This window comes from Pipistrellus hanaki (assembly GCF_964339955.1).
Source record: "Pipistrellus hanaki genome assembly, chromosome: 15".
NCBI lineage: Eukaryota > Metazoa > Chordata > Mammalia > Chiroptera > Vespertilionidae > Pipistrellus > Pipistrellus hanaki.
In genome coordinates this window covers 39262826-39330949 of record NC_140517.1, presented here as the reverse complement: position 1 = coordinate 39330949, position 68124 = coordinate 39262826, and the positions used below count along the sequence as shown (strand labels likewise).

Sequence of the window (68124 nt, the reverse complement as noted above, 5' to 3'; positions counted from 1 at the left end):
CCAGGGTTAACCTAGAGATGAGTAATGATGGGCCACCCCATAGTCCTTAAACCCTGAGAGAACTGGGCAGGGTGGCCTGGAACTGGGTGAACAGAAACAGTACACAGGAGACCAGAAGCAAGTCTGGTGGTCAGTTCAGTGCCCAGGCTGCAGGGCCACGAGGAGTGGCCATCTGCTTAGGAGTTCACTGGTAACTGACATAAGACAGTGACCCCAGAAAGGGCAGAGCAGAGTCCAGGAATGGTTTAGAAAAGAGTGAGGGATGGTGGGAGCTGGCTGGTGGTGGCAGCAGAGCCACACTCTCTGCTTTTGTCTGTAATGTCCTTTCTGCCACTGCAGAGGGCAGGGATCCTTCCTCAACACTCAGACAATGGCATGCACAGAAGAGGGACTTGTGGAGGCAGGGAACATGAACTTGCTGAAAATATGGCCCTCATGGCCCATTTGTGTTTGGCAGTTACGAGACAGATTTTGAGTTAAATGGTGAAGTGAGTTAAATGAAAATAAGAAATCATTATTCATGCCCCAAAGAACACTGAAGGTCATAGACCAAATTCTACATTCCATCAGGTCACCTTGTGACCAAAGGAAGATGCTACAATGGGTTTGATATGAGGGATAGAGAGAAGGTGAGACCTGCTAAGAGAACAGAAGTGGTGGGTATAGGGTTGTATAAAGGGAGAGATGACACCAAATTGGTACAAAGGACATGTGCTATGTTACTAAAGTTAGTCAAATTCATTCAAATTGGGCAGCATCCAAGAAAAAGCAGAGTGGCTGGTGGATCTCACAGTCTGAGAAGACCCAACCCTGTGGTCAAGGTGTCAATATGAGGACACATGTGTGTGAATTAGGCAGGGAAGCAGTCAGATGGTGCAGGGTCACCAGCCCCTCTTTGGGAAGTTCTCAGAACTTTACTTTTCATCTCTGAACCTTTTGTTCTCAGGGTCATGGTTGGGAGGGGCTCATGGATTTGGACCGAGACTGGTCTCCCTCTGCTGACTCCCTCCCATCAGACTGCCCTTTCTGTGGAGAATGTCTGCAGGGCAGGAATCCAGGAAGGGAACTGTGATCCTAGGAAGTTTGTCTTTCCTGTGTTTTCTGCACTAAATGCTCAAACCTAATCTGGGACATGGAGGAGAGTCCAGGGCTATCAGTCCTGTGTGTGAAATAGAGTTCATCTACATGACACCCTCTGTCCAATTACTTGTTCATGCTGAAAATATTTCTTTATGGTTGGTAGGATGTAGTATTCTGTGTCCTTCAGGGTGACCTTCTGGAACAGTAGGGATCCATTGGGATATATTGTCTCTTGACTGTTGCATGCAAGTCTGTGGGGTATTGAGTGGGTATTGCATATGATGCAATTTGATGGTTCCTGTCCACACTTTCCTCTTGGTACCAGCTATAGCCCGCAAGATTCCCAGGCAGATGGTGGACAAGGAGAAGCCCATCCTCCCCTTCTGCAGCCTTGGTCAATTCAGGAGTGAGTTGGGGGGTGCTGGGTAGGCTCCAGAAGGTTTAGAATGAGACTAGGGCTGACCTGGTGTGGCTCAGATATTGAGTGTCGACCTATGAACCAAAAGGTTATAATTTGACTCCTGGTCAGGGCACATGCCTGGGTTGCAGGGCCAATCCCTGGTGGGAGGTGGGCAGCAGGCAGCTAATCAATGATTCTCTCTCATTGATGTTTCTAGCTCTCTCTCCCTCTCCCTTCCTCTCTGAAATCAATGAAAAAAATTTTTTTTTTAAAAAAGAGTGAGATCCCTAGCCAGTTTGGCTCAGTAGATAGAGCATTAGCCTGCAGACTGAAGGGTGCCAGGTTATGCTCAGGTTCCAGGATCTGTCCCCAGTGGGGGGTGGAGGTGTGTTTGCAGAAGGCAGCCAATCAGTGATTCTCTCTCTCCATTGATGTTTCTATCTCTCTCTCCCTCCCCCTCTGAAATCAATAAGAATAATTAAAAAAAAAAAAAAAGAGTGAGACTAGGAGGGACAAGAGAAATTTATCAATGTTTGTATCCTGAGCAGGTCTCTTCATCTCTCAGCCTTGTAATGTGTGTGACCATCTCCCATAGTCAAGGTAATCAGCATGGCTACCACACTTCAGCATCTCTGAACCTTTTACTTCTTCTATTTTGAACACTTCCAGTTGGCTCACCCATTTACTGTCCTCAGACTCCTGCTGATACTCAGGGTTGTCCTTGCGAGACACCTTCCCTGACCTCTAAAGACCCTGTCTCTCCACTTTCGGACATGTCCCTGTTCTGTTTTCCTCATGGCATCTGTGGGCACCTGAGATCACATCTATATCTTTGCCCCTCATCGCTCTCAGATCATGGGATTGTCCTGCTGTTGAGCTCCCTCCCCCATCCTACTCTGATCCCCTGTCCTCTTTCCTCAGATCCAACAGAAACTCTCTGTCCCCTCTCAGAGCACTGTCAGCCAGTCTTTGTCTCCCCTCTTTCCTGTCCACACCCAGGGAATATCCCCTCCTTACTGGCCAGCAGGAGTCCCTGCCAGGGGATGCATTCATGGTGTCTGCTGTCTGAATCCTGTCTCTTTCCCAGCCACTCCTGACCTGTTGGTACCCAGGCAGGAGTGAGAAAAGGTAGTGTGACTTTATTTCACCTAAGAGGAGGGAAGAGGCAAGGCATGACAGTGAGATGACACCAAAGGGAGAGATGACACAAAAAATCCTTTTTGATTTTTGTTTGATCATCTTTAACCTCTCAATTTTCATATTATTCCTGCCTACTGACAAGTTGTAGAGTCTTTGCTACAACAAAATTTATAAATTATCTGCAGGGGGCCAGGCGATGTACTGTCAGTGGAGATTGTCCTTCAGTTAAGGTTAGGGCTTGGCCTGAGCTTGGTCTGATATAAACCGCTGATGTGGTTTCTCTCTGGAAAATTCTAACAATGTTCTCTGTCCTTAGGAGGCTCAAGTCTAACCAGGGAGATGACATTCACTTCATCAAATCTGTGATATAAGTGAAACCAAATTTCAGAAGTGGCAGGAATTCACTGTGGCTTGGGTCAGGTGGAACTGGAGCTGTGTCTCATAGGATGGGGTAGGATTTGGGTTGATGGAGGGCAGAAGAGGGAAGTGCAGAGAAGGAACATGACACTAATTGGGTGTGGGTCTTTGAGGACAGGGACTGTGTTTGTGTGTGTGTGTGTGTGTGTGTGTGTGTGTGTGTGTATCCTATTTCCTGAAAATAAGACAGTGTCTTATATTAATTTTTGTTCCCAAAGATGTGCTAGGTCTTATTTTCAGGGGATGTCTTATTTTTCCATGAAGAAGAATAAGATACACATTTATTGTTAAATGAAAATAAAGGAAATTTATTACCTGTATATGGTAAGGTAAATTAATTTTCATTCTGAGACAGAGCCTGGGGGGGGGCTTATTTTTGGGGGGATGCCTTATATTTCACTCAGAAGGAAACCTGTAAGTAGGTTTTATTTTTAGAGGATGTTTTATTTTTTGGGAAACACGGTAATAAGAGTAATATGCAAATTGACCATACCTCTGCTACACCCACAAGCCATGCCCACAAGTCACGCCCTCCAGCCAATCAGAGCGAGTATGCAGATAAATCCAACCAAGGTGGCTATGGCCACAGAGAGCAAGAGGAAGGCTTGGGTTTCCTCTGGGAATGGAAGGAACCAAGCTTTCCACCTGCCCTGGCCGGCCTAGGCCTCCACTATAGGCTACAAAGTTACAATGATAGAAGGTAAACAAATTCCAACAGAAATGGCTGCAGCCATAGAGCAAGCAGGAGGTTTGGCTCTGCTCCAGGCTACAAAGTTTCAATTGTAGAAGATAAATAAATCCCAGATACCAGGGCCTCTGCTTGGGTTGCCACGGGGTGTGGCCGGCCTTCAACCCACCACGGGCCCCTTGCCCAGGCCACCCCACACCCCAAAGGAACCCCCAATCTGATCCAGGACACCCTTCAGGGCAAACCAGTCAGCCCCCACCCATGTACCAGGCCTCTATCCTACTTAATAAAAGAGTAATATGCAGATTGACCATCACTCCAACACACAAGGTGGCTGCCCCCATGTGTTCAAAGATCCTGCCCCCATGTGGCCATAAAATGGCCAGCAGGGGAGGGCAGGTGAGAGGGACCAGACCTGCAAGGGAGGGCAGTTTGGGTCAATCAAGCCTGCAGGGGAGGGCAGTTAGGGGTGACCAGGCTTGAAGGGGAGGGTAGTTAAGGGCAAACATGCTGGCAGGAGAGCAGCTAGGCATCAATCAGGCTGGCATGGGAATAGTTAGGGGGTAATCAGTCTGGCAGGCAAAAGTGGTTAGGGGCAACCAAGAAGGCAGGCAGATGAGCAGTTGGGAGCCAGCAGTCCTGGATTGTGAGAAGGATGTTTGACTGTCAGGATTGGGCCTAAATGGGCAGTAGGATATCCCTCGAGGGGTCTCAGATTAGAGAAGGTGCAGACTGGGCTGAGAAACAACCCTCCCCATGCATGAATTTTGTGCACCGGGCCTGAACTTATACAGAGCCTGATACACTGGGAGTACTCTACAAATGTTTGTTGAATTGAGAGATATTTTTGTGAAAGTGCAATCCATTACTAGGAAGAAAATTTGGTGATGAATGGTTATGCATACACATGGAAACTGATGGGGATTCTCTACTTTCCCAGGCAGCATCAGAATCAGAGAGCTCCTCCTCAAACCTTTCTCTCTGTCCCTTCATTTGTTTACTTCTCTGCTTTCCCCATGTCCTGGCTCCCATTCAGTTAACTCTGGCTGATTTCCTTCTCCAGGGACTTGGGGTGGGATGTATGGTCTTATGTATTACAGAAGTGGGCTTGAGGTCCCTCAAACTCATTGATATTGATGATAAAACAATGTTGAGATGTTCTAAATTAAAATTACAGCAGCCAGAGAGTAAAAGAGATAGACTGAACAGTTAGCCTGTTACTACTGTGCACCAGCTCTGATAAAAGACTGATCACATTTCTGCCTGTCTATTGGAATTGGGAATTAATCTGCAGGTGACTATTTCTAAGATTATGTAAAAGAGAGACTAGCCAGCACCATAGAGCCCCAGGGCCTCCGCTTACTTGCATATGAATTTTTCAATCTTCTGCCCAGAGCCAATCCACAAGAGCAGGCATTTCTTCCTTTATTTAATAAGGAAGGGAGGAGATGATGATAGAAACATCAATGATGAGAGAGAATCACAGATCAGCTGCTTCCTGCATGCCTCCACAGAGGGGATTGAACCTGCAACCTGGGACTCCTCAGTCCGGAGGCCAACACTCAATCCCACTAAGCCAAACCAGCCAGAGCCAGACATTTTTCTTGCAGAACCTGCCGAGCCTACCCCGGAACTTGTCCTTCCCTTTGCTAATAGCTAATTGTCAATCCTTACATCTTTCTCCTTCCTACTTGGTTTATAAAAATTCTTGCAGAACTCAGAGATGGAGATGTTGTCTTTTTAAAACAACCTGATGGTGGCTTAGATCCCATGCCTCAAGACCAGACTCCTCTTCTTTCTCCTCCTCCTCTTCTTCCTTCCCTGCTAGCAAGGGCAAACCCTTTCTTTAAAATAAAATAAAATAAAATAAAATAAAATAAAATAAAATAAAATAAAATAAAATAAAATAAAAAAATAAAAACTTTCAGTCATGAAATTTAAAGTATTTTTCTTGTTTGTTTCACAATATAAAACACACCTAAGACAAATTTCTCTTGTTAATATTGACAACTACTTAGAGCCCATCTCCAGAACATTGTGTCAACACAGTCTGATTTACAAAGGCCTCCCTCCAGGAAGGAGAGAAGAGGAAAGTGGGGAAGAAATACCATTCTGCCACGGTTATTTGGTTTTCCCCCTCTACAGTGTACTTAGCAAACATTTGGAAATATTTGCTGATTGAGTCCATTACTCATGTTGCTCTAGTAACAACCATTTATTCATACATACATTCAGGGAACATGAGTGCCCAGTGTTTCTCAGGTGGTGGCTACCAAAGGAAGAAGGTGTGATACTGCCTCTGAGGAGTTCTCACTATACACATAGACCCATGGATAGCTAATCCAATGCTCCATTTTTTAAATTTTATTTTATTGTTTAAAGTATTACACATAATAGTACATATATCTCCATCCCCCCCCTCACACTCACCCAAAAGCTCCATTTATTTTATTTTATTTTATATTTATTTTAAATTAATCTTTATTTTTCAGATTATAACAATTTTCCTCTACCCCCACCCCTTAGCTACCATCCACTCAGTTCCCACCTTACCCTCTGCCCTCTCCCCCCCACTCCCAACTGTCCTAATCCTTAGGTGTATGATTTTTGTCCAATCTCTTCCCACACCTCCACACCCCTTTCCCCCTGAGAGTTGTCAGTCCACTCCCTTTCTATGCTCCTGATTCTCTTATATTCACTAGTTAATACTGTTCATCAGATTTTTTTTATTCCCTTGGTTTCTAGATTCACTAGTTGATAGATACATATTTGTTGTTCAAAATTTTTATCTTTTTATTTTTCCTCTTCTTCCTCTTCTTAAAGAATACCTTTCAGAATTTCATATAATACTGGTTTGATGGTGATGAGCTCTTTTAACTTTTTCTTATCTGTGAAGCTCTTTATCTGACCTTCAATTCTAAATGCTGGCTTTGCTGAGTAGAGTATTCTTGGTTGTAATTTCTTGCTATTCATCACTTTGAATATTTCTTTCCACTCCTGTCTGGCCTGCATAGTTTCTGTTGAGAAATCAGCTTACAAAGGTATGGATGCTCTCTTATAGGTAACTGTTTTTCTCTTGCTGCTTTTAATACTCTCTCTTTGTCTTTTGCTCTTGACATTTTAATTATGATGTGTCTTAGCGTGGTCTTCTTTGGATTCCTTTTGTTTGGGGATCTGTGCACTTCCTGGACTTGTAAGTCTATTTCTTTCACTGGGTGGGGGAAGTTTCCATCACTATTTTTTAAAATATGTTTTCAGTATCTTGCTCTCTCTCTTCTTCTGGCATCCCCATGATTCTGATGTTGGTATTCTTGAAGTTGTCCCAGAGGCTTCTTACACTATCTTCATATTTTTGGATCATTTTTTCATTTTTCTTTTTGGAGGAGTGCTTTTTGCTTCTTTGTATTTCAAATCTTTGACTTGATTCTTGTGATCCTCTAGTCTGCTTTTAGGTCTCTGTAAAATCTTTTCTATTTCAGTCAGTGTATGCTTAATTTCTAGTTGATCCTTTTTCATATCCTCAAGGGTCTCATTAAATTTATCAGCCTTTTCTAGAAAATTCTTATAACCATGGTTTTGAACTCTATATCCAGTCATTTGCTTTCCTCCATTTTCTTCATTTGTGACCTGCCTCTTTGTCTCCGCATTTTAGCAGAGCATTTTAGCTGCTTCTCTGAGTTGATGGAGTGACTTACTGTGCTAGGTGTACTAGCAGGGCCAAGTGGCTCAGCCTCCCCAGTTACCTTTATGGGTTGTGTGTTCAGTCTTGTTATAGTTAAGCCTATATTGTTATTAGTATCATTGGGTGGAGTTGACCTCCAGGCTAATTGGCTGTGAGGATCAGCTGTGTCTTCTCTGGGAGAGCTTCTTTGTTCAGCTTGGATGGGGCAGAGTCTCAGAGTGGAGCAGACAGCCTTGGTTTCCCGTTAGCCCCTCCTAAGAGGCCCCTGTGTCTCGGTGTCCCACAGAAATAGCTGTACGCACCTCTGAGAGAAGGCTGCCCTTGAGTTTTGCCTGCTGCCAGACAGTCCAGTTTCTCCCCAAATGAGTCTGGCTACCCAAAGTCTCACCCCGAACTGGAATTCAGTGCAGTCAGAAGGTTTTGTTTTCCTCCCACAGGAGAAAGCTAGATGAGTGCTTGCTGCCCGACCTCTCCACACACTGTGCCTCTGTACCTATGAGTACCGGTGCTCCTGAGTCTCAGTGTGCTTTTTCCTGACAGTCCAGTTTCACCCAGTATGAGTCTGGGTTCCCTGAATTTCTCCCAAAACTGAAGATCAGCATAGAGGGGAGCTTTTGTCTCCCTCCTGTTCAAGTAAGCCAGCCACATATTCAGCCACCCGCCCTTTCAGTGCAGACAGGTCTCTGCACCTCTGTCCTCTGCTGCGCCTCTGAGTCTCAGTGTCCTTTTCTCTTTCCTTCTAGTTGTGGACTTTCCACTCAGCCAGCTTTCCTGTGGTTCTGGACAATGTTCCAGTTGCAGTTTTGAAATTGTTGTGCTAGGTCACATTATAGGTATTTATGCCACCATCTTGGTTTCTCCAACAGCTCCATTAAAAAAAAAAAATAGAAGTTAGAGTGCAGGAAACAAGATAGCATTTGTTCAATATCATAGGCTAGCATCAATTAGCTTCAAAGCAACAGGACTAAAACTCATTTCCTGACTTGCTAGAATTTCTGTTATTGTGCAGCTGCCTGGCTGCTGCATGTGCAAATGTGGTGAACTCTAACAGGAGAGAGAAGACATCCAGAATGAGGTAGCAGCCCTCAAACACCTTGGATGAGCCAGAAGGAAACGTCCAATCCAACCATGACCGAAAAAAGCACCATCGGGGAATTTGCATTCTTTTTTCCCTTTTGAGCTTGAAATGAGCAAAAGTGAGCCCAGAAAACAGAAAATGGACATTTTCACAGAGGTTTATCAGATGGGCCCAAAAGTCTGTTTACTCCTATTATTTCTCACTGAACTATGTGGTCTGGCTTTGAATTATGTTCTCTCCATAACCGAGAGCTCAGTGAGGGCAGGGAACAGGTCTGATTCATCTTTGTATCTCCACTACAAGTTATATATTTCTTAAAAAATAAAATGGCCCTGGTTGGTTTGGCTCAGTGGATAGAGCATTGGCCTGCAGACTGAAGGGTCCCAGGTTTGATTCCAGTCAAGGACACATGCCTGGGTTGTGGGTTCCATCGTCGCTGGGGGGCATGCAGGAGGCAGCTGTCAAATGATTCTCATCATTAATGTTTCTAATCTCTCTCCCCCTGTCCCTACCTATCTGAAATCAATAAAGAAAATTTTAAATTAAATAATATATACATCTACACAGGTATAGGATGACTGAGCAGCAGCATAATAGGAAAAACCAGTATCCTCAAATCAGCTGGTACAGTATTAGGCTTTCTATTAGTAAATATAAGTGCAGTATCCAGAATGGGGAAATGGGTAGTCCTGTGGCTCTGCTGCTGTGGTTAGAAGATTCTTAGGATTCGGAGTTTCCTGTGGTTGAAACACTTCACTTCCCTTCCAGAAAGTGGAAGAGAGTGTGGGAACTTTAGAATGTTTCATTTGGGAAATGGATGAAGGAAGAAAGGAGGGATTCATGGTGGTTATTCAGAAATATTTGAAGGTCTGTTATAAGAAAGGGTATCAGACCTGTTTCAGTGCCTACAGAGAGTATGACTAGGATTGGTGAATATTCATCAGACACATTTTGGCTCAGAATGAGAACTGTCACAGTAAAGTAACTTTCCTTGGAAAATTACAAGTTTACTGGAAAAGGTCAGGCAGGGGATGGATGTCTGAAAATAACCGTCACAGTGATTTTTTGTTTTGAAGGTTACAAGGCAGAGCTTGGTTTCCCACTAATATTACATCTCATTAGGTTTTATAAGGACTGCCCTTTGAAATGTGACATTACTCCAGGATATGGGTTGAACTCTGTCTGACAGTTACTTCCAGGCATTGTGGGTGGTTGTGAATTGGTAACTTGGACTTCACCCACTCTACCAACCTTTCACCCTCCACCCCTCTCCCCCGCTCCCTTTACTGGTATGAGCTTGAAAATTAAGTGCATCTACTGATCATAACCACAAGGTGGCAGTGCTGCCCCACTGGTATTTTCTAAGAACTCTACTTAGATGTGGGCAAATCTGAGGGCTGGAATTAGGATTAGAAAAATGACAGTTGAGATGAAGTCTGAAATCATTGCATTTTAGAATGGAAAGGCATTGTAGAGACGTGTCTCAGACTTTGATGTGTTTACAGATCATCTGAGGATCTTGTTTAAATACAAATCTGATTTCTTTTGGGGCCTGAGATTTTGCATTTCTAATAAACTTTTGGATGATGCTGTCACTGCTGGATGGTGGGCCACACTTTGAATAGCAAAGGTTTAGAGGTCATTTAGAGACTAATTCTCACTTCACCTGATTTATGAATAAAGAGAATCTGAAATCTAGAGGGAGAATGTGACTTGCCCAACATAGTCATAACTTTTTTCCCCCCATTGATTTCAGAGAGGAAGAGAGAGTGAGGGAGAGATAGAAACAAAAAGATGACAGTTAATCATTGAATGCCCCTACTGGGGATTGAGCCTGAAACCTGATTGTGCCCTTGGGCTGAATAGAATGTGGGACTCTTTCAGTCCACACTCTATCAACTGAGCCAAACTGGGTAGGGCATAGTCATGACTTCAGTATGTAACTTTTTACATTTAAGCCCAAGCTTCTGACTTAATCCAGTTCTTGCTCCACTATATCATGTTGCCTCCTTTAATCTTGTTTTTGGTATCTTTTTAATTTAGGAACCCAGAATTCCCATTTTTACAGCCATCCCCTTTGGTCGTTGTTCAAGTTGTCACTTTGGTTACCCAGAACCTTCTGTTGTTTTTCCAACCACAGATCAAGTTCAAATGTCTCTGACTTGTTTTCATGACTGTGCAACAAATGGTCCCACTTTAGAAAGCTTACCTAACTTTCCTGTTTCTTAGCCCTGTCTTCTATTGTAACTATCTCCATTCCTTCCTGTTCCCTAAACATACTGTGCGCGGGCTTCTCTCAGTGGTAACGGTGCTGGCAAGGATTCTGGAGTTAGACATACCTACTTTCTAACCTCATCAGGTCCATGTCCCAGGTTGGCAAGTTAATTCACCTTCTTAAAGATCAGCATCCTGCTCTGAAATAAGCCCATACAGTGGTTGAGAGGAATAAATGGACTATGAAGGCACACTCTCATTCCTGAAATCACCTGCAAAATTGATTGATCTGCAATGGTGCCTGATACCTGGTTCCCTGTGCTTATGTTTCTCCTTGTCTCTGTTTCCCTGAGACTTAACCTTTCAAAGGCCTAACCTGAATCTTGTCTCTTTCCCAGCCACTCCTGACCTGTTGTTACCACCTTTCTATAAATCATTTCACCCATGTATTAGTGTTTAATTACTAGTATGTGTCAGCCCTCTCAGTGAACCGTTAGAGAGGCTTGAGAGATAATTGGCCATGTAATAATTGAGGGATAACTGAGTTAATTGTTTTTTTTTGTTTTTTTTTTTTTTTGTATTCTCCGAGTGTTAGAGCTGCCTTCTCTCTTGTCACTTATTGTCTCCCAGCAGTTCCTTCACCAACAATCCCAGATCCTGGTAGTTGGTGAATACTTTAGGGCTAGTTCTCATCAGGCTCCTTCCTGCCTCCACATTTTGGTTAAATTAGTGTGCATGTGATAAGATGGCTCCTCCTCGGGAGGGGTTGGTAAACTCTCTTTATGGAAACCCCAAGTTAACAACACTAAGGAAGTTGAGCACAGTATTATCAGCCCGGGGACAGGAGATGTGTACACTTTCCTATTTTGTAAAATTTATAGCAAGGTCTTTACTCTCTTACTTCAGAAGAGATTAAGGACAAAAAGACTAAGTGGGGGGGAAAGATTATTTAAGGGAGATCACATACCTCTGACCTAAATTCTGAGAATTACTCATTCAGCTGTACCCAGAAGTGTTTATCTTTGCATGTGTGGTCGTATATTTTATCACAGGATCCATAATTCCCTCCCTCAGTGGCAATTAGGAGCTCATGTCAGGTTTATGACAATAAAATTACATGGCATGTGTTTTCACTGAAGCAAAGGTTTCTCTGAGGCTTGGAATGGAAACAGACCAGGAGGGCTGGACACTTTGCTTAGGGTCCTGCCTTCTCTTTTTATTGGACAACAGTCTTCTCAATCAGGGGATTTTTGGCCTTTCCATTTCCCTGCCATGGGCTCATGCCAAAGTCCACAGTTTGCCTGGAACAAACTGTCTTTTTTTTTTTTCTTCTTTTTTTTTTTTCCCCCCAAGGGAGGCCCAAGGAATGGATTCCTTTCAGTTTTCCAGGATTTTAATCTCCATAGTCTAAACTGGTTGTTTCCAACCTTGGATGCCAGTTAGAATCACCAGCTGGGCATTTAATGCTTGTGCCTTATTCCCAGAGAGCCTTATTTGATTGGTCTATGATGTGGCCCAGGCATTGGTAATTTAAAAAAGCTTCCAGGTAAAATAGTCATTAAAGTGTAGGAACGTTAGCCAAGTGTACAAAGTTAACATGACCAGTAATGAGAGCTACTGATATCACAGGCCTCCTGATATGACAGAATGAGAAAGCACAGCATCTCTTTTGTGGTATTCTTGCCAAAAGTACATTACCTAAATTTAATCAGTAGGGAATATCAGAGGAGCCCAACCTGAGGGTCAGTCTACAAAATAACTGACCAATATTTTAAAGAAAAGTTAAGGTTATGAAGGAAAAAGAAATCCTGAGGAACTGGCCCAGATTAAAGACTGAAAAGCCAAAACAACTAACTGCCAAGTGTGATCCTAGATTGGCTCCTTGTCTAGAACAAGGACGTTAGTGAAAAGGTCAAAGAAATTTGAATAAGATCTGTAGATTAGCTCATGATATTATATTGATGTTAATTTATTCATTTTGATAATTGTTCCATGGTTATCTACAGCATTAATATTTGGGGAAGTTGAATGAAGGGTATATAGAAACTTTGACTATTTTTGGAACATTTTTGAATGCCTAAAATTAGGTTAAAATCAAAAGTTAAAAAAAAGAGAAAAGAGAACTTTTGGGTAATTAATGAATTGCCAGAGTTGAGAACCACTTTCCTAAGTCATCTTGCCCAATATTGTCAGAGTAATGTTTTTGAAATGTTATTTTGTCATATTTTGGACTTTCTCAAAGTGTTTCAGTGACTCTTATCATCTGTAGGATAATGTTCAAATTCCTTAGGCTGCCATAAAAAAACCAAAGCATGGCCCCAATCTGTTCCCTTTGTCTGTGCGACCTCAACTGCATTTTACTTTCTCATGTTTGAGTTTACTATAATTCTTTCCCTTCTTCTGATAATACTCTTGCCTTCCTGCGAAGCCTCCTGAATTATTCTTCATTCTAAAGCCATTTCAGATTCTATCTTTTTATTAAACCCTTTTATGAGTATTTTTGTTAGAAGCAGTCATCTTTTCTTTTGAAATCTGGTAGGTCGAATTGTGTGGCATGAAAGCATGAACTTTAGATCAGAAATATGTAAGTTTGAATTCTGGTTCCATCTTTAATCAATCCTGGTGTTAGTAGTATAAAAAAGCTTCTTAGCTGCCATGACTCAGTGTTTGGGCATTGACCTATGAACCAGGAGGTCACAGTTTGATTCCTTGTCAGGGCACATGCCTAGGTTTTGGGCTTGATCCCCAGTGTGGGGCATGCAGCGGCAGCCAATCAATGATTCTCTCTCATCATTGATGTTTCTATCTCTGTCCCTCTGTCTTCCAATATGAAATCAATTTTTAAAAGGAATATATATTTTAAAGAAAACTTCTAAGATAAGGGACTAGTGAATTGACTTTTTGGAGTTTCCGTTTCTCATTTGCAAAATAGGGATAATGGTACCTACTTCAAAGGGTCACATTAGATGAGGTACAAACACAAAGGTGCCACATTCAGGATGTTCTTCCTCCTCTTGTTTGTGGCTCAGTGGTCCCCAATGGGATTGTGGGTGGTCCAAAGGCTCTGTGAAAATTTCCTGCAGAGCCTATAAAATATATTTGTGTTTGGTCTTCATAATTAAACACTCTTCAATTGAATTGAGTGCTTGGAGCTTTAAGGAATTCAACTAAGCTTTTTTCCCCCTAGAAACCAACTCAATAAATAAGAGGCCCATGGCCGAAACCGGTTTGGCTCAGCGGTAGAGCGTCGGTCTTCGGACTGAAAGGTCCCAGGTTCGATTACAGTCAAGGGCATGTACGTTGGTTGCGGGCACATCCCCAATGGGGGATGTGCAGGAGGCAGCTGGTCGATGTCTCTCTTTCATCGACGTTTCTAGCTCTCTCTCTCCCTTCCTCTCTGTAAAAAATCAATAAAAAATATATTTTTAAATAAGAGGCCCATGATTTGAGGAATGTAACCCAATAGAGGTAGACTAAAGAGACAATGGATTTCTAAAAGGGAAAAGCTGTGATGCCTCCCACACCCAGCCCTCTGCTCTCAGTCAGATGACTTTGAGGAAGTTATGACTCCTTAATAAAACTCCTTAAACCATAAGCTCTGCATAGCAATCCTCCAATAACTTATTTCTTGCCCAATCGGTATGTACATAGGTGAGTCAGGTCTCTTTTTGAGTAAACACTTTACTCCCCCTTTCTACTACCTCCACCCACCCACACAGCACAGTGCTAGGTTCAGCGGTTTGGCCCCAGGTCTCTGGCCTCTAGTACTGGTTTAAGAGCACAAGACCAGGAAGGATGACTGAGAAGGAAGTCAGATGCCAACAGGCCTGGAAAGAGACAGGTGGGGCTGCAATTGTTCAAAGGCCACAAACTCTGGGTATGTTTTATGACTGCCTCTGATTGGAATCTCCTCCCCTTTGTGACTGTTCCAGGGACTCTCCCACCTCCTGCTTCCTTTTTATGATGCTTTCTTTCCCTAGTGCACCTCTTTTACAGCCAGAGAATGGCTGTGCAAATAGTTGACAATTTAGTGAAAATAACTTTTCATGGTGACTGGGGACCAGATGCTGTTTCTTCTCAAAAGATATTGAGGCCCATAAACACAATTCTGAGGTTCAAAAAAGCTTTTGTGATGGGATGTGTAACTGAGTTTGGTGTTAGTGTGTGGGTGCACAAGGGAAGGGAAAGGCAGAAAACCAAGTGTAGACTGTTTTTCAAATCCTGAAAATGAAAGGTGGGTTTCACTCAGGAGACCTCAGAAATCTTAGCGTGTTCTCTGCCCAGATTAAATTATTAACATTTATTTGGGTGGGAGATGAGGTTAAATGATAGAGTTGTGCAATGTTAGGTAAATTACTTAATTTCTCTGTCTCTCTGTGTGTGTGTGTGTGTTTTTTAATGAGTTAAAAAAGAATGATAATACTCATGGAATTGTGTGTGAGTGTGTGAAAACTGAATTTATAACAATCGAAGTGTAATATGCAAATTAGTCTGGATGTCCTTCCAGATGACCCTCCGAATGAAGCAGGGGCTGCAAAGAAAGCCCAGGTCTGGGTGTCAGAGGGAAGCTGGTGCTAGCAGCTGAAGGAAGGAAGGCCTACTTTTGCATGAATTTTGTGCATCAGGCCTCTAGTCTATATATAAAACCCTTAGGATAGTACTTGGCACATAGTGAGGGCTGAGGAACTATTATAATTATGGGACTAGGCAGAAGTACCACCCTGGTTATCTGGAGTAGAGAAGCATTTTCTAGCCAAGATCCTGGCAGGCCAGCTGGAAATGAAGATGATAGAGGAAGGCTTAACTTGCAGGAGTGAAAGGATTAGGTAGCACTAAGTCATGGACAACATTCTGGAAAATTCAACATGTTTTAATTTAACAGCAGAAATACCAGAGGGTGTGTAGCTTCTGTCACAGTTACAGTCCTGTGGGTCTGTGAATGTGTCCTAGAGTTAAATGGTTTTGCTGAAAGCCAATCCTAGAAACAAGCATCAGGGGCTGTCTTGCAAACAGCAGTCTTTTTTTTTTTTTTTTTTTTTTTTGTATAATAAAGATGGAAATTTATTGAGGAACAAGTATAGACTCCCATGTGGGAGGGGGACAGAGTCCCTGCAAATAACATTCTTGCTAAAGGAATTCCCTATTGAGGCCCTGACATTTCTTTTGTCTCCTTATTTATAATGAGTAAAGAGAAATAATGAAGAAGGATGAAATAAGAAAAATGAATGTATAAGTTACAGGGCAGAATTGGGGCTGGCCATGTGTAAGTTACAAGGAACTGTATATAAGTTTTATGGGAATGTAAAAAGACTTTGACCTTTCCAAATATATATATATATATATATATATATATATATATATATATATATATATATATATATTTCTTTAGTACATGGCACACTCCATCCCAAGAAGTATTCAAGCAGAATCACAAGAAATGGGTAGTAGGACTTCTTTGCTAAATGGTTAGAGTCTAACCATTAGATTGAGGAAGTCACTGCACAGAAAGGAGACGGAGAAGAAATGGACAGGTATGGAGAAAACGGGGTGGCAAAAGGAACGGTATGTTTTCGGAGGATTCATCATTTACCAGGCACTATGTTTCATGCCTTACGTGTCTTAACTTACTCTTTTCCTGTCAGTAAGAGTTATCCTTGTTACAGATGGGAAAAAAGACTCCAAGGGAGGTGAAGTGACTAGTCTAGGGTCATCCAACTAGTTAGTGACAGAGCTAGTGTTTCACCTCAAAGTGTGTGCTCCTGCCTCTGTATCGGAAGAAAAGTGAAAGAGAAGGAAGGCAAAGGAAAATTTGAGTGTGGGTAAAGTTTTATTTTTAATTTTATTAAAAAATACTTTTATTGATTTCAGAGAGAAAGGATGAGGGAGGGAGAGATAGAAACATCAATAATGAGAGAGAATCATCGCTTGGCTGCATCCTGCATGCTCCCCACTGGGGAGTGAGCCTACAAGCCAGGCATGTGCCCTAACTAGGATTTGAACTGTGGCCTCCTGGTTCATAGGTCGATGCCCAACCATGAGCTACACCAGCTAGATTGTGAGTAAAGTTTTAAAAAGGAACTAGGGTAGGCAAATAATGGCCTCTCCCAAATGTCCAAATCTTAATCCCAGAAACCTATGAATGTTACTTTATGTGGCAAAATGAATTTTGCAGGATTTTGAGATGGTGTGATCAGTGTAATCACAAGGGTGATAACAGGGGAATCAGGATCAGAATGAAGCATCATGAGAAAGACTCCCAGGGCCAATGCTGATTTTGAAGAAGGAAGAGGGCTATGAATCAAGGATGTGGGTGGTTCCTAGAAACTTGATAAGGTAAGGAAGCAGATTTGCCCCTAAATCTCTAGAAGGAGTGCTGTCCTGCTGACACCTTGATTTTGGCCCAGTTTGATCCCATTTTTGATTTCTGACTTCCAGAACTATAAGAACTGGGGGGGGGGGGGGCGGGGGGGGGAAGTATATAATCTTTGCATTCCAGGAGTTATAGTCTGTCACCCAGAAAAAGAGACTGAAAGAAATATGCCCAAATGTTAAACAATGATTAAGTCTAGATTGTAGGTGAGAAATGTAATCTGGGTAATATTTATTTTTTCTTTCATACTTTATCTTAATTTTTTTAAGATAAGAAATTAAATAACATTACATTGTAATGTTGTAATTAGAGGTATATTCAAAGAACTGTGGGAACACAGAAGAGAGAACCATTCCAATGCCTGTGGGAGTCCCTTCAAGATCCCTAAGAAGCATGCCACTTGAGTTTGCTAAGGGCATGGGCATGAGAAAGGAAGGATGTTATAGCCAGAGAACAGCTTGTGCAAGGACAGAAAGGGAGAAACAACAGATTTTGTTCTGGGGGTAAACATGAGACTTAGTCTTTCATTAGAAATGGTCCATCACTTCAGTGGATCAAACCCAAAGAAATGAGTCTTTAGGCATCAAGGAATATGGTTAGAGATCTTTTTTTAAATCTTCACCTGAGGATATTTTTCCTTTTTTTTTTTTTTTTTTTTTTTTTTTTTTTTTTTTTTTTTTTAGAGAGGGATCATTGATTGGTTGCCTCCTGGATGACCCCAATCAGAGCCCAGGCCAGGAGGAGCCTACAACCGAGATACATGCCCTTGATTGGAATTGAACCCAGGACCCTTAGGTCCACAGGCCGATGCTCTATGCATCAAGCCAAACCAGCTAGGGTTGGTTAGAGATCTTTCAGGGGGTGAACCAATAAACTTTCTGGCAAGTAAGAATTAGATAGAGTAGCTTGGACTTTGAGGCTGTGGAGAATGTGCTCATGAAATTTGTTGTTAAAAGCCCAACATTTTCTGCTTTTCCCTTCCCTGTTTCTTGCAACACTAAGGTGGGCAAGGTCCAAGTCCACAAACCCAGTTCCCTGTATTTTCCTTTGTTGAGAGGTGGATGTGTAGCTCTGAGTTTTTGTTTTTTCTTTCACCAATTACAGAAATGATAGAATGGTTCCATTCTCTACTAACAGTATCATAATGGAGTCATCTAAATCTCATCTTAATTCCCCCACCCTTTACAAAGCCACACCTTTTCCTGGCCCTAATAGATCCAGGGAAACTCACAGGCTATACAAAGCACTAAGTGAGGAAAACAAAACAAAACAAAACAAAACATCCAAACCCAGTGATGAGTAAGAACTGTTATAATTTCCTTTATTTTCTTAAAGTATGTGTTCCTTTCTCTCCCCCCTTCCTCCCACCCCAACACACACCCTGATATTTTAGGGCCATGTCTTGATCTCTGGCACAAACTGGTTTCTTTGCTTTTGCTGTGGTTTTGTTCCACCCACTAAGACAATGTACCTATTTTTTCCTATAGTCAAAGGCCCTTGTGTTTTGTCCCAAGAGTTGAACTGGTGCCAAAGTTCACGACTTCCTGTTCTGTTCCTTCTGGGTCACTTTGGATTCTACAGGCTTGTAAGGTGTGGTAGGTGGGTCTTGAGTTATGTCCAGGGAAAGGGGAAGATTGTGGGATTCTCACTAACCTTGGGAGAGTCTTCTATGTCTATTGGCAGAAAAAGCAGAGTTGTTGGCCAGGGGACCTGGATCCTGGTGTTGGTGACTAAGCTCTGACCCTTAGTAAATTTGTTTCTCTAGGCTGTAGCCTTATCTGCTTCAAAATGAGATTTGACCAGATAAACACAAGTTCTCCATACAGCTGGAATGCCCTGGCTGTGCATCCTCTGCTTTCCTCACTAGAACCTGTTTCATTCCTTCAAGGGCCCAAGGATGCTAAACTCAGTTTTGGATGTTGATAGCCTGTGAACTATCCAGGTGGAAATACTATATAGGCCAGGGGTCCTCAAACTTTTTAAAGTGGGGGCCAGATCACGGTCCCTCAGAGAGCTGGAGGGCCGGACTATATGAACTACTAATTCCTACTATAACACCTCGGCTGCGCTCACTGCCCAAAAAACCTGGAGGGCCGGATCAGACTCCTCTGCAGGCTGCATGTGGCCCACGGGCCATAGTTTGAAGACCCCTGAATAGGCAGTGGGAAGAAGCTCTAAAGGCTGGGCTCCTGTGAGGGTGTGGTGGAGGCCAAGATGGGGAAGTAGAGCATGACCAGAGCCTATGCCTATGCAGTCTGCTGGACCTGGTCTCCTCTCCTTGTCATAAGGCACAGGGCTGTGTTCTACTCTTCATCAATCTTTTCTTTGTTGATCAGAGTGACTTTTCAGGGTTTTGGCAAAATAAGATATTCTCAGCCTGTGAGGGTGTGTGTGTGTGTGTGTGTGTGTGTGTGTGTGTGTGTGTGTGTGTTTCATATATTTACTACCTATAAGTCTTTTAAGAAATGTTTTTATTGATTTTAGAGAGAGCAGAAGGGAGAGGGATAAAGAGATAGAAACATTGATGAGAAAGAGACATCATCAATTGGCTGCCTCCTGCCTGCCTCCTACCTGGAATTAAGTCTGCAACCAGGGCATGTGCCCTGACCAGGAATCAACCAGTGACCTCTTGGTTCATGGGCTGATGCTCAACCACTGAGCAACATTGACCAAGCTGCCTATCAGTCTTTTTGGAAAATGGAGGCTGTGAATCCATGAAGAGTGAGGTAGAAAGGGGAGGAGGAAAGGAAGAATGTTGGGAGAAAGATAACAGAGAAGAGCAGGCAACTCAAACCCATACTCTAAAGTACTTTTACGTCAAAATCTAAAGTTTTGTTGAGAACACTGTGAGGGGTAAGGTTGAATTTGAAGGGTAATGGGGAAGAAGTAATTTAGAAGGATTAAGCTTATAACTAGGTTACTAGGTCTAGAAATCTCCTTGGAAGCCTTTTGATAGCTTAAAAATTGCTTGATCTATCAGTTTCTTTGGAGTAATGATTTTTATAACACACTAGGGGCCCAGTGCATTAATTCATGCACCTTGAAAGGAACTGTGGGCTAAGAGGCTGTGGTAGGCAGGTTTCAGCCCATCCTCTGATATCCTGTCTGGCCCATTCCACTGCAGCCCCTGGTCCCCTGTTTGCCAGCAGCCACGATCCTACTGCTTACATCTGCTGACAGTGTGGAGCAATCGGGGCCGGTGCCAGCAGAAGGTGTGAGCAGCAGCTGCTGTCCTGATCACCCCTCAGGAACAGAGGGAGGTGGAGAAGCCCTCAGAGGTGACCAGGACAGGCAGCCATCACTTGCATCCACTGATGGTGCTGAGTGATCAGGACTGGTGCCAGGCACAGGCAGTGGGTGAGGGCTCTGGCACTGGCAGCAGTTGTGAATGTCTGGCAGGACTGTGGCACATGAGAGTAAAGAATTTTCAATAACCATCAGAGGCTCACACCGATGGCAGAGTCTGGTGCCCCGCCTTGCTCTGGCACCCCTGGTCACCTGCTCCACCATTCTGCCATGACCAATGACCACCATATTTAGCACACGCCCCCTGGTCGTCAGTGCACGTCATAGAGACCAGTTGTTTGTTTTTTTCAGTTGTTCCGCTGTTCGGTCTATTTGCATATTAGCCTTTAATTATATAGGATGGCATGTAAAATACCAATAGCCAACAAATATGGTGTAGTTACTAATTACTGTATAGTACAATTGACAATTAGTATAACTAATTGTGTGCTAATATAACTAATAGCCATCAAATATTGTGTGCTTACAAGTTTCTAGGCAGTGTGGTAAACACTAACTAGATGATCTCATTTGATCCTCATAACAGCACAGGAGGTGAGAATTTTTATTTGCCCCATTTCACAAATGATGGGACTAAGGTGTAGTTATTTGCCAGGACCTTGCAGCTTGTGAGCTAGAGCCAGAATTTGAAGCTGGAGAACTTCATAGAATCTGCCTTTAACCACTGAGCAGTCCAATGGGAACGTGTTACCAGAAATAGGACCTGGCCCTGAGCAGGTCTGCCCCGGGACAGCTGGAAGTGTGTGGCTTCTTGACTTCATGCAGGCAGAATTTCAGAACACGAATCCAGATGCCATCTTTGGCTCACCAAGATGTCAGAGAAGAGGGGACCTTGGGGACAGGTTCAGGAGGTTTGCCTGGGATAAACTACCACTGCCCATTGCTTTCCTGGTTGCAAGCTTTTCAGAGTCCATTAGAGTTCAGGAGATGCATGCCTGTGGGTGTGGAGAGTGTGCACTGGAACCTTAGTTTTGAGGGGTTTTAAAGGTTGGGTGTTTAGGAGAGTCCTTAGGGGAGGATCTTAATTGAATATTCTAGGTTTTATGCTGATGTACCAAAATGCGATTTATTTTCTTAACCTCATCTGTCCTTGGGTGTGTTTGGCAAATGGCACTGATTGGATTTCTGCTATCTGACTCCTTGATTAGGGAAATTTAAGCTTTTTACTCTTTGGTTGGGGAGAAGTGCAAAATATTTACCCTTGAATATATTTTTATAATTTTAGAGAGTAAGGAAGAGGGGGAGAGAGAGAGAGAGAGAGAGAGAGAGAGAGAGAGAGAGAGAGAGAGAGAGAGAGAGAGAGAGAGGGAGGGAGGGAGGGAGGGAGGGAGGGAGGGGGGGAGGGAGGGAGGGAGGGGGGGAGGGAGGGAGGGAGGGAGGGAGGGAGGGAGGGAGGGAGGAGAGAGAGAGAGAGAGAGAGGGAGAGAGAGAGAGAGAGAGAAACATCAAAGATGAGAGAGAATCATTGATGGGCTGCCTCCTGCACGTCCCCTAGGTTGTGGGAATTGAGCCTAGGTTGTGGGACGCTCTATCCACTGAGCCAAACCTGCTAGGGCTATGCTTTCTTTCTTCCTCTAGGCTATTGTAAGGGTGTATTTCATTCTGAGAATGGATGAGATCATGCTGACATTTATGCAGTGGAGGCATTTTTAGTCGGTGTCATTTTTTTCACATTGTGCTGTCACTCTTCATTTGCTTCTTTTTTCTTATATCCCCTCCCCATACACATACTCCTCCCCAGGGGTGGGTTTCTCTGTCCCCTGGGTAGCTTACCACCTGGCTGGTACAGAGACTGGAGGAGGCGAAATGAGCCTGGGTGTGGTTTGGTACCCAGTGGGGAAATGTGCATGGGGAGGGAGCATTTGTACTGTATTTCCCTTCAGCCCAGCCATCCTCTCACCTGGATGGAGCTTCCCATGGAGTTTAGCTCCTTAACCTCAGTCTGTTCAAGAGCAGGGACAAACTGAGAGTAGCAGTGGGGACAGTGGGGTTGCAGCCTGGGAATTTTAGTGGAAATTCTGTATCCACATATTTAGTGGTCTGCTGTATCCACATATTTTCTGAGAGGGTTTATCTCCCTAAGGTTCTGAACCAGGCAATGCCAATAAACAGTAGGAAGTGGGAATCTTTCTGTCATCTACTAGCAAGTTTGGAGGGTGATCCAGTTACACCCTCCACCTTGATTAAGGATAATGGAGAGTTTTATATACAGTCTACTTTGGAGGATTATTCACACACTGTGGCCTCTGGAAGATGCAGAGATGGGGAGAGTCCTGGGCTGGGAGTGAGGGGACCTGTTCTGAGTCAGCTAAGCAGCCATTTTCCTCTGTTAGCTGGAGAAAGTCACTGGACCACTCTGGACTTGAGTTTTCTTATATGCAAATAGTTGGGGTTGGGTGAGATAGTCTTTCGTGTTCCGTTTTGCTCTTTAGTTTGTATTCTATGATTAGTAATAAGGAAGCAGGGGCAGGTGTGGCAGAACCTTGTAAGCTGCTGGTTTTTTTTGTGTGTGTTTCTTATTCCTCCCTCCCTCCAAACAAGCAGATTTTGAGTTCTTTTTGTACCCCCTTTTGCACAGCTGTGTGTTTTAGTGGCTTGAAGATGCCCACTGTGGGTGTGGTGAGGAGAGTCTCTGAGCCAGGAGTCCCCTTGGCCCTGGGGAACATGGACCTGGCCCTCTGCCCTTGCACAGACTTCTCATGTTTTCATGCGATATGACTTCCTGTTCTTTTACCTGAGAGGAGGAAGTGGCAGATGCAGGAGTTGGTTTTGCTCTCTTCAGTTTCTGCTTTTTGTGCAATGTTCTGGTAACTTGTGTTGTCAGAAAGCTGATTAGAAAGGTGATAGAAATTTCCTTAGTCGGTCTGAAAATCACCTTGGTTTATTTTTGGGTGTGTAATATATGAGGGTGTGGGGGGGTGGAGGATGAAACAAACAGTGTGAGGTCAGTTCTCTGAAACTGGATGTTCATTATTTAGCCATCGCCACCCTTGGGTTTGTGAGTAGACCCAGGGGATTTGAGAGCTGCTGTGGCACAGGTATTTCCTCTTCTGGGAAGATCAGAGACAAGTTGACAAGCAGGAAACAGGTCAAATTTGTGGCTTGTTTCTAACCAACATGTAGGCATTAAACTTTAAGAACAATTTAATTTCACTGATACTGTCACCTACCTACCAACTGTCAGGTGCTAAGAAATTCAATCCTTGTCCTTGGGAGCTAATAGTTGGTCTTTTCTTGAACAAGGCTTTCTGGGCCTAATTCCCTCAGTACCCAAATCTGTCTCACTGGTAAGTCTTTGGGGACTCTCAGAACCAGGCAGGTGAGGTCAGACTGAGGTCAGATGCTGGATTAGCTGATGGGGGAGAGTGGGGCAGGTGTCCAGGCTTGTGCACTTTCTGACCCTCCTTTTTAGGAGCACAGTGACGAGGAAGTAGGAAGCTGGGCTTCTTAGGATGGTAACTCCGATTGTCCTTTAGTTTGTCTCTCAGCTCCTAACCAAAAGCATGCCCTCAAACATCCCCAGAGATGGAGAACTAGTGTATGTTCCTTGGGGACTGGAAACAGGATTTGTTAGTTACTCTTAGGAATATTAGCAGTGAGAAAGCAGGACAATTTGAGACCTTGCAGAATTCTCTCTAGGGAGCTAAACTACTTCATTCAAACCAGGACATTGGGCAGTAGCTAAGGGTGGTGTAGAGAGAAAGATGCTCAAAATGCCCAGATTAACTGGTGCCAAGTCTTTTTCTGATGCGGTCATACTAACCTAGGTCCCCTTTACCATACTCTGGTGGGACTCCCCTCTCTGTTAAAAACTCTTTCTACTAAGGCTTTGTGATGTCCTTTTGTGACTTGTTTTCATTTTCAATACTGCCTTCAATATTCATTTTAGTCTGATGTTACTTGTGTAAAATAACTGGGGGTTGAGTGAGTGAAAGTTTTCCATATTACACATTTTAAAGGTTGGCTCTGGACCCTGTGCATTTTTTACCTTGGTCCTATTATAGGTCTTTTACCAGCCCAAAAACTCCCTAAATACAAGAGAGAGAAAGGGAGAGGGAGAGAGAGAGAGAGGGATGGATGGAGATAGGGAAAGAGGGAGGGAGAGAAAGAGAGGGAGAAGAGTGAGGTTTCAAGCACTGGAATGTGTCAGGTGGCCATGTGCCTTTTGAGTCAGATAGATCAGATCTGGATTTAAATTCACTCTTTGTTCTTTATTAATTATGTGACCTTGGCAAGTGACTTAAGCTCTCTAAGATTCAGTTGCTGCACCTATAAAATGGAAACAATGCCCACATAATAGTTTAGCTAATATGTACTGAGCACTTCGCACTTATTAATTCAGTTAATCTTCATAACATTTCTAGGACTTAAGTATTAGTGTAATGTTTATTTTTTAAATGAGGAAATTAAGACACAGAGAAGTTAAATAGCAAGTTCAAGTTACTGTTACTTGTAAGTGGTAGAGCTGGAATTCTGAATTTGGCCTGTGTCTTTAACTAAAGCATCAGACTGTATAGCCACAACATGAACGAACAAGGATTAATTGAGATAAACATTTAAAGCATGGAGTATGGTGCTTGGCACAGAGTAGGTACTCCCTAAATGGTAGCTGTTACCACCTGAGCTGAGAAATCTGTCTCCATGTGGGTATGTGGAAAATGTGGTCCTGGGTCAGACGATGCAGGACAGACTTGGGCCCTCCTGCCGGCCTGGGGTTTGCACAGTGCCAGGGCTTCTTCCATCCTAGTTCTGTCAGACAGTGTGTATTGGCAAAACCTTGTCTCTCCAATCCCAAAGTTGCTTGACAAGCCCCGAGAGGAACACAATGGAGCTGAAACTTAAGTGACCATAGGGAGGGGCTCCCATCCAGTGCGACAGTTAGTGGCTCAAGGATCACTTTTCTGGCTCAGTTTCAGAGGAATTTCATTTCCTGGTGTCTCACCCATTGGGTCAGGACTCCCAGATAAACTGCCTGTGGAAGAGTGGGGCTGCTGCCTAAATCAGCACAGGGTGAAGGGTTAATGCCAGGAAGCCAAGGAGACCCCGCAGGGACTCAGGGAAGCCCAGATGTGGGCTTCAGAGGAGGGGAGTATCAGGCTTGCTTTTGTTTCCTTGACATGTGTATCTTGGCCCTTTGCCTCACTCTGGGAACAGCCGGGTCAGCAGTGAGCAGTTCCGGCACACCTGCCCCATGTGGTGCTATGGAGGCAACTTGGTTTATGGCTAAAGGCTTTTGGATTCCCAGCCTGGCTCTGCCACTTTTCAGTTGTGTGACCGTGGCTGTTTATCCCTCATCTCTGAGCCTTGTTTTTCTCTTTTGTGAGAAAACTCTGAGAATCAAATGAAATAACCTAGGACAGCAACTTATATACCATAGGTGCTCAGTAAACATTCTTAGTCATGGATAGGTGCAGCTGGGGAATGTGGAGAAACATAAAATGCATCCCTCATCTTTAAGGAGGTTATAGTCTAGGTGGGGGAGAGGTAATAAATCAAAGTGCGAGAACTGCAAGTAATATACACAAGCCAAGAAGTGTAATGGACAATGAGAGCTTTGGGAGTGCAGAGGTGGGATAGCTGCCCTGTGGGCTAAAAGACTTTCCGAACAGGTGAACCTTGAGGTGTACAGAGGTTGGGGATGAAGGCGAGGGGCACCCCAGGAAAACATCTGAGAATGAGGCCAAGTAGTTGAAGTTCAGGAGATGGAGAAGAGACCAGTAGGACTAGAACCAAAGGTTTGTGAGCGAGACTAGAGTGAGATGGGATTCAATCAGTAGCTTGGAGCTTGGTTGTGAAGGGCTTTGAATTGCCATGGAAGGAGTTTGAAATTTATCTGAAGGTGTTTGTTTGTTTTTGCAGGAAAATGACATCAATATCATGACCTTGATTCAGTGTATTCTTTTTTTTTTTTTTTAGTTTAAAGGATGTTTATTTATTATTATTTTAATATGTTTTTATTTATTTTTTTTAGAGAAAGAGGAAGGAAAAGGGACAGAGGGATAGAAACATTAATGAGAGAGAAACATCACTGATTGGCTGTCTCCTGCCTCCTGCAGGGGGATGGATCCTGCAGCCTGGGCATGTGCCTTGACCAGGAATTGAACCTGTGACTTCTTGGTTCCTAGGTCGACACTGAACCTCTGTGCCACACGGGCTGGGCTAGAGGATGTTTATTAAAGCTGGGAAAAGTGAAATGAGAAAGGGCTGGGGAAATGAGCTTAGGCTGGTCTGCTTTGGCTCACTAAGATGTCAGAGAAAAGGGGGTTTTGGAACAGGTTTAGGGAATTTGCCTGGGATGAGCTGCCACTGCCCATTGCTGCCCTAATTGCAAGCCTCTTGGGGTCCCTGAGAATTTAGGAGATATATGACTGTAGGGAAGGAAAGGGGGTGGCATTCTGCAAGGAAGAGCCAGCCACTTCTTCTTATTTATTTATTTATTTATTTATTTATTTATTTTTGTATTGTATTACAATTTTTTATTTAGATTTTATTTTTCAATTACAATATACATTTACTATTATTTTGTACTAGTTTTAGGTGAACAGAATAGTGGTTAGACAATCATATACTTTACAAAGTGTTCCCCCAGTATTTCCAGTACCCAACTGGCACCATACACAGTTATTATAATATACCAACTATATTCTCTATGCTGTACTTTACATACCTGTTACTATTTTGTAACTACCAATTTGTACTCCTTAACCTCTTCACATCTTTCACCCAATCTCCCAACTCCCCATCCCTCTGGCATCCACCAGTCTCTTCTCTCTCTCTCTCTTCTTTTTTTTTTAAATAAGTTTTTATTGTTCATATTATTACAAATGTTCCTTCCCCCCCACCCCCACCATTGCTCTCCTCCACCAGGTTCCCACCCCACCCTCTGCCCTTTCCCCACTCCCCATTGTCCTCATCCATAGGTGCACAGTTTATGTTCAGTCTCTTCCCACATCCCCCTATCCCCTTTTCCCCAAGAATCGTCAGTTCACTCCCCTTCCATACCTCTGATTCTATTATATTCAACAGTTAATATTGTTCATCAGATTTTTTTTTAATTTCCTTGGTTTTTAGATTCACTTGTTCATAGTTACGTATTTGTTGTTCATAATTTTTATCTTTATTTACTTTCTCTTCTGTAAGAACCCCCTTCAGTAATTCATATAATTCTGGTTTGGTGTTGATGAACTCCTTTAGCTTTTTTTATTAGTGAAGCTCTTTATCTGACCTTCGATTCTGAGTGATAGCTTTGCTGGGTAGATTATCTTTGGCTGTAGGTTCTTACTATTCATCACCTTGAATATTTCTTGCCATTCCCGTCTGTCCTGCATGGTTTCTGTTGAGAAGTCAGCTGACAATCGTATAGGTGCTCCTTTATAGGTAACTACCTTCTTTGCTCTTGCTGCTTTTAATATTCTCTCTTTGTCTTTTGCTCTTGGAATTTTAATTATGATGTGTCTTGGTGTGGTCCTCTTTGGATTCCTTTTGTTTGGAGTTCTGTGTGCTTCCTGGACTTGTAAGTCTAATTCTTTCACCAGGTGGGGGAAGTTTTCTGTCACTATTTCTTTCAGTATGTTTTCGGTATCTTGCTCTCTCGCTTCTTCTGGGACCCCCATAATTCTGATGTTGGTTCGCTTGAAGTTGTCCCAGAGGTTTCTTACATTATCTTCAATTTTCTGGATTCTCTTGCCTTCTAGCTTCTGTGGAGGAGTGACTTCTGGTTCTTTATGTTCCAAATCTTTGACTTGATTCTTGCGATCTTCCATTCTGTTTTTAGGTCTCTGTATAATATTTTTTATTTCAGACAATGTTTTCTTTATTTCTTGTTGATCCCTTATCATTTCTTGTTGATCCCTTATCATTTCTTGTTGTCTCCTTATTAATTCTAGTTGATCTCTTTTCATATCCTCATAGGTCTTACCAATCTTTTCTAGGAAATTCTTGAAAAACCTTATAAGCGTAGATTTGAACTCTATATCCAGTCGCTTTTTGTCCTCCATTTCTTTCGTTTGTGATCTATTTCGTTGTCGCATTTCACAGTTACAGTTGGGACGGGATTTCAGGGTGGAGCCTACAGTCTTGGCTTCTGTCAGCCTCGCCCTATGTGGCTTCTGCGACTCAGGGTACTTCAGTACTCGCTGCAAAGCTCCTCTGAGAGATAGGTGCCCTCAATTTTCACCTGCTGCCAAACAGTCTATGCTCTCCCCCAATAAGCCCGGTATTGGGGTTCAGTTCAGTTGGAAGTGGAGTTGGAGGTGGCGTTCAGAGCAGACTGGAGCCCCAGTCTCCTTCCGACCAGGGCAATCCCACGGCACAGCCGACCGTCCCTTCTCTGGGGGCAGTGTGCGCGCCGCCGGGACCTCCTTTCGCCACTTCCCCGGGGTTCCGCCTTACAGCCCAGCTCCCTATGGATGAGCCTGGGACCCCGGGGTCTGGCCTAGAACTGGGGTTCAGAGCAGTCAGAACTGGGGCCCAACACAGTCGGAGTTTTATCTCCTTCCCGCTAGGGAACGCCAGCCAGGCACTCGGCCTCCCTCCTCTCCGGCTCCATCCTCTCCGCGTGCCGCGTGTCTCCGTACCTTAGGCTCTTACAGCTCCTCCGCGCTTCCTTCTGGTTTTCTCCTTGCTTCTCGTTGTAGAATTTCCAGTCAGTCGACTTTCCTGTAGTTCTGGGTAATGTCCATTTTATATTTTAGTTGTATTTTATTGAAATTGTTATGTGCGGCTGCGGCTAGGTGTTTACCTGGGGGCAGCCATCTTGGATCCTCCCACTTCTTCTTTTTTAATTTAAATTATCACCCAAGGATATGCTTATTTGATTTTAGAGAAAGGGGAAGGGCGGGGTAGGGGGGGGAAGGGGGAGAGAGAGTGAGCTCAACATTGATGTAAGAGAGAACATCTGTACATGCCTGACTGGGGATTGAACCTGTAACTTAGGTATGTACCCTGACCAGGAATCCAGCCTTTTGGTGTATGGGACAACAAACACTTTACCAACTGAACCACACTGACTAGGACTTAGTCACTTATTCTTTTATTTTATTTATTTTATTTATTTTATTTTTTATTTAATTTTATTTTTTAATTAAATTATTATCTGTGTACATATATACATATACCATTCTTTTAACATGTCTGTCTGGGCTTTAGATTCCTTATCTTTTTTTTTTTTTTTTTTTTTAGATTTCTCATCTTTAAGGAGTTTGAACCATGTAATTGAAAAGGAGCTTCTTTAGCTATAGACTCCATGATTCTATGAATCTTTTTATGATACAGGAAGATTATTTTGATGATAAAATACAAAATTGGTTAGATGGTAGAGCTGCTGTAATATCAGACATGAAGCTTCCTGTTGCTGCTTGTGAGAGACTCCAGGTGTAAGGGGGAAGGCCTTGATTGTATGTGAAGGTACTTGACACTATAGCTCTATTAAAATTTGAGTTCTGTAAGGTACCACTTTAGGAGACACCCACTCTTGGGACACCTAAAGAAGTGGGGAAATTGGTAAACTGTTCTGGGAAAAACGTGAATACTCATTTGGTGGGCCTCAGATTTATAGCGTTACTGTTGGGCAATAAACTGAGAAGGACAAAAATAACGGTAGTTCCTTATTGTTTGTCTTTAGATGTTGTATAAAAATTTCCAATTTACAAAATAATTTCACAGGCATTATCTCATTTGCTTCTCACAACAAGTCTCCTCAGGTAGGTGCTCCCTCCATTTTATGGAGGAAGAGAGACTGTAATTTCTCAAAGTCTCTCGAATCTATGTAGGCCTCCTCATTCTAAGTGCAGTTAACTTTCCCTTGCTTCATCTTCCTCAGACAGGAATAGGAGCTCACTTCTTCCATTAATGAATGAATTCAGCACATGTTTATTAAGTGTCCAATATACATCAAGTACTCTACCAACATGAGGTCCACAAGAGGGTATATATATATATATATATATATATATATATATATATGGAAAAAAATCTTGCTGAGTTTTAAAACACTACATGCTTATTATAGAAATTTTGTAAAGTAGAGGAAAGGATTCCTCTAATCACACCACCTAGAATTATAGGTATATTTAGATTTTTTTCTTTGCCCATATTTGTATTTATTGAGATTGTACTATGTATATAGCTTTGTATGTTGATTTTTTATTTGTTATGAATTTTCTCATATTAATACCTTAAAAAAACTTTAAAAATGGCTGTCTAACATGATGTTAATGGATGATTCATAATTTAATAATTTTCCTATTGTTAGACATTTCTTTTTCCTCTATTCATTCCTTCTTTGTTGTTATTCCTCACCCAAAGATATTTTTTTCTATTGATTTTTAGACAGAGTAGAAAGAGTGGGAGAGACAGAGAGACAGAAACATTGATATGAGAGAGACACATTGATTGGTTGCCTCCAGCACATACCCAGGTCTGAGCTGGTGATTGAGCCTGCAACCAAGATACAGGCCCTTGACCAGAATTGAACCTGGGACCCTTCAGTCTGTGGGCTGATGCTCCAACCACTGAGCCAAACTGGCTAGGTTTTGTTGCTTTTCCGGACTTGGAGCTGAAATACAACTGAGGCCTAGATGTTGTCTCTAGGGGGGTGACATTTTGTATCTGGCAGTAAATTGCTCAGCCAGTTTGTTTGGCTATTTGTCTCAGTTTCCCATTCCACTTGTCCTGGCTTACTGGCCTGTCTCAGTAGGATTTCTTTCTTTCTTTTTTTCTTTTTTTAATATATATTTTCTTGATTTCTTTACAGAGAGGAAGGGAGAGGGATAGAGTTAGAAACATCAATGAGAGAGAAACACCCATCAGTTACCTCCTGCACATCCCCTACTGGGAATGTGCCCACAACCAAGGTACATGCTCCTGACTGGAACCTGGGACCCTTCAGTCCACAGGCTGACACTCTATCCACTGAGCCAAACAGGTTAGGGCAGTAAGATTTCTTTTATAAGCATGTCATATCCAGATGAATATGGGCAACTTAATATATGGGTGGCTATATATTCCAAAAGTTCTGTAATTAAATACTTTGATTACTTATCATGTAGAGTTGTTCTTAAAACCAGTCTGAGCCCTATAAAACCAGTTTCACTTCCTTATAGTCACACTTAGTATTTTAGGCAGCCTGCCACTCTATATTTATCTGTCTTCCTGTTCCCAGTTCCTCTTGTCCTTTGTTGCTCTAGTTTGAGTTCAGATAGAGCTAGGCAGCAGTGGAGGGAGATTGGCACGTTTCAGAAGACTTTGACCTTAAACAAAGCATGCACCAATATCCTTTTAATGCATTCTTGCCGTGCCCCATTTCTGCTTTGTGATCCCTGCCCGATCTCGCTTTTTAAGTTTTATTTTATGGAAAAGAACCATCAAGTCCCCGGGCTGGGCACATAGTCTTGAACTGTCCTCCTCTCGAGGAAACGGGAGAATAGGTAGGGAGAGGGCTCCATTGCTTTCTGCTCCTGGGCAGCTAGTTAATGTTCTACCAGCAATTCCAATTCTTGGGGAGACCAGGATCATGTTCCAACCCCACATCACTGCCCAGGGCAGAGGGCACTTTGTACAGAGATCTGTGATTCGAGAGCAATCTGCATCTGACCTTCCTACTTCATCTTTAGAGTCTGCAGCCATCTGTTGTTTTGCAGCTTCTCAGTTCTTAGTCTCCCATTCTTCTCTGAGTCTCTGGCCTGGGGAGAAAATGAGGATGTTTATTAGTGTGGGAAAAGAAACCCTGACGTTTACAAAACAAAATGTAACACAAAGATGGGCTCCCTGCCTATCATGCCTCCTTCTTCTCCCCAGCAGTTTCTGAACCCCTCAAAACCCCAGTGAAATGTTAGCTGAGTGTACAAACATGCCTATAGGATTTCTTCAAAGATGAGACTATATTTGAAGGTTATGTATGCTCACTACCATTCTATCTGCTTTTCTCTTTTTTTCCAGAGGTTTCTACTTCTCACAAATAGGACTGAGGCTCATGGTCCAGAAATCAAGCCGCCTTTCACCCTTTATTAATAGCAGAGTAAGTGATGCAGAGACTTTTGGAGAATACAGCTGTGGGGAGAGAGAGAAAGGTAGCATTGGAACACCTGCTGGAGAAGGGACCAGAGAGCAGCACCATTAGTAAATGAACACCTTTTATAAGTGGAGCAAAATAAGAGAGGAGGTGGAAACAAGGAAGCAAAGGAAGTCAAATAATTATAGGAATTGAGGGTCTAATCCACAGGAGAATAAGGTAGTCCCTTCCCTGAAGCCTGAAAGAAGAGTTGCTTCATGTGTGCCCCTTGGGGAAAGCCCCCAAAATCTAAATTCAGGATTGATTCCGATGAACTGACATACAGACATCATAAGCCCTTTAATGGGAAAATGGACATCAGGGCAAAGCAGCTGCTTGCTGCCAGTGGTGGCCAGCCGAGAAGAGATCCACGCTCCTCCCTGGACAGGGTCTCTTTTTTATGGGGGTTAATATAAAACCATATGTTGGGTAGTCATATAGATCCCCAGAAAGAACAATGCATTTCTAAGTGAACAACAACATTAGGCAGTTATCAAACTCTATGCATTTATTAACCTCCTCCCTGGGCCTGAACTTTATCTTTGGGTGGCATTCTGGCTTTCTGGGTAGTCAGCTAAACCTGACGCTACAGATAATTAAACAGTCATAAAAGTTAAAACAGAGTCCAACAGTTCCCAGACAGCTTTACTGCTAGAGACATAGTGCATCTCTGAGCTCCCCTACAGTGCCTATTATGGGCATGGCCTTAGGGTAGGTCCTGGGGCAACAGAGATAAATAAGACAAAGTCCCTGTTTTCCAATGTACAGTCTAACCAAAAGAAGATAAGTAACAAATAGAAATTAGATGAGATTTAAAAAATGTATGGTATTATGGGCTGAGATACTGTTACTAGCAGCTAACGTTTATTGTTTACCCACCACCTTCTACATGTTTTACACATGAATTAACTCATTGACTCCTGACAACAACCTTGTGATGTGTGTATTACTTTAATCTCCATTTTGTAAGTAAAGACTCTGAGGCACAGAAACATTACCATTATCCAGAAGGCAATCTGGAGAGAGAACCCCAGTGCAGGTGGTCTGGCTTTAGAACATGTGCTCTTAAGTATCAGGGCCTCTAGTAAGTCATCCAGAGTGTGGGGAAGTCCTGCGGTTCACAGCTGTCTTCTTTGTATTGCCTGTCTGCCCTTTATCTGGGATACCTTTTCCTAAAGACTCTGGTCAGGGACTCACTCTGCCTATTCCTGGCCAGTCACTGGCCTTGGAGCTTGACTGGAGTAACCTAACCTTTACATATAGCCTAGTACAGACTGACTTTATTTAGAATTCATACCTTAGATTAATCTCTAAACCCCCTAGATTTTATAAGGCTTTTATAACCATATCCTGTAATTTGCTAAGAGTTTAACTGAAAGGCTGAGACTTAATTAGCTAAACTTTCTTTCATACCTACACCATCCCTGACACTGATGATTGCCAGAGCTGTTTTTCAGAAACAAGCCCCACATGGGGGTGGGAAGGGTGGTGATGGGGTTGATCCAGCTGAAACTGCCTGAGACTGGCCAAAGCAGCTTAGAAGACCCTAGTAACCTCCTCATGAACTTTTCTCAATATACCCTCATTATAATACTAAATCTCCAGTTAGGGGCAGAGATTTTCCTCTGTTTTGAACATGAGATGTATGAGTAGCCATGTTTTCTGACTGCGCATCCTTATCTATACTTGCGATGATGAAACTCACCTTAATCCTTATGCATGTTTTCCCCGAATAAAGATGAATTTGATCCTTTCTTGGGTACATACAGCTATGCGAAGTGACCCACCCCAGTGTGTCTTTGTTGCTGACTTACAATAAAGTTCCTTCTCATAGAATCATCTCAGAGTTGTTTTTTGGTGGTAACACTAGCACTTTGTGTCTATTTTGTTCAACTACATGGTGCTCTATTTGTTGGAATATTTGACTCTGTGCTATAACCTTCCAGGGGGCAAGAACTTTTTTTTTTTTTTTTTTTTGTAAAATTTTAAATAGTTGCAAAGACAAAGCTAATAAAATAATGAACTTACAAGTGCTCATCACACAGCTTCAGCAATTATTTCAGTCAATCTTGTTTCATCTATAACCCCTCCCCCCAATTAGATTATTCCAAAGGAAATTCCAGACATAGATCATTTCATCTGTTAATACAGGGGTGGACAGTAGTAGGTTTACAGTTGTGAGTATGTGAAGCACCTACTCACTTGTATTAATAATTATATTATTTTCCATATGAGCAACTATAAAACTACTTTTGCCCACTCCTGTACTTTAGTTGTATTACTAACTTATTAGGTATTTTTTAAAAAAAACATAACCACTGCCCTGGCCAGTGTTGTTCGGTTGGTTGTAGTGTTGTCCCATACACCAAAGGGTTGTGGATTCGATCCTTGGTTGGGGCATGTGTGGGAGGCAATCAATCAATGTTCCTCTCTCACACTGATGTCTCTCTCTCTCTCTCTCTCTCTCTCTCTCTCTCTCTCTCTCAAATAAATTAAAAAAGTTATAAAAAAAGACGTAACTACAATGCCATTATCACAGTAAAAATTAGTACTTCCTAAATATCATAAAATATTCAATGTTCAGATTTCTGTAATTATCTCATAATTGTCCCCTTCCTTCTCTTCCCTTCCATTTTCTTTCTTCCTTTATAACTCCTTATATGGATATCTACATTATTTTCATCTCTCTTAGGTAAAGACCTGGAAGTAGAATTGCTGGACTGTATAGTTTACATTATAAGAAAATGCCAAACTTTTTTCCAGAGTGCTTGTTTCTTTTTATATTTCCACCAAAAATATATAACAATACTGGTTGTTTCACATCCTCACAACACTTGGTGTCATCAGTCTTTTAAAGTTTAGCTATATGCCAATAATTTTTTTGAGTACTTCTTGATACCTTGCAGAATATATTATTTATGTCATGCTTGTGAAATGCTTTCCCAACTCTCCAGTTGTTCAATCCTTCCTATGTTTTACGTCAGTGTTTCCTAACATGAAATATATGTAAGAATAATCTGTGAGTTTCTCAAAATACACAAGCCTCAGTCTTATTCCTGACATACTGTATCAGCTTCTTTAAGGATGGTTGAAAATTTCATACTCTTGTTTTGCCACTGCTTTTAAGCTCATGTCCTACTTATAATGGCAGAAGATCTCCATCCTGGCTACATGTTAAAAGTATCTAGGAAGCTTTAAAAAATGAGCAATGCCTGGGTTCCACCTCACACCAATTGAATTGAAATCTGTGGGTAAGGACAGTATCAGTTGTTTTTAGAATTCCCCATTCTAATGAATAGCCATGTTTCCCATTGGATTTATCTCTCTTCTCTTGCATTTATACTTTTCTATTTTTATATTATAACTAGATGTCCAGTGCACAAAATTGGTGCATTCAGGGGGAGTCCCTCAGCCTGGATTTCGAGGGTGTAAGCCAGGCTGAGGGACCCCACTGGTGCACAGTTGGGATCAGGGAGAAACATGGGAGGTTGACCAGCTGGTGAAGCAACACTGGAGGGCCCCAGGGCATCTCTGGCCCATCTTGCTCAGTTCTGATTGGCTGAACCCCAATAGCAAGATAACCTACCAATTGAAGTGTCTTCCCCCAGGGGATTTAAGTGCATATCATAGTAAGTGGTTGAGCAGCCTTAGCATATCATTAGCGTATTACATATCATTAGCTTTGATTGGTTGAATGGCTGAACAGATGGCCAGACATTTAGCATATTAGGCTTTTATTATATAGAATAATTTTTCATGTCTTATTTCTTGCCTTAGGATTCATGTTCCTTGAGGTAGGAAACCTCCCTTTCTCATTTCTGTCTCTTTCATGGGCTCTAACACTGATACTTGTAGCGTAGTTGGTGCTCCATAAGAATTTCATGGGCACAAAATTTGGTCATTAGGAGGAGTCTGTGGTCATTAGGAAGAGATAGGCTGCATTCCGAGTCTCAGGTATACACGTTAATGGACAGGTTCCTATCCTCCATGGGGTCATTATTGTTCTTGATGACTAGTGTGTTAACTTCTCTGTGAATAACAGATGGATCACTGCCCTGTGTGGTATTTGTTTTCAGGCACAGCATTTGGACTAAGAATTCTATGTGTGTATGGGGTTAAGAGGCCAGGATGAATAAGGAGACAGATCTAATTAGAATGGAGGAATTGTACTAGAGATAAGTGGTAAAGAGAATGAGGAAGAAATTTGAACTTACTTGGTAGGCCACTGTAGACTCTTGAGTAAGGAGTAAACCAGTTTTTTTTTTTGTTTTTTTTTTGAAGGCAATGAGTGTTGTGCAAGGCAGAGTCCATTAAAGACCAGAGACAAAAAGTCAAGGTGTACTCCCACTAGGTTTATGGGAATGGAGGAAAGGGCACAAATGAGAGATGTTCAAAAAGAATCAACAGGTTTTTTAAAAATATATTTTATTGATTTTACACAGAGAGGAATTGAGAGGGACAGAGAGTTAGAAACGTCGATGAAAGAGAAACATCGACCAGCTGCCTCCTGCACACCTCCTACTGGGGATGTGCCTGCAACCCAGGTACATGCCCTTGACCGGAATCGAACCCGGGACCCTTCAGTCCGCAGGCCGACCCTCTATCCACTGAGCCAAACCGGTCCCGGCGACAGGTTTTGATGATGTAAGGAATCCGGGAAACAAAAAGCAAGATCTGAGGAACTATGACAAATGAATGAGCTGTGGGGGAAAGCCAGTTTAAATGGGAAGTAACTTCAGAAGGCATTTGGATACGAGTGTGCTGAGTACTGTGAAGCAGTAGGAGCTAGAGATACAGGTGAGGGAGCCATCTGCACAGAGGTCACTGAAGCTGGGGAAAGAGGATGATGATGTGGGAGAATACAGCAGGGTCTGAGTACTAAGTCTGGTGTGTGTTTGGAACAGGAGGAGGATACCCAAGGAAGAAAAAGTTGTCTATGGTCTTAGATGTTGAAAAAGTGAGCAATGTGAGGATGGTGAAAACATCTTTGAGTTTAACCAAGATGCAGATATTGATTGTGTGCTGCTTCCAGATCTTGAGGATGGAGGAGAAACTTGGTGATGAGGAAAGGGAAAAAGAACATACATTTCAATTGCTTGGAAATGAGATAACAGGCTAATACTGGAATTAATGAATGAAGGTTATTCGGGTGTGAAGATCTCTGACCCTGTAAGGTGGCAGAAAAATTGACCTTGGGACAGGAAGATAGGTATCAGAGATTTCTACAGGACAGAACCAGTAGAGACTTCATGTGAGTGAAGCCCTATTGCTGTATCTGATTCACTAGAGCCACTGGTGTGGGGATTGTTATTTGTCCCTAATAAAGAGGCTGGGAATTTTTTACTCATGAAATCATCTTTCCCAGAGCAAAATGGGCAGTTTCTTCCAGGCAGTTTGCAGCTGTGGGCTGTTGCTTCGAGATAGACTCACTTTATTAGCTGGTGTGCAAATAAAATTGGCTACTTTTATGATTGCTAGGTAAAATATCTATAGACTTAAAAATAGGCTTTGACTACCAGTTAGGTAATTTCTATTTCTTCTGACTGTAAAGAAGACATTGCCTAAAGTAGTATCAACTGTGAGGCAGCATATTGATGTCTGATATATAATTTTTATTATAAATATAGAGCAAATTTTACAAATAATTCAGAAGTGGCCTTAACCAGACAAAATTAAATAACAGAGAATAGCACAGATGAGGTGACATATTTACAGTCTGAGTCAGGGTCAGAAAACCCTGAAAGAGGTACCTGAGTATAGAGAACTCCCAACTAACCCTCTCTGAGGGGCCTCTTGGACACAGCACGAGATCCAGTAATCAATATCGAATAAATTATTTCTCTCAACAGCCCCAAGGAAAGTCATCCATGTGGAAGGCTGGGTGGGCAAGAGTTTGCCTCTACTTCCCTTGCCCTTCTTTTTTATTCTGACACAATGGGACTCAGACCCTATGGGAGAAAAATTCCAGAGCCTGGGGCTCAGTTCATCCTCCTCTGTGTCCTAAGGAGCATCAGCACCAGTGCAGCTTTCTGGGTTGTAAACAATGGCAACAGTGTGAGTGACAGTGTTCCCTGCAGGGGACACTTCTCAAGGACCAATACACCTTAGCAGAGGCCCAGGTTTCCTGAGTCAGTAAGTGGGGAAGATGGACAGAACATGCACAGGCAGAAACATGGACTTGAATGGTGGTTGATGACTGGCCTGAGATGTCCAGAAACTGACTTAGATCCACTTCCAGCCATGAATGAGAGAAATCGGTTCTTCTTTTCCACTTGGAGCCACTGACATAAAAGCTTGAGGAGCTCCTCATCAAGGGAGGGGCCTTGGTGGCTTCTTTCACCAAGGTCCTCAGATTGGCTTACAAAGCAAACCCAAGTAAAAGTAATCCCTTTCACATAAGGAGTTACAAAGATTAAAATGGTGAAATGTCTCAGAGATGAGAACAAACCCAGTACCCCAAATTGTGCATTCTTAAATAATTATTTAAATAATCTCTGAAGGGTAACTCTGATTCCTTTCTGAAATTCCTAGCAGATTGTTACTTTTTTGTTTGTTTGGTTTTTTGTTAATCCTCACCCGAGGATATTTTTTCTGTTAATTTTTAGAAAGAGAAAGGAAGGGAAGGGGAGAATTAGAGAAAGGAGGAAGAGAAACATCTACATGAGAGGAACACATTGATTGGTTGCCTCCTGCATAAACGCAACTGGGGCCAGGAATCCAACCTGCAGCCCAGGTACAAGCCCTTGACCAGGAATCAAACCTGAGACCCTTAGGTCCTTGGGCCAATGCTCTAATCACTGAGCACACCAGCCACGGCCAGACTGTTTCTTATTGGGAGCTGAGCACCCTCTAAAACTGTAACCTCTTCCCTCTGTAGGCATTTCCTTAAATAAAAGCCCATAAAATTATTAAAACATATGTGCTTTTTTTTTTTTTTTAAACATTTTCCCTTGGGAATCACTTATAGTTTTTCTAGTTGCTTTTAGTGGTTTCTCTTAAAACAGTCTTGCCAAAGGGCTTAGGTGGTTTTCTAGCTAAGCAGAAAGGTGTTTAGACACCCTGACAAAGGACAAAGGTGTAGAATTTCCATGTTGAGACTTGGTTATATATTTATTTTCCTGTGTGTTCCATTCACATTGAGCTTTGGAGAGAGAGGAGAAGCTTTTAGTTTTTCTCTCTCTTCTTCTCTGACACATGTATTTCAGTGGATAAAGATATAACTCTCAAAATTATGGCAAATTCAAGTTAGACTCCAACAGGAGGGAAGGAAGGTGGGTTCAATAGGTAAGTTTAGAACAAGTCTCTGTCAGGGAATGATTGGCCCGAGGGGTTGGAGGTTCTGGCAACTCTTTCCCTAGGTCTGCTTTGCCAAATTTCAATGACAAGGAAGGTTGGGTTTCCTACAGACTCCCGGATGTATCTTTTCATCTGTTGACACTGAAGGGAGGGGCTGTGACCAGGAACCTGGAGGTGTCCAAGAGTGAGTAAAGGAGGAGGGAAAAAGAGGCTTCTTCTCCTCCCCCTTCCGCGCCCCCCCCCCCCCAGGGCAAAGGGGTCTCCTATTGATGGGGATGAGAAGCTGGGAATCAGCAGGGCAGTGAGCAGAGCTGGTTGCATTACTTCTTTTTTACTTCGGAATAAACTGATTCTGTGGCTGTTGGGGACGGAGAGGCATAAGTTGGCTTCTTCGATTCCTGGCCATTGAAGTTCAAGGAAGAATATGTAAGTTCATCCATCTGAAAGGCATGAGAAGTGATCAGTTAAGTCAGTGTCATAGGCCAAGCCCTCACCTCGCCTGGTGTGATTCGCAACACCTGCTCTCACCACTTTAAAAGGCTTTTATTACCCTTCTGCATACTGACATCCTTTGAATGGTCATTAGAAGAGATAGATTATGGTATTCATACAATGGAAGAGGATGATACAGCAATGAAAATGAACAGCTACAATTGCATACAACAATATGGATGGATCTCACAAAACCATTCTGAATGAAAGAAACAAGACAAACATATGAGGATATACTGTGTTTTTCAAAGTAAGAGCATAAGCAGGCAAAACCAATGCATTGGAAGTTAGTATATGTTTACACTTTGAAGGGAAGTGACTGGAGGTTTCATTTTGCAGGGAGATAACGTTTTGCTTATTCATTTCAGTGCTGCTTTGAGAGAAACTCAGTAAAATTATTATAAACTAAAGGAACTAAGACCTCAGACCCACTGGATTAGACATTATCTTTTGACAGGAAGAGCAGGTCAGATTGAAGATAGAGGAGGGAGAATGACCTGGTGCTTTCCTTATATTAGGCACTGTGCTTTGCATGTGTTATCTCATTTCATTCCTTCAGCTTCTTTCTGAAGTAGATAGCATGCCCATATTACAGATGACAAAACTGAGGATCAAAGAGATTAAGTTACTTGCTCAAGGTCACAGAGCTACTAAGAGTCACTTGAGGATTCAAACGCCTGATGAGGATACTCCAAAACCCCACGTTCTTGCATAAGGTAGACCCAATGGCAGTAGTTAACCAATATATCTTTGTTTGTTGCTGCATTAAGGAATTCCAACTGACATTTAATTGAATTTTTGTCTTCAAGACTAACCCGTTCTACACAGAGGTATTTCAATGAGAAAATGAGCCAGTGAGACTGGCTATGCTTACCTTGCTAGGTGAGTTGTCAGAGTGGCCCTGACCTGGGAGTTGAAAGAAGAGTTAGCAATCCATGAAAATGCAAAGCTGACTTATAACCTTATAGCCTTGGTGCTGTTAAATTGTTGTGATTTCTAGCTGAAGGAGGTGGCAGGGAGTGGGAGGGGAAAGGAGGGAGGTGGACCATGATCACTTAAAGAATTTGATTTCCTCAGAGTCTGTGGTCCAGACCCAGGGTGTTAGTGCCAGTGGAGAGGGGGTGGGGGATAAGTGGGCAGGGAGCCAACAGTAGAGCCACAGAGGCCTTAGTCCACTTCTGAATGTTTTTTCCAGTTCACAAAGCCTTGATTTTTGCCCAGTTGTGTTTCTAAGCACCAGACACCAGTGACAAGGAGGGGCATTGAGAACCACAGCACCCAGAGCACCACAAGACAGGGAAAGTCTCACCAAAGGAGAGTGCCCACATCCCTAATAGAGGAGGAGGGGAAGGGGTAAGGTGAGGAATGGCTTTAGAAAACATGACCATCTTACTCAGGCCTGCCAGGCCTGGCTGAGTGAGTCTCCCAGGGCTGGGTCTCAGGGGGATCTTTTGTGACTAGAAGGGTGTGAGGACCTATGGCAACCTCAGGTTGGGAAATGGAATTTCAGAAGGTACTGAGTCCTTGGGACCAGGTTTCCCTGCTAGGGCAGGGCCCATGGTGGAACACACCAGCTGTCACTGGTGATGGCTTTACTTACTGTGGTTGGAGGCTGAGGGTTTGTGCTCTGTGGGATCGCGCTGGTCACTTGCCCTAAACAAATATCAGAGACTGTGACTGCTATTCCCAAGCATAGGCTCTTTGCTCCTTGAAGTAGGAAGGACACTATCAGCTCATTTATCAGAGTGAGTATTGCCTTTCCTTCTAGGGCTCCTCTTCAGTGTACCCACCGTCCCTTCCAGAGTGAACTTTTTTCCTGCTGCACTAATGTTCACACAGGTTCATTATCAGCTGCCTCTGAGCCTACTTCTATTTAGACAACTTTCCTTTTGAAAGTAGATGCTGTTTTTATCTTCAACTTATTTATTGCCTAAGGTGCCTTCAGTTTCTGCTTTTTGTTAGGTTCTCTTCCTGTCCCCACCCTCTCTTTTCCTTCTCTTCCTGTGGTTATTGATTATTATTATATTAATCATTATTATAATAATAATAATGATTATTATTTATTAAGCACAGGACTCACTTTCTCTTGCTTCTTTTTTTGTATTTTCATTTGTTTTCCTTCTCGGACCTTGGCTTCCCTGACTAGTTGCATAATATTCCCCCTCTAAACCAGATGGAGATGGGAATAACCATGTCCCAAAGGGAGAGGGGTGCAGGAAGATTGAAAACAGGGGAAAAGAGGCCTCAGGAATCAATACTGAGAAGCAGGGGTTTAGGAAGGAGGAGGAGCAGATCCAGGCCCAGAGACATAGGGGAAGCCTCTTTCCCTCTCCCAAGCATAGTCATCAGCCTTGGAGGAAGCGGGACAAGAGAGAAGGCCATCATACCCTCCAGTCTTTCTGATATACAGGAAGTACACCAGGGCTGCTATCAGAGCTACGCCAGCCAGGACGCCAATCACAATGCCAGCAATAGCCCCATCTGAGAGGCCAGGATGTAGTGGTGTTGAATCATCTGTCATGGCTAGAAAAGAGAAGGATGAGTGGAGGTGATGTTATAATAGCTGCCTACCTCCTTATAATCTTTTTTTCCCTTTCACTGTATTTCTAGGTTGGTGCTCAGACTTGCCACAATTCTATCCTGGCCTTTCTACACAAAAATATTTTTGGAGTTATAGAAATGTGAGAAAGGCGGGTTTCCATTTTTGTAAGTTATAATTTTTCACCATTTTATGGTTGCCTGTTTTTCTGTTCCAGGTATGGAAGCCATGAATATGTGCCACTCAGGTCTCCTGTGGTAGGTACTTAATTGATGGAAGGTGGTAAATGCACCACCTGCTTTGCACAGAGACTTCCCACAGGTTCTCAGCAGGGATATGAAATAAGTCCATTCTGTGAGGAATGGTTTTCCTCTAGGGGTGACTTTAGCTCAGACACCCCATCAGCTTTGCAGATACTCTTTTAGAACTACACTGTAACTTAAACTTTTCTTCTCTTTCTCCTTCACAGTAATCAGATCTGCATCCTCGTCTGAGAAATCTCTTAAGCTTTTTTCACTTCCATCCACCTTTCTTTAACAGGAATTTGTCCAATAAATATTGGTATATCTGATCCATCTTAGCTGTATTTCAGGGGATGAAACTGAACAAACTAGGCTTGAAGCTTTGCACTCAACTTCTTTTAATTATTTTCCTTTATTTAGTCAGTAATCATGTCCAACGATTTTTGTGAGCCATGCCCCCCTAACTCCCGAATATAAATAAATTTGCATCTATATCTTCTCTTTTATTTCTGTTGTCCTCACTGGTCAACTCAAGATTGATGATTATTATTTATGTTAGCTACTGCTGTGGGTACTTACTATGTTCCAGGCTCTGTACTCAATACTTCAGTTATATCTAATTTAATTTATATAATAACCCTGTCAGATAGACATTATTTCCATTTTATTGATGAAAATATTGAGTCTTAGAGTGGTGAAAAATTTACCGAAAGTCATATGTTTAGTAAGAAGTGAATCTGGAGTTCAACTCTAGGACCACCTGACTCCATAGAGGCTAATGATAATGGTAGTAATAAGAGTAGCTAACACTTTTAGAACTTTTCTGCTGCATGTAACATTTGCTAAGGATTTAATTGATCATTACATTATATATTTAAAGCAATATAATGAAGCAGATATTGTTATTGTAATTTTCAGTAGTGGAAATGGGACCCAGAAAGTTAAGAATTTTGTGCAAGAAATTTGTTATTGTAATTGTTTACTTTAAAAAAGAAGAAAGATCTCAAATCAACAACCTAACTTTACAACTAAAGAAACTATATAAAGAATATACTTTATTCAAAGCTAGCAGAAGAAAGGGAATAATAAAGATTAGAGTGGAGATAAATAAAATACAGAATGGAAAAACAAGACAGAAAATCAATGAAACCAAAAGTTGGTTCTTCAAAAAAGATGAACAAAACTGATAAGCCTTTAAACTAGATTGTCTTAAGAAAAAAAGAGAGAAGGTTCAAAGCACTAAAATCAGAAATGAAAATGGGGATATTACTACCAATTCTACATAACAAACGAGAATTTTAATAGTATTACGAATAATTGTAAACCAACAAATTGGATAACTTAGATAAAATGGACAAATTCCTAGAAACACAAAACCTACCAATGGAATCATAAAGAAATAGGAAATTTGAATGAATCTATAAATAGTAGGAAATTTAATCAGTGTAAACATTTGACAAAATTCAATACCATTTCATGATAAAAATGCTCAAACTAGGAATAGAAGGAAACTACCTCAACATAAGAAAGGCCATTTATGACAAACCCACAGCTAACATGATTCTCAATAGTGAAAGACTGAAAGTTTCTTTTCTAAGATCAAGCAGAGACAAAGATGCCTGCTTTTGCCATTTCTATTCAAAACAGTATTGGAAGTCCTAGCCAGTAATTAGGCAAGAAAAATAAATAAAAGGCATCCACATTGGAAAGGAAAAGGTAGTATTTGCATATGATATGATCTGTTTACATATGACATGATCTTATATGTAGAAAACTATAAAATCACACACACACACACACACACAAAAAAAAAAACAACAACACACACACACAAAAAACACAAAAACTTTTAGAACTAATAAAATCAGCAAAGCTGCAGGATACTACATCAACATGTAATAATCAGTTGTGTTTTTATATACAAACAATGAACAATTCAGAAAGGAAATGAAGAAAGTTACATTTACAATAGTATCAAAAAGAATAAAATACTGTAGGAACCAAAATGACTGTGTAGGTAAATGCTGGTACTTGCATCCTCCCACAACCACATCAAAATTACAATTAAAATACAGAATGACCATTATTCAGAACTGCTTGAAGTCTGGCTGAATGGAAGTTCTACAACTAGAGCAATGGTTCTCAACCTTCTTAATATCATGAGCCTTTAATATAGTTCTTCATGTTGTGGTGACCCTCTATCATAAAATTATTTTAGTTGCTATTTCATAACTGTAATTTTGGTACTGTAAATATAATGTAAATATCTGTGTTTTCCGATATTCTTAGATGACCCCTGTGAAAGGGTCTTTTGACCCCCAAAGGGGTTACGACCCACAGGTTGAGAACCGCTGAACTAGAGGATGAAAGAAGAAAGAACACTATGATTGGTAGGAGGTGTAGAGGTGAGGAATGGGCTGGTCTTATACCCACATGCGGTGTGTTTCTAATTGGGAGGAGTACCTTGGCTGAGGAGGCCTCCATGAAGAGCAAGGGGTCCCAGCCCCACACAAGATCCCAAGCCCAGGGTTCCAGTGCTGGGAAGAGATGTCCCTGTAACTTCGGGTGGTAAAAATCAAGCAAGGATTGTGGTTGAGTGACATGGAGACTATTGGAGTCACAGGCAGTTCCATTTAATGGGCCAGCATGTGGGCTTACCTAAACTTACTCCTTCTAAGCTCCAATCATAGGGAAGCATCTTAAAAGGATCCAAGGACATACGGCGAGGAATTATATAGTCTGGTATCAGGAAAAGAACTCAGGGGCAGCATTCTCCCAATCCCACACACAATTGACTGGCTCCATATCTGTGTCTCCATCAACCTAGTCACACTGTTTGCCCCACCCTAGTGAGTTCCTCAGATCCTGTCCCACCCAATTTTCAGCCCCTCCCAAGCTATTTGTAGTGTCTCTTCTATATGAACAGCCTATTCTGGCTCAAACTTCAGACTTTCCTAAAATCTCTCAAACAAGTAGCAACTGGACTCAGTATGCTCTATACCTCTTGATAAATGGCCCAAGACCAGACACTAGCATCAGTTTGTCAATGTTTACAGCTTGGTCTCTCCTGGGAACCTCCTAGTCCAATACAAGTAGCAGCCAACTGCAGACCACTCTGTACCTCATGCCAGGTGGCCCCAGGCAGGGTACAGGCAGTGGCTGACTTTGCACCTCCCAGAGCCAGCACACCCAGTGGACAGTTTCAGACCATGCAAGATTACAACTCTACCACATCCACAAGTGACAGACTCAATGGACAGACTTGGTGAGCACCAAAACTCCACTGAAATAAGTCCTGTTCCATAGTGGTGTCTACTGTAGTCACAGCTGGTTCTCACAACCGATTGACCTGGGGTCAATTCTTCCCAGTGACACCTTCCCAGAAGCAATCAAGGCTCAACTACAACAGGAAAGTGCATACAGAACACACTGGGGTGCACTGAGAGTACCCAGTTCAGGTGACTGGGGAGGCTGAGCCACTGGGCCCTATAGACACCTACTACACAAGGCCACTTTACCAATTCAGGAGACAATAGTAGCTTTTCCTAATACATAGAAACAAACACAGGAAAGCAGCTAAATGAGAAGACAAAGAAACTTGTCATGAATAAAAGAACCAAAGTCTCCTGAGAGAGAACTAAATGAAATGAAAGCAAGCAAACTACTAGATGAAGAGTTCAAAACAATGGTTATAGGTATGTTCAAGAAACTTAATGAGAATTTCAAGGATCTTAGTGAGATGTCAAGGAACTTAGTGAGAATTTCAAAGAAATTAGTGAGAACACCAAAGACATGAAAGAGGATCAGTCAGAAATGAAGGATACAGCAACTGAAGTGAAGAATGATTTACAGGGAATCAAGAGTAGAGTAGAGGATTCCAAAATCAAATCAACAATTTGAAATATGAGAAAACACCCAATCAGAAGAGCAAAGAGAAAAAAGAATATAAAAATATGAGGGTAGTATAAGGAGTCTCTGGGACAACTTCAAGCATACCAACATTTGCATTATAGAGGTGCCAGAAGGAAAAAAGAGAAAGCAAGGTATTGAACACCTATTTGAAGAAATAATGACAAGAAGAAATAGACTAGGAAATTTAAGAAGCACAGAGAGTCCCAATAAAGAGGAACCCAAAGAGGCTCACACCAAGACATATCATACATAAAATGCCAAATGTTAAAGACAAAGAAAGAATCTTAAAATTATCAAGAGAAAAGCATTTAGTTACCTACAAGGGCACGCCCATATGACTGTCAGCTGATTTCTCAACAGAAACTTGGTAGGACAGAAGGGAGTGACAAGAGATATTCAATGTGATGAAAAGCAAGGACCTACAACCAAGATTACTCTAGTCAGCAAAGCTTTTATTTTTAATTAAAGGTCAGACAAAGAGCTTCACAGACAAGAAAAAGTTAAAGGAGTTCATCACTACCAAACCTGTATTATAAGAAATATTAAAGGATTTTCTGCCGAAACCGGTTTGGTTCAATAGATAGAGCTTCCGCTTAGGCACTGAAGGGACCCGGGTTCGATTCTGGTCAAGGGCACGTACCTTGGTTGCGGGCATATCCCCAGTAGGGGGTGTGTAAGAGGCAGCTGATCAATGACTCTCTCTCATCGATGTCTCTAACTATCTCTCTCCCTTCCTCTCTGTACAAAATCAATTATATATATATATATATATATATATATATATATATATATATATATATATATTTTTTTTTTTTTTTTTTTTTTTTTTTTTTTTTTAAAAAGGAAATATTAAAGGATTTTTTTTAAGAAGAAGGAAGAGGAGGAGAAGGAGAAGGAGGAGTGGGAGAAAAAGAAAAAGATAAAAAGCATGAACAATAAAATGGCAATAAATACATATCTATCAACAATTGAGCCTTAGTTGGTTTGGCTAAGTGGATAGCATGTCAGCTTTGGATTGAAGGGTCCTAGGTCAGTTCCATTCAAGGGCACATGCCCAGATTGGGGACTTGATCCCCAACAGGGAGCATGCAGGAGGCAGCCTATCAATGATTCTCTCCCATAGTTGATGTTTCTGTCTCTCTCTCTCCCTCTCCCTCTATCCTTTCTCTCTGAAATAAATTTAAAAATATATTAAAACAAACAGACAAAAAAAAAAACCCCAATTGAATAAAAAAATAAAATAAATGAATAAGGAATCTAATGAACAAAATAAACTGATGAATAAATAGAACCAGAGGCCAGGAAACAGAACAGACTGGCAAATCTCGGAGGGAAGACGGGAGGGGAACAGGACATAGACAATAGGGTGGTGAAAGCCTGGGGCAGAGCAGGATCTGGGTGGAGGGGGGCAATGGGGAGGGAAAGGGGGGACATCTGAAATATTCTCAACAATGAAGATATAAGAAAATATTTTTAAAAAATACATAGGAATTAAGTTAACCAAGGTGGTGAAAGACATATAATGAACAAGTACAAAAATTATTGCTGAAAAAATTTTAAAAAGACATAAATTAATGGGAAGGCATTCTGTGTTCATAGATTGGAAAACTTAATGTTGTTAAGATGACAATACTGCTCAAAGTGATTTACAGATTCAATAAAATCCCTATCAATAACCTAATGACATTTTTTTGGGCAAAAATAGAAAAATCCACCCTAAAATTCATATGGAATTTCAAGAGACCTCAAAAGGCCAAAACAATTTGGAAAAGAACAAAGCTGGAGGATTCACAAACTTTACTTCAAAGCCACAGTAATAAAAAACAGTGTGATACTAGTATAAAGATTGATATATGGCCAGCCGGTGTGGCTCAATGTTTGAGCTTCGACCAATGAACCAGGAGGTCATACTCGGATTAAAGACTTAAATATAAAACATTATTAGAAGACTAGTAGCCTGCCATACAAATCTGTGTGTCAGTAGCTTGCTGCTACCTTCCAATAACTATCTGCCCACTGCCTTGTCCTCCCGCTGATCTGTGATCTGGTCATTATGCCTGCATATTACATCTTTATTATATAGGAAGACTGGCCAGTGTGGCTCAGTGGTTGAGTGTCCAAAGTCATTTGGGCAGCTGACCAATGTTTCTCTCTCATGGATGCTTCTAACTCTCTATCCCTCTTCCTTCTTCTCAGTAAAAAAAAAATCAATAAAATATATATTTTTAAAAATATTTGTGAATCAAAAGACACTGTCAACAGAGTGAAAATTCACAAGGAATGGGAGGAAATATTTGAAAATAATATATCTGATAAGGCATTAATATCCAGGATATATAAATAAACTATTAAAACTCTACAACAACAAAATCCAATTATAATATGGCCAGAGGAACTGAATATACATTTCTTCAAAGAAGATAAACAAATGGACAATGAGAATTTGAAATGCTTAGCATCTCTAATCATTAAGGAAATAGAAATCAAAAGTACAATGAGATATCACCGCACATCCACTGAGATAGCTACTATTGAAACAAAGCAAAATAAAAAAACAAAATAGTAACCACCTGGAAAACAACGTGTCCACAAGGATGGGGAAAAATGGGAACTTTTGTGCATTGCTGGCAGGAATATAAAATGGTTCAGCCACATAAAAAGGTATGGCAGTTCATGAAAAACTGAACAGCACTAGCTGGGTTGTTCAGTGGAGAGAGCACTGACAGGTCCTGGCTCAGTTCCAGTCAAGGGCATATACAGGTTGCAGACTTCAACTCTGGTCTTGGTTGGGGTACATGTGGAAGGCAACCAATTAATGTTCTCTCTTGGATTCTGTTTCTCCCACTCACTTTCACTCTCTCTCAAAAATCAATGGAAAAATATTATAGGGGGAGGATTAACAACAACAACAACAACAACAAAATTTGAACAAAGAATTACTATTTGACCCAGTAATTCTACTTCTCAGTATACACTCAAAAGAATTGAAAGCAGGGATTTGAACACTGTTCTTCTTAGCAACATTATTCACAACACACAAAAGGTAGAAACAACCTAGAAGCTCATGGATGGATGAATGATAAATGTGATGGATACATGCAATAGAATATTATTCAGTCATAAAAAGCAATGAAATTGTGATATGCACTACACAACATGGATGAAACTTAAAGTTATTATGCTAAATGAAAATAACCAGACCACAAAAGGACAAATATCAGATGATTCCACTTCTATGAAGTACCAGAATACTCATATTCATAGACAGAGAAGTAGAATGGTGGTTTCCAGGGGTTGGGGTTTGGAGGTGGAGAACTATTGTTTAATGGGTACAGAGTTTTAGTATGGTAAGATGAAAAAGTTCCTAATGGATAGTAGTAATGATTGCACAATAATGTGAATGTACTTAATGCCACTGAGCTGTAGACTTAAAATAGTTAAAATGGTAAATTTTATGTACAGTTTATCACATACAAAAAATCCCCACCACACAGCCCTGTGCAAAGTCACAGTGAATGACAGACCCAGGGTTGGAAACTGAGCTCTTAACCACTTTGCCATTCGGTTTACTGTAATGTCTCCTGATTTATAATCCGCTCCCTGTGTCTTCTGTCCGTTTGTCACACCATTGGTAGAGCAATCCTCCCAGGGAGATGTAGGATGGGGCAAGGAGTCACTTACATAGTACGTCCAGCTCGAGAGGGTCACTTTTGCCGGAACTGCCGGGGTTGAAGACCTCACACTGATAACCCCCAGCGTCCTCCGTCCTGACGGGGTCGATGGTGAGGGTCCTGTTGTCCCAGGACAGCTTCATCCTGTCCATGAACAGGAGATTCTGGTTCTTGAAGAGCCACCGGATGGAGATCCCTGTGTCATTTGTGAGGCAGGTCAGGACCGCGGGGTCCTTAGACTCTCTGACTGTGGCATTGTTGGCTCGGATGGCGGGCTTTCCCACTGGTTCTGTAGAGAAACAGAGGAGGTGAATGATTGAGAGTGGGCTCATTCCTCAGAGATGTCAGCCACTCACAGGCCACAGTGATCTCTGTAAAGTTCACCAGAGGAGGATTCTGGCCTCTAAGGGTGAGGACCTTTAGTTCAGGTGACAGTCTGTAAGGAGAGGGCTATGCCTCCCCTCTTCCATCCAGATCACCTCAGGGTGACCCCTGACCTGTCTCCCTGGACATCTATAGTATCCACACCAGGAACCTCTTCTCAGACAGAATGTCCAATATCTTCATGATCAGGCAGAATTTTTTACCTTTTTTTCTTCCCTCATTTTATTTTATTTTTAAATCCTCAACTGAGGATATATTTTTCCATTGATTTTTAGAGAGTGGAAGAGTGGCAAGAGAAAGAGAGAGATGCATCAATCTGAGAGAGATGCATTGATCGGTTGCCTCCTGCACATGCCTTGACTGGGACAGGATCAACTTGAAACATGCCTGTGACTGGGAATGAAACCCAAGATGCTTTGGTGTTCTGGCTGATACTGTAACCACTGAGCACCACTGGTTAGGGCTACCCATTGACTTTTGTGTGACTCTTTTGCAGACCTTTCTGTGACTTTCTAAATACTCACAACCCCCTCTCTGGTATGGTGGCTACACACAGAGAAGGGAAGGCATTTCCCTTTTGTTAAGTAACTTATTAGAGAATATAGCGCAACCAGCCTTTATGATCCTAGGACCTGGAGAAGTTTCAATCTAAAAGATTTCTCAGACTGAATAGGACGTTCACTTCCTGGCCTGTGGATTGAATATCAGGGAGAAGGAAGTCCCTAGAGAGAAGCAGTCACAGTTTAAACAAAAGGCGGGTACTCTTAGCTTCCTCCTTAAGCTATAAACTATGGCTCTGCTCCTTCATCCCATGAAGGGACTTTGTGGATGAATCTACCTGCTTGTCAGGTATGCACCACTGTTCACTGATCTCCTCAGCAATGTCACATGCACTCGTGTCACACGGTGTTGTACAGCTGAATTCAGTGTCAGAACACAGCTCAGAGGGCTTCCCTGTGGCTCACTCTCTCCCCATTTACATGCAGTCTGGTCTGAAGGAAGCTCTGGTGACATGATTTGGCCATACTGAGGCCAGGCCACCCATTCACCTTCACCACGGATCCCACCACAGAGAGCACAGAGGAACCAGTCACCAGGTGAGCCTGGAGCAGCGTAAGGAGCAGGGGTCTGACCTGTTCACCCCTCCTCAGAGGTAGTGTCCTCCTTTAGTTTGGGGAAAAGAGGTGATCTTGTTCAAAGCTTTGTATGTTCCTTATAGCACACGGAGCAGATAACAGAGAAGAGGTGACAGAAGGAAAGTGTTAGTGACATAAAAAGCAACTTGACTTTGAGGACCTTTTTTTCCCCCTCTGGGAAGCCCCCTCCCTCCACCACTTCACAGTTTCTGGGGCTGAGAGAGCCCCCTCCTCACTTTCCATGGCTGGACCCTAGTTCTGCCATGAGAGATCAGAAGAGTAAGGGAGGGGAGTCTACAGAGACGTAGTGGGAGGGCTCAGGGAAGACTGTGATTTGCTTGTGTCCATGGCCACAGGATGGGAGACAACACCCTCCAGGTTCTTTTGTGAAAACCAGACAGATTTGCACCCCAGAGCCTAGTGCTCATGGTCCAGGAGGCACTTACCATAGACTGTGATATTCTTGATCGTGGTCCTATTGAGCTTAGTGTCAGAGTTATGGGCAAGGCAGGTATAGGATCCACTATTTTTCAAAGTGATGTTGGGGATAAAGAGCTCCTGTGTGGTGTTCTGGAGCATCCCATTGATAAGCCAAGAATACTGTGCCAGTGGGTTAGAGGCTGCCTGGCAGGAGAGGTTGAGGTTTGTCCCACTTAGGTAATTGGAGTTGGAGGGGGAAATGGTGGGGGCGTCTGGGCCATCTGGAATAAAGAGAACCAAGTCACATATGATGTAATCAGAGGGAAGGGAGGCTCCTGGTCTGTGTAAGGGCCACACTCTCCTTCTGAGCTGAGTCACAGCCTTTTTTTTAAAAAAAAAAACCCAACCATCCAAAACCGGTTTGGCTCAGTGGATAGAGTGTCGGCCTGCATACTGAAAGGTCCCTGGTTCGATTCTGGTCAGGGGCATGTGCCTTGGTTGCGGGCACATCCCCAGTGGGGGGTGTGCAAGAGGCAGCTGATCGATGATTCTCTCTCATTGATGTTTCTAGCTCTCTATACCTCTCTCCCTTCCTCTCTGTAAAAATCAATAAAATATATTAAAAAAACAAAAAACAAAAACCATATTCCCCTGTATTCACTTAGCCTGAGTCTCAGGCATTAACCTGTTTGTCCCAGTCCCAAGACCTAATCAGATTTGCCTATACAGGAAGTTATTGCCACCCTGGGTATCCAGAGTGTGGGTGTGTGTACGGGGACCTAAGAGGGACAGATGTGGCCTGGTTTCTGGCATTGTGGATTTGGTGGGCAGCCTGGCCCAGGCAGGGACAGAAATTACTCACAGAGAACATTCAGGGTGAATGGGTCACTGCGGTTGGCACTCACGAGGTTCTGGGTTTCACACTCATAGGGTCCTGTGTCATTTCTTGTGACAGAGAGTAAAGTGAGGGTCCTGTTGTCCATGGACAGCTGTAACCTGGCACTGTCCTGGAGACTCTGACTGTTGATCAACCATAGGTAGGTGGTGTTCTCAGTCTGAGGTTCACACATTAACATGACAGGGTCCTTGTGCTCCTCCGGGTTGGAGTTGTTGCTTGAGATGCTGGGTTTGGGTAAGACCGCTGTGCAGATAACAGAGAGAACATTGCTGAGTTTTGTACCTTTAATTTCTCCAAAGGCATCTTCAATCAGAGTTTGTGGATCTTAGCTATCAACTAACTTGAGTCCTTGAAAGAATAAGGCAGGTCTGTACATCACAAGACAAACAAATGCATCAGGATCTGAATGCTCAGAGGATGTAAGGCCACCTGCTCTATGTCTGGCACAGGCTCTCTCAAGTGTCAGACAACTATCAGGGTTTGATTATGGAAAGACACAGGACTTGGAGTCAGAGACCACCTGGCACCTGTCCTGGATCCTCACTGACCAGCTGACTGCCTGGCTGACTTTGGGTCTTACTTGGAATGTGCAGGTGCTTAGTCTCCTCCAGCTACACAGATCAACATTGCCGGGTTGAGATGTGTTGCCACTGAAGCCTCACATTCCACGGTTAACCTAATGATGGGCCACCCCATAGTCCTTAAACCCTGAGAAAACTGGGCAATGTGGCCCTGAACTGGGTGTCTTAACAGAAACAATACGTGGGGAAAAACCAAGATGGCAGCATAAGGTATATACCTGTATGTATTGCCTCTCACAACCACACCAAAACTACAACTATCACCCAGAACCACAAAATGATTATCACCCAGAACCACGGGAAAGCTGGCTGAGTATTAGTTCTACACCTAGAAGGAAAGAAAAAAGCATATGGAAACCAGGTGGGATGTGCAGAGGTGTGGAAAAGCAGAGGTATGGAGGTGCACCAATCTAGCTGGCAATTGGGTGTGCTATTTTTTTGTTTGTTTTGTTTTGTTGTTTTTTTCTATTGGGAAGGAGATACAAACTCCCAACTGCTCTGAACTCCAGTTTCTGGTGAGACTCTGGGGACCCAGACTCTTACAGGGAGAAGCTGGACTTTTTGTCATCAGGTCAAAAAGTGAGGGTGGCTTTCTCACAGAGGTGCTCCCAGGAATCATTGTTACTGCCCTGGGGCACAGAATAGGGAGACACAGAGACACAGAGACAGCTGACTGGCAGCCATCGCTGTTTGCTACACCCTGGTGATTCTCTGAGACCCCACCCCACCCAATTTACAAACCCACCCAAGCTGTGTGCAGCAGCTTTTGCATATGAATGGCCTGCCCTTTTGCAGCTTAACCTAATAAACTACAGCTTGGTCAGACAGCTCCAAAACTTTTAAACCCCAAACAAAGAGGAGAAATCTGCAGATCTTGCTGTAGCTCTAGCTGGGTCCCCTCAGTAGCTTTAGCTGGGTGGCCTCAGACAGTAGATGACTTGCACCTTCTTGGAGATCTAGGAGCGAGTGTACCTAGTGGTCATTGGAGATGATTCCAGATTTCAACTCCTCACATCCATAAGTGACACACTCAAGAGGCAGACTCAGAGAGCACAAAAGCCCCACTGAAGCAAGCTCTGCCCCATAAGGGTGTTTCCAGCGCAGCAGTTCTTCCATTGTAGACACAGTGGGTCCTTACAGCCAATTGGCCTGGAGGTCAATTCCTCCCAGTGTACCAATAACAATCAAGGCTTAACTACAACGAGACTATATACCCAGGCCACAAAGGGATGCACCAAGAGTTTCCACTTCATGTGGTTGGGGAGGCTGAGCCCCTGGGCCCTGTAGGTCACCTACCAGACAAAATCACTCCATCAACACAGAGAAGCAGCCAAAATGCAGAGAGAAAAAAACAAACAAACAAAAAACAACATGTCACAAATGTAAGAAATGGAGGAAAACAAACTACTGGTATAGAGTTCAAAACCACAGTTATAATCTCCTAGAAACCTCTGAGAAACTTAGCAAGACCTCCAAGGAACTTAGTGAGACCTTCAAGGATCTTACTGAGAATACCTAAAAAATGGAAAAAGACAAGACAGAAAATAAGCATACATTATCTGAAATAAAGAACAATATATAGAAATTCAACAGTAGACTAGAGGACCCCAAGAATCAAACCAAATATTTGAAATAAGAGGGAACAAAACAAAACAAAACAAAACAAAACAAAACAACACCCAAAAAAAAAACACAAAAAAAACACACCCAACCAAAAAAAGTGAAAGAAAAAATAATCCAAAAATATGAAGATAGTGTAAGGAGCCTCTGGGACAATTTAAGCATACCAACATCCAAGTTATAGGGGTGCCAGAAGAAGAGAGAGAGCAAAATATTGAAAACCTATTTGAAGAAATAATGACAGAATACTTTCCCTACCTGGTGAAAGAAAAAGAGTTACAAGTCCAGGAAGCACAGAGAACCCCAAATAAGAGGAATCCAAACAGGACCACACCAAGACACATCATGCCAAGGGCAAAAGACAAAGAGAGAATTTATATATATATATTATTGATTTTTTTTTACAGAGAGGAAGGGAGAGACATAGGAGAGTTAGAAATATCGATGGGAGAAAGTCATCAATCAGCTTCCTCTTGCACGCCCCCTACTTGGGATGTGACCACAACCAAGGTACAAGCCCTTGACTGGAACTGAACCTGGAACACTTCAGTCCGCAGGCTGACACTCTTTCCACTGAGCCAAACCGATTTTGGCCAAAGAGAGAATCTTGAAAGCAGCAAGAGAAAAACAGTTAGTTACAATTGTCAGCTGCTTTCTCGACAGAAACTATGCAGGCCAGAAGGGAGTGGCAAGAAATATTCAAAGTGATGATCAACAAGAACCTACAACCAAGATTACTCTACCCAGAAAAGCTATCATTTAGAATTGAAGGTCAGATAAAGAGCTTCACAGATTAGAAAAAATGAAAGGCGTTCATCACCACCAAACCAGAATTATATAAAATGCTGAAGTTTTTTCTTTAAGAAGAGGAAGAAGAAGAAGAAAAGGTAAAGATAAAAATTATGAACAACAGAGGACTTCCCAAGATGGCTGCCCAGGTAAACACCTAGCCGCAGCCAGACACAACAATTTCAATAAAATACAACTAAAATATAAAATGGACATTACCCAGAACTACAGGAAAGTCGACTGACTGGAAATTTTACAACGAGAAGCAAGGAGAAAACCAGAAGGAAGCGTGGAGGAGCTGTAAAAGCCTAAGGTATGGAGACATGCGGCGCGCATGGAGAGGAGGGAGGCTGAGTGCCTGGCTGGCGTACCCTAGCAGGAAGGAGATAAAAGCTCCGACTGTGTTGGGCCCCAGTTCTGACTGCTCTGAACCCCAGTCCTAGGCCAGACCCCGGGGACCCAGGGTAATCCATAGGGAGCTGAGCTGTAAGGCTGAACCCAGGGGAAGCGGCGAAAGGAGGTCCTGGCGGCACACACATTGTGTGCAGAGAAGGGACGGTTGGCTGTGCCGCGGGATTGCCCTGGCGGGAAGGAGACAGGGGCTCCAGACTGCTCTGAACGCCACCTCCAATCCCACTTCCAACTGAACTGAACCCCAATACTGGGCTCATTGGGGGAAAGCCTAGACTGTTTGGTAGCAGGCGAAAATCGAGGGCACCTATCTCTCAGAGGTGCTTGCAGCGAGTACTGAAGGACCCTGAGACCCAGGAACCGCATAGGGCGGGGCTGACAGAAGCCAAGGCTGTAGGCTCCACCCTGAAACTCCGCCCCATCTGTAGCTGCGAAAATGCCGAGACGAAATAGATCACATATGAAAGAAATGGAGGACAAAAAGCGACTGGATATAGAGTTCAAATCTACGCTTATAAGGTTTTTCAAGAATTTCCTAGAAAAGATCAATAAGACCTATGAGGATATGAAAAGAGAACAACTAGAATTAATAAGGAATCAACAAGAAATGATAAGGGATCAACAAGAAATGATAAGGGATCAACAAGAAATAAAGAATACATTTTCTGAAATAAAAAATATTATACAGAGTCCTAAAAACAGAATGGAAGATCGCAAGAATCAAGTCAAAGATTTGGAACATAAAGAACCAGAAGACACTCCTCCACAGAAGCTAGAAGGCAAGAGAATCCAGAAAATTGAAGATAATGTAAGAAACCTCTGGACAACTTCAAGCGAACCAACATCACAATTATGCGGGTCCCAGAAGATGAGAGAGAGCAAGATATCGAAAACATTCTAAAAAAAATAGTGACAGAAAACTTCCCCCACCTGGTGAAAGAATTAGACTTACAAGTCCAGGAAGCACACAGAACTCCAAACAAAAGGAATCCAAAGAGGACCAAACCAAGACAAAACATAATTAAAGTTCCAAGAGCAAAAGACAAAGAGAGAATATTAAAAGCAGCAAGAGCAAAGAAGGTAGTTACCTATAAAGGAGCACCTATACGATTGTCAGCTGATTTCTCAACAGAAACCATGCAGGCCAGACGAGAATGGCAAGAAATATTCAAGGTGATGAATAGTAAGAACCTACAGCCAAAGATAATCTATCCAGCAAAGCTATCACTCAGAATCGAAGATCAGATAAAGAGCTTCACTAATAAAAAAAAAAGCTAAAGGAGTTCATCAACACTAAACCAGAATTATATGAATTGCTGAAGGGGGTTCTTTCAGAAGAGAAAGTAAATACAGATAAAAATTATGAACAACAAATACGTAACTATCAACAAGTGAATCTAAAAACCAAGGAAATTTTTAAAAAATCTGATGAACAATATTAACTGTTGAATATAATAGAATCAGAGGTATGGAAGGGAAGTGAACTGACGATTCTTGGGGAAAAGGGGAGAGAGGGATGTGGGAAGAGACTGAACATAAACTGTGCACCTATGCATGAGGACAATGGGGAGCGGGGAAAGGGCAGAGGGTGCGGTGGGAACCTGGTGGAGTAGAGCAATGGTGGGGGGTGGGGGGGAGGGAAAGGAACATTTGTAATAATATGAACAATAAAAATTTATTTTAAAAAATTATGAACCACAAAGTGACAACAAATGCATATCTATCACAAGTGAATCTAAAAATCAAGTGAATAAAAAGTCTGATAACAGAATAATAAAGTGGTGACTATAATAGAATCAGGGGCACAGAAAGGGATGAACTGACAATTCTTGGGGGTAGGGGAGTGTGAGGGGTGAGGGAAGATATTGGACAAAAATCTTATGATGAGGAGAGTGGTGGAGGATAAGGGCATTGGCTTTTTTTTTTGGGGGGGGGTTGGGAATCTGGTGGAGGGGAGCTATGGAAGAAAAAAAGAGGAACATTTTAATAATCTGAACAATAAAGATTTATTTAAAAAAAGAAAAGAAAAAAATAATATACAGGAGTCCAGAAGAAAGTTTGGTGTTAGTTCAGTACTCAGGTTGCTGGACCATGAGGTGTGGCTGTCTGCCCAGTTCACTGGTGACTGACATGAGACAGTGACCCCAGAAAGGGCAGAGCAGAGTCCAAGAATTATTTAGAAAAGAGTGAGGGACAGAAGGAGCTGGCTAGTGGTGGCAGCAGAGCCACAGTCTCTGCCCTTGCCCTGTAATGTCCTTTCTGCCACTGTAGAGGGCAGGGATCCTTCCTCAACACTCAGACAATAGCACCTACAGAAGTGGGGCTTGTGGACGTTGGGGGAGCATGAACTTGTTGAAAATATAGCCCTTTATACACCATTTGCGTTTGGCAGTTATGAGATAGATTTTGAGTTAAACTGTGAAAAAATATGTGAAAAGATTCACTCATGCCCCAAAGAGCACTTAAGGTCATAGACCAAGTTCTGCCATCTAACCAGGTCATACTGTTACCAAAGGAAGATGCCACAGTGGGTTTGAAATGAGGGACTCCCTGGGATAGAGAGAAGGTGAGTCCTGCTAAGAGAACAGATGTGTCCCAGGGGTGATCCCAGGTATCTCTGCTATATAAAGGGAGGGATGAAACCATATTGGTAGAAAGCACATGTGGCATGTTAGTCAAGTTAGGAAGAAGGTCCCTCTCTGTTTCTTTGTACACTCAGGAAGATGGGGAGGAGACCCACATGGGCACATAGCATGTGCTCTTCCTTGTCTTTCTAACTCAGGAAACAACTGGAGGTTAGTCAAATTCATTCAAATGGGAAGCATCTAAGAGAAAGCAGAGTGGCTGGTGGCTCTCACAATCTGAGAGGATCCCACCCTGTGGTCAAGGTGTCATCATGAGAACACCTGTGTGCAATAGTCAGTGAACCAGTCTGTTGGTGCAGGGTCATCAGGCCCACCTTGGGAAGGTGTTGGAAGGCAGTGCGAGGAATGGAAGCCTCATACCAGGAGGAGGGTATAATTCATGCATGAGTCAGGGGTGAAGTATGAACATGAGCTTTTGGGAACTGAGACCTGTCTTTCTGCCTTTGACTCCCTGGTTAAGCCATGTAGAGAGTATGTCAATGAATTACATGTCTCTGTCATGTGGCCTGTCCCTCTTGTTGGCTTCATAGTGGGGAAGGAGCCCTAATGGGGGCCCAGCAGAAACTCTTTCTCCTGGTGACCTGGGAAACTGGCTGATGATGGAACTGAGGCTGCTGCTCCCACTGACTTCTGTGTCCTCTCCTATTGCCCGGGAGGGTGGACCTGGGCACAGGTGTTAGCAGGACAATCTGGGGAGACTGCACAGTGGGGGAAGCAGAGCAGAGTAAGGTAGTGTGGCTGGAGTGAAGGAGGAGGAAGATGAGGATGGAATGCCCAGAGAGTCCCAGAAATGTGCTTGGTAGTGAGCAGTGCAGTCACAGGTGATTTCAAAGACCCCAGGGATCAAGATCCCACCGCTGTCCCAAGGCCGGACCAGTGCAGGCTGGAACAACCTTCCACAGGGGAACAGCCCCACAGTCACCATGAGGCTTGGCTCCTGGGGGCAGTTGGGAAGGGAGGTATTCATGGACAGGTGGTCAGAGGAATGCAACATGGGTCTGGAACTCTGCATCCAGGTTCCAGTCTCTGTAGAGATTATCATTCATTCTTGACCACAATTCTTTCCTACTTTATCACAAGCAACTGGGTATGTGTTTCCTGTAGGTCCCTGAGCTGAATGCAGGTGCAGAGTGAGGAGTGAGAAGGCAAAGTCCTTTCCTTTATACCCAGTGGCAGTAATACTAACACATCAGGAAACAAGTGGTTTCCAGTTCAGTGCATGGAGGTGTGGATCCGCCACCTGAGGGAAGGGCCTAGGTGTTCCCAGCACAGACTCTGAATGTTACTGACTCTGAATATTATTGCAGGTAATTTGATTCTAGAATAAAAAGCACATCAATTCTCCATTTGTTATCACTTCTCAGAACAGAATATCTACCTCAGTGTTGAGGACACCTAAGAAGAAAGGATCTGAAAGCAATAGTTGGTTTCAGGGTTTACAAATGCATAATAAGGCCCTTGGAGTGGAGGTGAAGATGGGCTGTTACTGCAGAAAGACCTTGGAATGATTCTGATTGGCCAGTCATGGTCTGGCTTACTCTGATTGAGTGCTGCATCCCCCTGTAATTCAGTTTCCCCTGAATAAAACAGAATAAATGCTAAATGGTCTTAGGTTTGCCATGTTGTCTTTCAATGAACCTTAAATCTTTTGCCATTTACTGACTTAAAGCTTGGAAAAGAAGAGCTTCTTAAGTTAACAGCATCTGTTATTTGTCCATGAGAGAGGACTCCCTGGCCAGATCCTTGTTAGACAAGGAGCTGCCAGGAGCATCTTCTCTTCCTCTCTGGGGATGCTGATCTTCCTCTGGATTCTGCTATGTCTCCCAGGGCAGTTGGCTAATGGCCTGGGAACCTGTCCACATTTGCTCTCCTCACATGGTCTCAGGTGAAGGACCAGGCTCCATCCCTGCCCAGATGTGGCTCTCGAGGCTGAGCTCTGGCTGGTAACCAGCTCAGGAGCTTGTGACTTAGGACCTAGGAAACTGTTGCTCCCAGTCAAACCTGCCACAGACCAAACCCAACCTGGCACATGCTCCTCAGGGACCCTGGAGTCATGAGCCCTGGGACTGATGTAGGGGAGGGGCTGCTCCTTTTCCTGAGATCTGTGAGACTCCGCGGGGCCCATCAGTCCATGCCCTGCAGGATCTTTCTCAGGGTCATGGTCATGGGAGGAGCCAAGGGGCTTGGACTAAGACTGGTCTCCCGTTGCTGAGTCACTCCCATCAGAATGGCCTTTCTCTCTGTGGAGAATGTCTGCAGGGCTGGATTCTGGGAAGAAAACTCTGATCTTAGGAAGTTTTTCTCCACTGTGTGTGTCCTGCTCTAAATGCCCAAAACGTGATGCAGAGGGGGATGGAGGGGAGTCCAGGGCTGTCAGTCCTGTGTGTGAAGTAGAGTTCACCCACGTGGCACCCAGAGGTAAGAGAGCAATTACTTACGGTATACACGGAGCTGTCCAGTTACTTGTTTGTTAACATAATCTTTTAGTGAGGCTTGTAGAATATACTTTCCTGTGTCATTCAGGTTGACGTTCTGGAGCAGGAGGGATCCATTGGGGTATATTGTCTCTCTACCGCTGTATGCAGGCCCTTTGATAGTTGTTTGAGTCTCTATTGCATATGATACAATTTCATTGTTTTCTGCTATTTCCCCTTTGTACCAGGCATATCTTCTAAGATCCCCAAGCAGGTTGTGGACACGGAGAAGCACATCCTTCCCTTCGGCAGCATTGGGCGGCACTGATTCCATAGTGAACTGGGCAGTGGTGGGCAGGCTCCAGAAGGTAAGCAGTGAGGCTAGGAGGGAAGAGAGAAACTGATCAATATTTGGAGCTCTGTATTCGAATGGAGAGATGAGGGCCTGGGTCCTGAGCAGGTCTCTTCATCTCTCAGCCTTGGTCAGAGTATGTGTGTGTCTCCTGTGGTCAAGGTCAGCAGCATGGCCACCTTGACTTCAGCACCTCTGAACCTGTTATTTTTTTCTGTTTTGAGAACTTTGCCAGCTGTTTGCCCCTCTGCCCAGCTCTGCTCCTCACTGTCCTCAGACCTCTGCTGACACTTAGGGACATCCCTGGGAGTAACTGATCCTTTAAAGACGCTGTTTTCACTTTCTGACCTGTCCCTGCTGTTTCCTTCAAGGCTCTTGTAGTTGTTTCCTTGTCTGTCTCCTCCCCATGGAACATGAGCTCCAGGGGGGAAAGGGCTTGTCTGATCTTGTTGCACCCCTAGTGCCTGCAACAGGCTACAAATACTAGCAGGTGAATGAATAAATGTTCCCAGGGTCCTGCACCCGCTGGGGTGTGTGTGCCCAGTTCTGAGGTTGGTGGTAAAGACAACGCTTAGTGCCCCTAGTTAGGTTTTTCTTGTGTTACCCTGACACAAGTTGATATTATTATCATCAGTTTTCAGAAATTATTTCTCAGTCATAAATAACCTGTAAAACTTGCAATAATTTAGGTTTTCTTGCCCCTCACCACCTCCAGATCATGGGATTGTTCTGCTGCTAAGCCCCCATCCCCATCCTACTCTGCTCCCCAGTCCTCTCACCTCAGATCAAAACAGAAGCCCTCTGTCCCCACTCAGAGCGCTGTGCTACCCAGGAGACCCCAGCCAGTCTCTGTCTCCCCTTTCCCTGTTCACCCCAGGGATTGTCCTCTCCTTACCGGTCAGCAGGAGCCCCTGCCAGGGGATGTACCGTCTGTGAGCAGGGGCTGAAGGGGACTCCATGTCCCTCCCTCTGTGAGAAAATCTTCCACTTCAGAAACGCTCACAGGCACTGCTCTCCTGAAGCGGGTGATCTGCTGTCCTTTTCCAATTGTGGTGAGTCTCCTCCTGCTTCTGAGTACTTCCCCTGTCACGGGGCTAGGGGCGGGGTCTATGCCAGGAACTCTTCCTTTCCCTCCCCCAATTCCTCTCTCCCCTGCTTCCCATTCACCTTCCAGCTAAATTTTAGACCCTAGGAACTGCTGAGGCCTCTGCCTTTTCCCACAGTGACTCTTCTTCATCCCCACGCCCATTCACATCCCCCCCACCCCCCCCCTCCACCCTCTAGCATGCATGACCAGTTTGGACAAGCACAAGCTAGGATATCAGGGTCCTGGGCATTCCCCAGAGCTCCACGTTGCGAGCTCAGCAGCGCCCCCTGGGGCCTCTCTTAACCCTTCTGGTTTATGTTTCAGAGCAGGAGTCCTGGGGGGACATCTGGAAGGAACTCCTGTCACAGGGACGTCATCCCATTGTGCACGGGATCACTTGTGGAAATTGGTAAAGACAGTGATGCCTACAGGACTCTGTAGAAATGAAGCTTCATCAGCTGCCCAACTACTGTGGATGCCCTCCAGGGTGAGACCCATGATGTGGGAGTGGTGTAGCCCCTCTCCTCTCCTGTGCTCAGGGCGGGTCTGATCTGGTTAGAAATGCAGATTCTGACTAGGCAGATGTGAGGTGGACCAGAGACTCTTCCTCTGGCAAGCTCTCAGCGGGGGTTGATCTTACTGGACTGTGAAACACTCTTTCTTTCTTTCTTTCTTTCTTTCTTTCTTTCTTTCTTTCTTTCTTTCTTTCTTTCTTTCTCTCTCTCTCTCTCTCTCTCTCTCTCTCTCTCTCTCTCTCTCTCTTTCTCTCTCTCTTTCTCTCTCTCTTTCTCTCTCTCTCTCTCTCTCTCTCTCTCTCTCTCTCTCCCCCATTTACCAAATATTTGTTAAATTTATACTGCTCATCCAAACCCTTTTAAGAAGCTGACCATCCAGCAGTGAACAAAACACAGAAATGAAAACCTAAGGCTTATTATTATTATTAAATCCTCACCCAAGTGTATATTTTACTTTTTTTTTTTTTGAGACAGAGAGAGAGAGAGAGAGAGAGAGAGAGAGAGAGAGAGAGAGAGAGAGAGGCAGTGAGGCAGGAAGGGAGGGGGAGACAGATAGAAATAGAGAGAAACATCAATGTGAGAAAGACACATCAATTGGTTTGGTTGCCTCCTGCACACGCCTGACTTGGGCCAGAGAGCAAATCTGCAACCCAGGTAGGTTTCCTTGTCTGGAAGTTGAATCCTCGACCCTTTGGTACATGTGTTAATGCTCTGACCAGTGAGCAACACTGGCCAGGGTTCCAATGTTTATTAATAAATACAACTTAATGTTACAGTTGACATTTCTTATAAATATTTAATTTATTGTGTTTTTTAAAAAAAAAAAAAAAAACAAAACTACAAGAGCTTGCTGGTGTGGCTCAGTGGTTGAACATCCTCCATCAAGAGGTCACAGCTTGATTCCCGGTCACATGTTTGGATTGCAGGCTTGACCCCCAGTGGGGTTGTACAGGAGTCAGCCAATCAATGATTCTCTCTCATCATTGATGTTTCTATCTCTCTCTCTGCCTTACTCTCTGAAATCAATAAAAATATATTTTAAAAATTGCAAGAGCATTGAAGCACATTTTCAATAGCAAGGCTGATGGAGACCCCTTTTGCTGGGAAGACAACCCTCTCACCCCAGCATTGGTTTTTGCTGTGTCCTGGTCTTACACCTGGGTCTGTCAACACCACACAGATAGCCCCGAAGGTCCCCAAACCTGGGGATTATTTCCATTTGGGACACTCAGCCCAGCTTGGCACTGGGTCTTCCCCATGTTCTCAAAAGTGCTGGGCAGGTTGGATTTCCACCCAGCAGGAAGGCCTCAGAGAGGACTCTGGGTGTGGGTAGGGGACAAGCTGGGTGATGACTGAAAGGGGATCTACCTTCTCTCCAGGTGTCACCAGCTTGGCCTATACTTCTAGGGATGGAGACCAGAACTGGGTGTCCCAGAAGGACCTACAGTTCCAGGTGTCCTGGGAATAAAGATGTTGGTGGGAGATCAGGTGGCTGTGGGATCCCTGGTCTACAGGGACAATTTCAGGGAGACCCCCTCTTTCCGGGTCTGGTGGCTGAGACTGTCCATGTGCTCCCTGACCATTGGGGCATCCTTTGTCCCCTGTGCCTGGGGGAATTTTCTGTGGTCACCCCACCTTGCTCATGGGTGATGCCAGGCAGGGAGTAGGGAGCAGCATAGGGACCTCTGGCAGAGCAGGTGCTCCTAAGCCCCTGGAAGGAACTGGTGGGACAGAGTAGACATGTGGGAGGAACCCAGAAGGGTCTGTGGTATGGAAATCAGGCTCTTTTTTCCACTCCTTAGCCAAAGCCATATTATGTGTTAATTTCATGTGTGTCCTCTGTGTGTCTCAATGTTGCCACCTAGAGGACAGAATAGACCAGTGGCCAATGTCAGGGGCTGCACCAGGAATGCTGACCTGCTCCAGAGGGTGGGAGCTGACCCTGAGCTGACCCTGAGTCCTGGGCAGAGATGGGCTCTGACCTCAAGGCTGAGTGGCCATTCACCTCAGGTCCCGGTCACTGTGGGTTTCTGGTTGCCTGACTTCTATCCAGGGCAGGGTAAGCCAGTGAGAGGACAGGTGTTGTCCAGAGGAATCCTGATCCAGTGTCAGGAGAATCTTCTCCCCTTGCCCTCCGCCCCCTGTTGGGGGATGTGTTGTCTTAGGAGGAGCTCTTTGTCCCCAAGTTTCAAAGGAAGAACAGCGTGAGGGTTCTCTTAAGTGTTTCTAGAGAGGGCACCAGCCTATGGGGCTCGTCCATAGATTGCCCTGTGGCATTGCATCCAACTCATCTGTGCCCTGTCTGTCATCTGCTCTAGGCCTTTCTACATGGCCAAGGAGCTGAAGAAGCTCCACATGGAGACAGCCACAGGATGGGGAGGCCCTATGGGACCCTCAGGCCCTCTGAGATGGAAGTGATAACAGATTCTGGGTTCTAGGATAGCTACATTGGAAGTGTCCCAATAATTCCATAAGGGACGTATGCACAGGTGACCTAGGTTGCCTCAGCCAGAAATCTGACATGTACGACCCTAGGTACTTAATTAATAATTCCACCGAGCATAAATTACACAGGAGACAAACATGCAATCCACGAATCACTCACGGTTTATTTACCAGAGTCCTGATGGATTCCAGAATCCTAGGCAGGCCACTCAGGGATCCGTACTGATAAGACACACACAGTACATAGAGGACTTTGCAGCTGTAGCTCGACTTGAGTTGAGGCCTCTCACAACGGCTCACGGTCCGTGGCTCAGGGTTCAGGGCTGGCGACTCAGGCAGAGCTTTCACTGGTGCAGGCAGGGGGCAGTGGAGAGAGACCCTCTGTGGAGGAGCAGAAAGGACGTCTCTGATCTTCTGTGGAGCTTGCTCTATTTATGTCTTCAGTGCTTAGAGGTGTCTTCAGTGTGTTTTATCAGCAAGTCCCAGGAGCCTTGCTATCCGGTCTTACTTTATCTGTTTCCTACATACAGGTCACTCAAGGGTGCTTATCAGTTTGTTTACATTCCATTCCATACTTTCAGATATCACACTTCAATTCCACACTTTAATACTTATTCAATATTATATTTATTCTTATTACTATTACTATAACAGGAAGTTCCCCTTGTTCCCCAGGACATCATGAGCTGGCTGGTGAGATGTTTTCTGGAGACCACCAGGACCCTGTGAGGGGGAGTTGTCCCCTGATTCCTTTGTGGTCATGATGGACTCTCTTCTTCCCCAGCCCTGACTCCATCTGAGGTGGAGAAGCCAGAGTTTGCACCATGCATGTCTCTGTAAAAAGAGAAAGAACTCTTCTAGCTAGCTCCTCCCCCAGGAGAAGTCATTCATAAGGTAGAGATGGGGAGTACTATGGTTTTCTGGGAATGAAGGGGGTTCCAACCTCTCATGGTTAGAAAGTCCCTGTCCTTTTTTGATGACTAAAAGGGGTAAAGGCCTATCCCTGTGGTAAAAAAAACTATAAGAACTTGGTCGGTGTAGCTCAGTGGTTGAATATCTACCTATGAATCAAGAGATCACAATTTGATTCACAGTCAGGGCTGGATTGCCTACATCAATGCCTTCGTGTTTATAAGGAACATGCTCCAACCCTGTGTGTCGCATGTGGTGACAGGTCTCTGTTGTCTGGTTTCCTCATCCATTTAATGAGTATTTAAATATATATATAAATACAGTATATAATTAATTTCTGAGAGGAAGGGAGAGGGAGAGAGAGATAGAAACATTAATGATGAGAGAGAATCATTGATTGACTGCCTGCTGCACATCTCCTACTGGGGATCAAGCCCGAGCTTGTACCCTGATAGAAAATCGAACCATGACCTCCTGGTTCATAAGTTGATGCTCAACTACTGAGCCATGCTGGCTGCGCCATTTAATGAGTATTTACTGAGCATCTGTTATGAGTCAGATTCTATCTTGGGTCCTGGGAACTCAGAAACAGGACATACCTGGGCCTCTGTGGATAGCCTCAGCCAGTCACCTTCCCTGTTCCCATTCTAGGCAGCTGGCCCTGTGGTGGCTGCCCCCTCACAATCTCTGGTACACTAGCCCCTGACCCCTGTGAGGAAAGAAGGAGGAAGCTGAGTTTGGCGCTCTCCAAGATTCTGCACTTTCTGGATAGCTTGAGAACAAGGAATTCTGATGTGTCAAAAAAGAGTCATTGCATCTCCTGGTGGAAGCTTTTCTCCTTTGGAACTAAGACCTCTAGGCCAGCAGAGCATAATGTGTTGGGGACATGGAGCAAAAAATTTGCTGACAGATTATTAGAGGTAATGATGAGAAGTGTCA

At 43.2% G+C, this 68124-nt stretch overlaps 1 protein-coding gene across 4 annotated transcripts; it reads right to left on the bottom strand.

Moving 5' to 3' along the window:
* Positions 1-36902: 36902 nt before the first annotated feature.
* CEACAM1 (CEA cell adhesion molecule 1) lies at positions 36903-66687 on the bottom strand. Of its 4 annotated transcripts, XM_084905296.1 has the most exons (10): positions 66445-66687; positions 63122-63195; positions 61899-62255; positions 53379-53657; positions 52543-52797; positions 50587-50865; positions 42600-42735; positions 41813-41865; positions 41087-41118; positions 36903-40160 (listed from the first exon to the last, which is right to left on the bottom strand). In XM_084905296.1, the coding sequence occupies exons 2-10, from the start codon at positions 63183-63185 to the stop codon at positions 40041-40043; spliced, it is 1575 nt and encodes a 524-aa protein (XP_084761422.1). In that variant the 5' UTR covers positions 63186-63195; positions 66445-66687; the 3' UTR covers positions 36903-40040. The 4 variants fall into 4 exon arrangements, with proteins under 4 accessions (XP_084761422.1, XP_084761423.1, XP_084761421.1 ...); XM_084905297.1 differs by lacking the exon at positions 63122-63195 and having other exon boundaries at positions 36904-40160; XM_084905295.1 differs by lacking the exon at positions 66445-66687 and having other exon boundaries at positions 36904-40160; positions 63122-63448.
* Positions 66688-68124: the final 1437 nt, after the last annotated feature.

Bases quoted from the DNA above. Each gene is read 5' to 3' on its own strand.
- CEACAM1 (XM_084905296.1), bottom strand. From the start codon at position 63,185: ATGGAGTCCCCTTCAGCCCCTGCTCACAGACGGTACATCCCCTGGCAG. The intron at 42,736-50,586 runs GTAAGTGACTCC...TCTCTTTTCTAG, and splicing joins TCTCGAGCTGGACGTACTAT to CCATGACAGATGATTCAACA. The intron at 41,119-41,812 runs GTAAGTAAAGCC...TTCAACTCCCAG, and splicing joins ACCCTCAGCCTCCAACCACA to GTCAGGGCCACTCTGACAAC.